The following is a 72089-nucleotide window of genomic DNA, read 5'->3' as shown; positions in this document are numbered from 1 at the left end:
CATTTATATTAGTTTCATATATATCGGCCTATAGCAACCATATAAATCCATTCACTAATATGGTTGTAGTCATATAACCTATGATAATTATATCGTTATGATTCTTAGTAATATCGATCGTTTATATAATAGCTGTTTATATTAGTTTCATACATATCGGCCTATAGCAACCATATAAGCCCATTCACTAATATGGTTGTAGTCATATAACCTATGCTAATTATATTTTTGTGATTCTTAGTAATATCGACCGTTTATATAATAGTCGTTTATATTAATTTCATACATATCAGCCTATAGTAACCATATAAGTTCATTCACTAGTATGACCTTATTTATATAATAGTAAAAATATAATTCGACAAATTTTTATTGGTTAATCTTAATTATAATAATCTTCACCAAAAATCTTAATTATAATAAAAAGAAAATCATGATTAAATTTTAGAACTAAAATGTATTCTAACTTCTTTATTAGGAGGAAAAACAAGATGACATTTTTGGATTAAAATATCAAATACAATTTTCGGAGGGAAACAAAGGGAAAAGTAAAAATATGATTGAAGGGAAATAGAAAGTATTGAATCTTTATATATCTCTTAAACACTAGAACAACATTTCCAACTCTTAAAACAAAATAGATACTCTAAACATGAATACTAATAGATGGATTGAAGATGAATTCTATCCATGGTTTCGGGTGAACGTGTCCAAATCATACATCAAGCGCGATTATCTGGTATTTTTTTTTTAATATTTTCATGATGTGATAACTGTTGATTATCCCAACTTGCAATGAACCCCGTACCCTATCTTCACATTATGGTCTTGCAGTTTCTTACAAAGAGTATCTGTGGCATCTTCCTCCTATTTCGATTAAAACAATGCTTCGATATAATGGAAAGGAGTGGGTCGTGACTCTCACAAGTGATGTTCGGAGAAGATTCGTTAATGGGTAGAAACAATTTATTGTTGATAATAATCTGAAGAAAGGGAGTGTTCTTCTCTTTGAACTAGTTCAGGCTACATCAGAGGTTGTGATCTTCTCTGTTGAAGTGCTAGGATAAACTAATGCTTAGCTTGATAATTTCTTCTCTTTAGTTATATGTGTGAGCACGTGATTTTTGCTTTACGGAAACTACTCCAAAAGAAATCAAAAAATAAAACAAATTTCATCTGTGTACAATTTTGAGAATTTGCGTGACATTTTGGTAATTAGTTTGTCTGTAAATGTTTACCCTTGATGAGATTAATTAAAAATACAAAAATACATGTTGCATGCACATTCAAGATTTAATTGTACGTCTTGGAATTAATTGAGTCATGTTTTATGGAAAAAGAAAAAAAATTACAAAATATGCAGTTTTGTTGCATTTTGCCATTTATGTGTGCCGCTGTGTAATTTTGTTTTAATTAATTAAATATTTAACCTTGTGTGATAATTGTTGTTAAATTTTAATAGTGTTGTAGGATAATTTTGGTTTTACAAGTTATTTTTAGAATTTTATTGATTGTTAATTAAAAGTAGATGTCACACCTCCTTTTTCCGTCCCCGCAAGGGGTGAAGGAGTTTTTCCAATTAAAGGACAATCAAAACGGGATTTGTTTATTTATTCAGAGTCGCCACTTGGGAGATTTAAGGTGTCCCAAGTCACCAATTTAATCCCGTATCGAGGAAAAGAATGACTCTGTATTACAGTTTGCGAACCAGAAATCCGGATAAGGAATTCTGTTAACCCGGGAGAAGGTGTTAGGCATTCCCGAGTTCCGTGGTTCTAGCACGGTCGCTCAACTGTCATATTTGGTTTGTTTATCTGATTTTATACAATTATGAGCTCATGTGCAAATTTTTAACTCTTTACCGCTTTTATTATTATATTTTTAAAAGAATGTGAACATCGTTTAAAAACATGTCTTTGAATTGTGTCACATGAAATGCACCCGCGATCCGGAACGTATTTTTATTCAATGTTTTGGGATTTGGATTTGGGTCGCATGAAATGCGCACCCGAGTTTAAGAAGGTAAGATTATTAAAATGCACGCCTAAAGCGATTAGCGTATTATTATTTCTGGGTAAGGCCGTGGAATTTTGCTAAACGGCTCATCCCGAAGTCTAAGTAATTTTAATTAAACATTTATCGAGGGCCCCGCAATTTGTGGGTTTCATTGGGCGAGGCTATCTCATTTATTTTAAAAGGATAATCCTAAAGTGCCTACATTTTTTCTATTGAAATTGTTTCTACAAAATGAAAGAGAAAAGGTCTTAATTTATTTACATGCCTGAGTTGTTATAATTGGGTTTCGAATATGATTCATAAATTCTGAAAATGATGCAAGCAGGGCAGTCCGTTGCCAATGCGGGCCCATGCTCAACGTATATGGCATAAACTAGACCTGGGTCGTCTTATTCACATGTTACTACCTAGTTACATTATACTAGGCATGTTCACAGTTTGTCAAATTTTTTAAAAAAAAAACTTAGCAATCTAATTTTAATTCTAAACCATTTACATGCTGAAATTAACCGATAGTAGTTAACTAAACCACATTCCTACAAGTTCCTAAATGGTATATTCGTTTGATGAACTAACGTGCTTTTTGAGACATGGTAATCATCCAACAATAACGAATTAACTAGACGGAGTTACTACACCATTTATTTATTTTAGGCAATATATAGATAGTTCGTCCGTTAAGCTATCGTCAGATGTTCCACTATATATTTTAAACAGCTACATGATTCTGATTAGAGTAAGCTAAATAATTTATATATACAAATAAAATTCAGAATATAATTAAAATAAATTCAGAACTTCAACTCTTCATTTTTCGTATTCATGCTTCATGTTTCAGTTTACAATAACCAGCGTGTCAGTTGTGTACCTGATATTGGAAGCAAAAGAAAAGGGAGATCAACAGAAATTTAGTAGCATACAACAACAGCGACACCCAGTAACCAGCAACAACCAGCAATGAGAAACCAGTGACAGATTTTAAAACTCAAGATAAAAATCCAGATGCACCAACAACAATCAACGGACCGAAGCAAAGGGAATTTTTTCAGATTTGAAAGACTAGTTAATGCTTAACCCTTAATTTCTGAATCTGTATATCAGAATATTTAGATTGTATATCAGATGTATACTACTCACTCTTTTAATTTCTAGAATGTTTTTATTTGTATTTTTTGGAAGTTTTAATATTTTTGGAATTTTTCTCTCTCTTCAATATTCAGCTCTCTTTTTCTCTATCTCCTCCATTATCTCCTCTCTATTTTTCTGTCTCCAAAATCTGATCAAGTCTATCTTATTTATCTCTCATTCCCAACCCTTTAATCAATTAATAAAACAACCACTTTCTCTTACCAAACTCACTACTACATAAAAAAATATAATTATTATTTATTTAAACAACTTTTCTCGAGCCCCGCAATCCCACAATGTCTTGTTCCCCATTTTTGATTAAACAAGTGCATTATTCCCCACCATTATGTTTTGTCCCCCATCATGAGTTATTTTAATATTATTAAAAAAAATTATTTAATCTTAATGGACAGAGCACTCAAAATAAATATTTGTTCAGATTTTTAATTCCAAAAATACCCCTCCGACCTTACTAAAATTATCATTTTACCCCTGAAAATACTGCAATTTTCCGATCTACCCCGTTAGCTATAACCAATTCATCTAATCAATTCTAACCAAAATATAGCAACTATAACCAATTCCTAATCAAATTTTATGAACAAATTCAAACTAAATGATGAACATCAAAGAAACAACTTGAATTATTTTGACTGAACAATGTTTTTACATAACAAACCTATTTTCAGATTCACCAACAATAACAAACAAATATATTCAAAGCATGAGCTCAAATTCAAATTAAACTTTAAACAAAATAAATAAACAGATTCAAATCACTAAACTCAAATAATCAATTGATCTCCAAATTAAATCCAACAAAATTACAACAAAGATACATGATTCAAACTAAATCAAAAAATTAAAAACCAAAACATAAACTCACATTAAGTCACTGGATTAAAACGAACTTCAAAAATAGAAAAAAAGAACACGAATTAAATCTAAATTAAACAACAAAGAACGGATTCAAGCGATTTAAACTAACACTCTACTATATTAAAACTAAATCCTCTTAAATTAATAAAACAAACTGAAAAATAATTAATTGAATCTTCAACTTAAATCTAACAACATTATAATTAAACTAATCAATTTCTTCCTAAAACTAAACAAGAAAAATGAATGAAACAAACTGAAGAAAGATAAAAAAAACGATGAACATGAAATTAATACCAAACATATTAGATTTTAAATCCGAAAAATATCAAACAAATTATGGACAGAAACGAAACTCAAACCCACTAACCGGATCGAAACGACGAAGAACTTGAATGAAAACAAATCTGTCCGAAAACGATTATCGCACCAAAATCACTCGAATCTGCCCGAAAACTTAAACAATAGACGAAGCTCGATGTAGGGGTGTTTGGCGACGACGAGAACTGAAGCAGCAACAACAAAGCAGCCATGGCCGCGCGAAGCTGGAGAAGAAGAAGCATCGAGCAGCAACAACAAAGTAGCCATGGCTGCGCGAAGCTGGAGAAGAAGAAGCATCGAGCAGCAGCAGTGACGGAGCAGCAGCCATGGTGCGACGAGATCTCGAGCTTGAAGATGCAGCCATGGCAGTGAGGATCTCGTCCATGGCTGGACGTAGCAGGAGAAGCAGCGACAATGATGAAGAAGAAGAAGCATCAACGCAACCGTGAAGGAGGAGAAGCAGCAGCGTGCGACGGGGTGGAGAAGAAGACGCAGCAGCAGCCATGAGTGTCGAGCTCAAGCTCGAGCTTGACGAAGAAGATGAAGCAGTGGCAGCGGGGTCTTGTTTGGACGAAGAACGAAGGAGGAGCAGCAGGGTCTGTTTGGACGAAGAACGAAGGAGGAAGCAGCAGCCATGAACGTTGGTTGTTCATGGTGGAGCTGGTTTTGCACTGTGTATGTGTGTGTATGTGTTGATGTGTGTGTGTGTGAGTGTGACGGGGTGAAGGGGAAGGAGACGGAAGGGCAAAGGCAGCCATGGGAGAGGCTTTGGTGAAGCTTGGGGAGGAAGAAGGAAAAAAGAGGGGGGTAGATGGTTAGGTCTTGTTTTTAGGGTTTTTGCAATTTTTTTTTTCAAGAATGAAAATAGAAAGGGTGGGGGTGAGGTTTTGGGTTATGGACTGGGTTGACCCGATTTTAAATGGACCGGGTTGTAGAGGAAGGTTGGGTATATTTGGGCCTGTGGTTCAAAATTGAAGAAGAAGCCTAATTCCGATTTTCTTTATATTCTTGCTCTCTTTTCTTTTACTTCCTAATTAATAAAACTAAAATTCTAAATTAACTTATAAACTAAATTAACTTATAAAAAATACTAATTAATTCCAAATAACTATTATCGCACATTTAAATAGCAATTAACGATAAAATCGCACAATTTAGACGTTAAATGCTAAAAATGCAACGTACATTATTTTTTTATGATTTTCTCATTTTTGTAAAACAAACTTAAATAAATACTATATGAAAATGCGACATATTTTATATTTTATTAATTTAAATAAATAAACATGCACAGACAAAAATACAAATAATTATACAAAAATACCACAAAAATACAAACATTGCACACAAAGGAAAATTATTTTATTTTGAATTTTTGGGAGTGATTCTCATATAGGGCGAAAATCACGTGCTCACAGCTGCCTCTCTTTGTCCGAAAACACGAAGGGTTTTCGTGCAAAGATAAAGTGAGCGGATACGAGCGATTTTTGCCCGTTCGAGTACTCCGTGTGAAGCATTTTTTGAAAGATTTGACCGAACCTTTGCTTCAGAGGTTTCCTACATATCCTGGGCTAAACAGGAATCAGGTCAATGTAGTTTGGGAAGTTTTGGTAGCTGGGACTACCATGGGACTGCAATGTTACTGCTGTTGCATGTTGTTATCACTGCTTACCGATCTCCTTGTTACACCGTGCTTAAAAGAAAACAAGAAGCTAGGCTAGACTACGAATCATAAGATCTCATCTATCTTCAACTTGTTCTTGTTGCCTTGCTTTCTTGTCGGCTTGTGTTTCTTTCGGTGCTTTTTCTTCCGAGAACTTGGGGATGACACTGGCCTTTTGCTTTTCTGAATACCAGTTTTCATCATTTTGTTTGGTCTACTGGGGATATGGCTTCCTTCATTAAGCTTTTCGGTGGTTCCCCTGGGGATACGGCTCTCTTCATCAAAATTTGTTATGCCGGGGATTTTTATTGTAACCTTCTGCCTTCCGGTGGGTTACTGATTTCCAGACCTGAAGTATAAGACTGAAAAGTATTCCTCTCGTTATACAGGTGGGTACCTGAATGCAAAAATATGAAATGTATTCCCTCGTTATACTGGTGGGCGACATAGGACATGAAATGAAAAACAGAAATGTATGCCCGCATTATACTGGTGGGCGACCTAGGACATGAAATGAAAAAAAAACAGAAATGTATTCCCGCATTATACTGGTGGGCGACCTAGAAATGAAAAACTGAAATGTATGCCCGCATTATAGTGGTGGGCGACCTAAAAATGAAAAAACAGAAATATATGCCCGCATTATACTGGTGGGCGACCTAGGACATGAAATGAAAAACAGAAATGTATTCCCGCATTATACTGGTGGGCACCTAGGACATGAAATGAAAACAGAAATGTATACCCGCATTATACTGGTGGGCGACCTAGGACATGAAATGAAAAACAGAAATGTATGCCCGCATTATACTGGTGGACGACCTAGGAATGAAAAACTGAAATGTATGCCCGCATTATACTGGTGGGCGACCTAGAACATGAAATGAAAAACAGAAATGTATTCCCGCATTATACTAGTGGGCGCCTAGGACATGAAATGAAAAACAGAAATTGTATACCTGCATTATACTGGTGGGCGACCTAGGACATGAAATGAAAAACAGAAATGTATTCCCGCATTATATTGGTGGGCGCCTAGGACATGAAATGAAAAACAGAAATGTATTCTCGCATTATACTGTGGGCGCCTAGGACATGAAATGAAAAACAGAAATGTATACTCGCATTATACTGGTGGGCGACCTAGGACATGAAATGAAAAACAGAAATGTATTCCCGCATTATACTGGTGGGCGCCTAGTACATGAAATGAAAAACAGAAATGTATTCCCGCATTATACTGGTGGGCGCCTAGGACATGAAATGAAAAATAGAAATATATACCCGCATTATACTGGTGGGTGACCTAGGACATGAAATGAAAAACAGAAATGTATTCCCGCATTATACTGGTGGGCGCCTAGGACATGAAATGAAAAACAGAAATGTATGCCCGCATTATACTGGTGGGCGACCTAGGACATGAAATGAAAAACAGAAATGTATTCCCGCATTATACTGGTGGGCGCCTAGGACATGAAATGAAAAATAGAAATGTATACCCGTATTATACTGGTGGGCGACCTAGGACATGAAATAAAAAACAGAAATGTATTCCCGCATTATACTGGTGGGCGCCTAGGACATGAAATGAAAAACAAAAATGTATGCCTGCATTATACTGGTGGGCGACCTAGGACATGAAATGAAAAAACAGAAAAGTATTCCCTTGTTATACAGGTGGGCGCCTAATTTGTAAAGACATGAAATGTATTCCCTTGTTATATAGGTGGACGCCTAATTTGTAATGATTTATGAAAATATATATTTTGGCAATGTTTATACAAGCAGGACCACTCGGGCCGAAATAAATTAATTGTCCTTTGGAGGAAGGATTAAATTCAATATCCTATTCGAGGGCGAATGAACCCAAAAATATCCTATTCGAGGGCGGATGAACCCAAAATATCCTATTCGAGGGCGGATGAACCCAAAATATCCTATTCGAGGGCGGATGAACCCAAAATATCCTATTCGAGGGCGGATGAACCCAAAATATCCTATTTGAGGGCGGATGAATCCAAAAATATCCTATTCGAGGGCGGATGAACCCAAAATATCCTCAAAACTTGAAATTGACTTACCTCCAGCTGTTTTTTTCAAAAATCGCGCTGTCCTTCTATCCCTTAAAACTTGAATTGATTTCCTCGTTTCTCCGAGAAAATTTTCGACAATGGCAGAAACTTTTTTGCCCCAGTTTTGATGCTTTTACTTGTGGCATGTTTTTCTCCATTAATAAGTTTTCCTTTTCCTGCTTCAAATCAAAGGAAATTTGTTTGTTTTTAAAACATGGTGAGTGATCGTGCCACTCCTGCTGGGGATGGTTTTTCCCTTTCTCCCTTCCCCGCTTTGTGTTTCATTATGCTATCAAAACTTGCTGGGGATTATTTTGCTGGGGATGAATTTTCCTTTTCTTCCTTCCCCACTCTGTGTTGTCCGACCCTCTTGGAACTTGGTCGAAAATTTGTCGAGGATGCTTCTTCATCTCGATGATCTGCTGGGGATAACGCTGCAAACCGCTGAGTACCATTGCTGGGGATAACACTGCTGAGGATAACTCTGCTGAGTAAAATATGTTATCTTACTCTTTCCAAAACTACTTCCTTTAAGCATGATGTTTCATTCCTCTGCAAACTGTTTCCTTTTGCAGAACTGGTTGTTGTTTTTTTTTCTTTTTTCTTTTTATTATTATTTTGTTAGCTTCTTCTTTCGAAGACTACCTCCCTTAAAACTCGTTTGCCTTTCCCCGAAAAACTGCTGGGTATACCACTTTTTCACCAAACTTGTGTTATACTTTCCCAAAAATTCTCGAAATGAACGAAAATTTCCTGCCCCAGTTTGCCAATCTTTCTTGTGGCGCATCTTTTTGTCATCGGTAGCATTCCCAGTCCCTGCTTCAAATCAAAGAAAATTTGGTCAGTTTAAATGTGATGGTTGGTTGCGATACTCCTGCTGGGGATGCCATCAACCATTCTCCATCTATGCGTTGTCTGTCCATCTTGAAGCTTGTGCTGATACCTTCCGCCCTTCTTGACGATTCATCATTCCCAAACCTCTTAACCATTTTCCCGGTCTCCTTATCTGACCTCACGCATTTCATGACAGCCGATGTAACTTGAAGATCGTGCATGTTCATTGAGATGATCTGCTGGGGATAACACTCCAAATCTCTGTTTATTTGTGTCACTGAAAGCGACCTTTTCTGTTGGGGATATCCCTCTTCTTTTGCGGCATAGCAAGTGGAACTTGCATTTCCCCCGACCTTTTAGTCTCATATGAATTTCCCAAATCATCCCCATTGCTCTCCGCGTTGTTCCTTCTTGATTTAGACCATTTGGATGTTCTAATCGGATCTGGTCTTTCATAATTGGAAAGCTGATGGCAGATTTTGAAGTCAGTTCTCACTTGTTCTGACCAAACAGACTCTACTGGGGAATTTTTCTACGAAAGGAGAAAGATAAACAAAAAGGGAACCGAATAAAAGACAAAGGAAAAAGATGACTCTTTAACAAGAGAAACTATAAATAAAAGCCTATCAAACGCAGATACCGACTCTAATAATCATGACATGCACATGTGGCCTATCCTCTGCCGTCAATCGTCTTTCAAGATCTTCCCTTGGCGATTCCCCATCCGATTCTTAATCTTATTCGACTTGTAGTGCCCGAAGGGTTTTCACTATCAAGCCTCTCTCATTTTGGTTTTCTCTCAACTTTCATCGCCTTATGGTGTCCGTAAAGATTTTCACCGATAAGACTCTCTCATTTGTATCACTTTCCAGCTGGAGATTTGGAGTGTTGCCGATATGACTCTTTCTGCTGGGGATTCTTTTCGGCTATCAATTCATGTCCAATCCATGATCCTTTTCTCTGTTGGGGATCGGGGTGTTATCCCCGACTTCCGTTTGTATGACTTGGCATCTTTTGGAGATTGGTCAAAAGGTCTTTCTTTGGACCGTAATGTGGGGTTTTGGATAGGGCTAGAAAGAAAGGGTATTAAAGGCTCAAAAATAAAATAAATTTGGGGTTCACAATTACAACCTTCGGAACCATATTTACTTACAACAAGCGCAACTCTTGCCCCAGTTTCTTGCTTGGGGATTTTTATTTCTGTTATACCATGTTACACTATGCACACTATGACCATTATGGCCATTATGACCGAGCCGTGAGGCGCCTACATATCCTCTTTGAGGAATCAGGTCCAACATAGTTCCCAATTCCTCTTTTTTCATTTACCTATTATTTTCTTTCTTTTTTCTTTCTTTTTCTCATTTCTCCTTTCTCTTTTGTCGTTTTGTTGTTTTCTTTTCTTTCTTCTTTTTTTTTTTCTTTTGTTTACCTGTCATGCTTGTGTTTTCTAGTCGTTGCTACTGATTCCGAACGAGGGGTACGAAAACAAATAAGGCTCAAAAGGGGTAACGAAGGATAAAGTGTTTAGGTAGCAGAACAATATGCCTTCATCATTCAAGTCTTCAAAACATGCCAAGTGCAAACAACACAATTAAACAAAGATTTGTAGTCTCTTCTGATGGTGCTGGACTTGACAATTATATTCACACATTTGCCTTTTCATTTGTCATCTCTAAAGCACTGTTGGGCAACACTCTTACTCTCATTATTATGAACGACCCTCATGTCAATTTGGCGAATCTTGCCTTTAACGATTTTCTTTATGTTTTACTTGCCCCAGTTCCACATGACTCAAGCTCCGAATAATCTCAAACCGTCCTTATTTCCTTTAACTGTTCTGATCACCTTTCCGGGGTTTTATGATTAACTTTTAAGATTAGGCCCAAACTGTGTGCGCATGTCATGTCACTAGAATCGGCGCTGAACCAAAATGATAAAAGGACTAAACAAAAAAATGACTGGAAATAATAAAAGACCGGATTTGCACTAAACTAACGGTGAAATGGCTTGAATAACAAAAAAAACAAACCAGAATAAAAATTCTAAAACAAACCTGGACAAAACTACACAAACCGCTATGACAAAAATGGAAAGATAAGAAGGTTTGACATAAGACAACATACGTATTACAATCCTAAGAATAACCCGGACAACAGAAATGACAACAAAATAAGCCACCAAAAGCTTCTCTCTTGCTAACCAAGGAACGGAGCATCCTCCCACTTTGTCAAAACTGGCATCTTAGCCACTAAGCCTCGCATCAGTATTGCCCAGACTATTGCCAACTTCAATATCATCAACCTTAGTCAACAAGTCCCCGATAGGATTCGAGTGCTTCTGTCATCAGGCCTGATCCCCGCAAAGTGTGCTTCTGGATCTTGTATTTCCGGCTTACCACAAACCAACCATCTTAACATTCTTTGTGATTCAAAACAAAACAGGTTAGAATGGACTCAGTCGGTCCTCATTATTAACAACATCTTTTTCCTTTTTTTCCTTTTTTTTCTTTTTTTTTCATTTTTCTTCTTTTTTCGATTTTTTTTCTCTTTTTTTTTCTCTTTTTTTTGTTGTGGTCGAATCTTATGGAGATTGCCTACGTATCATGACCCCGCATAAATCAGACCTTGCGTAGTTCGGACAAAATGAAAGGTAACAACAATGAAACATTTTTTTTTATCAATTTTCATAATAAAACAAACTGGGTTTCAAAGGTTTAAAGATGACCTACAAACTCGAAAATCAAACAACCCACATATTCTAATCAAAAGATTTACAAACTCAAAAACAAAAGGCCAGCTCCCTTTCTCCGTTTGACAAATGCAACCAAACGGTTATTTTTGCAAATGTGGCCCCTTCCAAATTTCACACGAATTTTGAGGCCGGGGAGGATTATTTTATGATGCTTTACAAACTTGTCCGTTCTTTTACAAAAATAGCCTTTCGACAACTGAACGATACTCTAAGGCTATTTCGACAAAAATAGTTTAAGACGCGGCCGAAGCTGGCTTGGCTTATTTTTGACTAAAAATCCAAACAGTATTCACCTGACCGCTGACTCTTTATTTTTTTTTCAAATTACAATAAAAACCTGGTGTTGCAAACACGGCCCTTCAGCGCCTCGGGGACGAAGATTTTTAAGGCTGTGTGTGTCAACTGGACCAAAATCCTAAAAAAAAATGACCCAAGGTGACTGTTTATACAAAGTCAGCCCTCTGGCGTCCCTTTCGGGAACATTCGGCTATTTTTGACAAAACAGCATCACCCGACTTATTTATGACTCTTTTTATCGTTTTTCAAAATAGAAAACTCAATATTGCAAACACGGCCTTTCAACGCCTCGGGGACGAAGATTTTTAAGGCTGTGTGGGTCAACTGGACCAAATCTTAAACATGACCCAAAAGGTGGCTGTTTATGCAAAGTCAGCCTTCCGGCGTCCCTTTCGGGAACATTCGGCTATGTCTTGACAAAACAGCGTCACCCGACTTCTTTATGATGAAATTAAAATTTGACATATATATATATATATAATTATTATTATTTTTGCTATTTTTTGCAATATTTTTTTTTTGCAAAAGGGGAGGTTGGACATCATCCGACTTATTTATGACAAAATTAAAATTTTGACATGTTTTTTGTTTATTTATTTGTTTTTGGTTATTTTAGCAAAAGGGGAGGTTGGACCCGATGAGGGTTGCCTACGTATCTCACATCCGGTGAGAATCAAACCCGCGTAGTTCGGGATCAGAAATGAAGGAAATAAACTAACTTTTTTTTCGAATAAAATTACTTACAAAGAAGAGAGAAAATATTTTTGAATTTCGATTTTTGTTTTTTATTTTATTTTATTTATTTATTTTTATTTTTTATTTTTTGAAAAGAAACGACGACTAAAGAATATTTTTTGGACTATTACCCTGAATTTCTGAAAGAAATACTACAAAAGAAAAGAAAAAATATTTCTGAATTTTGAATTTTCTTTTGAATTTTTAAACAAATATTTTGGATTTTGAGAGAGATTAAAAGGAAATATTTTTGTATTATTTTTTTTAATTGAGGTCTAAAAGACTGAGTAATGGAAAATATTTTTTGGATTTTTTTTTGGAATATGGTGGGCCGGAACCGAAGAGGTTTGCCTACGTATCTCACATCCGGTGAGAATCAGACCCGCGTAGTTCGGAAAATAAACTAACTAATTTTGAAAACAAACATATTTTTTCCTTTTTTTTTAGCAAAAGAAACTATTTTTCCTTTCCGTTTTTTTTAAAACAAAGCAAACTAAAATAAAGGACTCTTTCCTACACACTTTCTGCTTTTTTGGGTAAACAAACAATTTTAAAAGTAAAATATTTTTTAAAAAAATTTTTGGCAGAGTTCCGACAGTACTTGGACACTCGGGTTTTCTAAAACAATCAATTAACTCCCTAACTGTTATTTCTCTCTTTTTCTCCTTTTTTCCAACGTTCCCGAGATTCAAAAACCAGTCAACCTGCGGGTTCGGAGCAAATAAATGCACAGCACAAGTAGGATGCATCAGGATGGTCTTTTCATTTCAGGTTGCTAGTCCTACACGGACCCAACCCCTGTGTTGAGTCCCCTAAGTCAAATGCAACATGATGCAAATAATCGTTCCTACTAGGGATCCGGCATGAAGTCATGTTATTCTATGTTCAAAACCTGAGTCGGTGTTCTAGATTGTGTACCTGAGCGGACAACTCGAATCGAGGAGGGAGCAACTTTCCGGGAACCAAAGGGACATCCGGCTTAGTAACTTGTCCGGCCTCTTTCTTATTTCAAGGTATGACACTAACAGAATAGGGAGTCTCAACCAGTAAGCACATCCCCAGAGGTAAGAAGAGAAGGGTTTCGGCACAGTTTATATACAATTCAGATAATATCAAAGCGGTAAAAGCAACATTTAGCATATTAGGCTCAAACATGTAAAAATCAGATAAAGTCAAATATAACAATTTATCTAAGCTCGAATTTTGAACCCTGAACCAGAGATTCTGGGTTTTATTCCCCAGCAGAGTCCCCAGAGCTGTCACACCTCCATTTTCTGTCCCCGCAAGGGGTGAAGGAGTTTTTCCAATTAAAGGACAATCGAAACGGGATTTGTTTATTTATTCAGAGTCGCCACTTGGGAGATTTAAGGTGTCCCAAGTCACCAATTTAATCCCGTATCGAGGAAAAGAATGACTCTGTATTACAGTTTGCGAACCAGAAATCCGGATAAGGAATTCTGTTAACCCGGGAGAAGGTGTTAGGCATTCCCGAGTTCTGTGGTTCTAGCACGGTCGCTCAACTGTCATATTTGGTTTGTTTATCTGATTTTATACAATTATGAGCTCATGTGCAAATTTTTAACTCTTTACCGCTTTTATTATTATATTTTTAAAAGAATGTGAACATCGTTTAAAAACATGTCTTTGGATTGCGTCACATGAAATGCACCCGCGATCCGAAACGTATTTTTATTCAATGTTTTGGGATTTGGATTTGGGTCGCATGAAATGCGCACCCGAGTTTAAGAAGGTAAGATTATTAAAATGCACGCCTAAAGCGATTAGCGTATTATTATTTCTGGGTAAGGCCGTGGAATTTTGCTAAACGGCTCATCCCGAAGTCTAAGTAATTTTAATTAAACATTTATCGAGGGCCCCGCAATTTGTGGGTTTTATTGGGCGAGGCTATCTCATTTATTTTAAAAGGATAATCCTAAAGTGCCTACATTTTTTCTATTGAAATTGTCTCTACAAAATGAAAGAGAAAAGGTCTTAATTTATTTACATGCCTGAGTTGTTATAATTGGGTTTCGAATATGATTCATAAATTCTGAAAATGATGCAAGCAGGGCAGTCCGTTGCCAATGCGGGCCCAGGCTCAACGTGTATGGCATAAACTAGACCTGGGCCATCTTATTCACATGTTACTACCTAGTTACATTATACTAGGCATGTTCACAGTTTGTCAAATTTTTTTTTTTAAAAAAAAACTTAGCAGTCTAATTTTAATTCTAAACCATTTACATGCTAAAATTAACCGATAGTATTTAACTAAACCACATTCCTATAAGTTCCTAAATGGTCTATTCGTTTGATGAACTAACGTGCTTTTTGAGACATGGTAATCATCCAACAATAACGAATTAACTAGACGGAGTTACTACACCATTTATTTATTTTAGGCAATATATAGATAGTTCGTCCGTTAAGCTATCGTCAGATGTTCCACTATATATTTTAAACAGCTACATGATTCTGATTAGAGTAAGCTAAATAATTTATATATACAAATAAAATTCAGAATATAATTAAAATGAATTCAGAACTTCAACTCTTCATTTTTTCGTATTCATGCTTCATGTTTCAGTTTACAATAACCAGCGTGTCAGTTGTGTACCTGATATTGGAAGCAAAAGAAAAGGGAGATCAACAGAAATTTAGTAGCATACAACAACAGCGACACCCAGTAACCACCAAAAACCAGCAATGAGAAACCAGTGACGGATTTTAAAACTCAAGATAAAAATCCAGATGCACCAACAACAATCAACAGACCGAAGCAAATGGAATTTTTTCAGATTTGAAAGACTAGTTAATGCTTAACCCTTAATTTCTGAATCCGTATATCAGAATATTTAGATTGTATATCAGGTGTATACTACTCACTCTTTTAATTTCCAGAATGTTTTTATTTGTATTTTTTGAAAGTTTTAATATTTTCGAAATTTTTCTCTCTCTTCAATATTCAACTCTCTTTTTCTCTATCTCCTCCTTTGTCTCCTCTCCATTTTTCTGTCTCCAAAATCTGATCAAGTCTATCTTATTTATCTCTCATCTCCAACCCTTTAATCAATTAATAAAACAACCATTTTCTCTTACCAAACCCACTACTACATAAAAAATACAATTATCATTTATTTAAACAACTTTTCTCGAGCCACACAATCCCACAATGTCTTGTTCCCCATTTTTGAATAAACAAGTGCATTATTCCCACCATTATGTCTTGTCCCCCATTATGAGTTATTTTAATATTATTAAAAAAATTATTTAATCTTAGTGGACAGAGCACTCAAAATAAATAATTTTTCAGATTTTTAATTCCAAAAAGACCCCTCCGACCTTTCTAAAATTACCATTTTACCCCTGAAAATACTGTAATTTTCCGATCTACCCCGTCAGCTATAACCAATTCACCTAATTAATTCTAACTAAAATATAGCAGCTATAACCAATTCCTAATCAAATTTATGAACAAATTCAAACTAAGTGATGAACAACAAAGAAACAACTTGAATTGTTTTGACTGAACAATGTTTTTACACAACAAACCTATTTTCAGATTCACCAACAATAACAAACAAATATATTCAAAGCATGAGCTCAAATTCAAATTAAACTTTAAACAAAATAAATAAACAGATTCAAATCACTAAACTCAAATAATCAATTGATCTTCAAATTAAATCCAACAAAATTACAACAAAGATACAAGATTCAAACTAAATCAAAAAATTAAAAACAAAAACATAAACTCACATTAAATCACTGGATTAAAACGAACTTCAAAAATAGAAAAAATGAACACGAATTAAATCTAAATTAAACAACAAAGAACGGATTCAAGCGATTTAAACTAACACTTCTATATTAAAACTAAATCCTCTTAAATTAATAAAACAAACTGAAAAATAATTAATTGAATCTTCAACTTAAATCTAACAACATTATAATTAAACTAATCAATTTCTTCCTAAAAATAAACAAGAAAAATGAAAGAAATAAACTGAAGAAAGATAAAAAAAAACGATGAACATGAAATTAATATCAAACATATTTGATTTCAAATCCGAAAAATATCAAACAAATTACGGACAGAAACGAAACTCAAACCTACTAACCGGATCGAAACGACGAAGAACTTGAATGAAAATAAATCTGTCTGGAAATGATTATCGCACCAAAATCACTCGAATCTGCCCGGAAACTTAAACAATAGACGAAGCTCGATGGAGGGGTGTTTGGCGACGACGAGAACTAAAGCAGCAACAATAAAGCAGCCATGACCGCGCGAAGCTGGAGAAGAAGAAGCATCGAGCAGCAACAACAAAGCAGCCATGGCTGCGCGAAGCTGGAGAAGAAGAAGCATCGAGCAGCAGCAGTGACGGAGCAGCAGCCATGGTGCGACGAGATCTCGAGCTTGAAGACGCAGCCATGGCAGTGAGGATCTCGTCCATGGCTGGACGTAGCAGGAGCAGCAACAACAATTACGAAGAAGAAGAAGCATCAACACAGCCGTGAAGGAGGAGAAGCAGCAGCGTGCGACGGGGTGGAGAAGAAGACGCAGCAGCAGCCATGAGTGTCGAGCTCAAGCTCGAGCTTGACGAAGAAGATGAAGCAGTGGCAGCGGGGTCTTGTTTGGAGGAAGAACGAAGGAGGAGAAGCAGGGTCTGTTTGGACGAAGAACGAAGGAGGAAGCAGCAGCCATGAACGTTGGTTGTTCATGGTGGAGCTGGTTTTGCACTGTGTATGTATGTGTATGTGTTGATGTGTGTGTGTGTGAGTGTGACGGGGTGAAGGGGAAGGAGACGGAAGGGCAAAGGCAGCCATGGGAGAGGCTTTGGTGAAGCTTGGGGAGGAAGAAGGAAAAGAGAGGGGGGGCGGATGGTTAGGTCTTGTTTTTTAGGGTTTTTGCAATTTTTTTGTTCAAGAATGAAAATAGAAAGGGTGGGGTGAGAATTTGGGTTATGGACTGGGTCGACCCATTTTGAAATGGACCGGGTCGTAGAGGAAGGTTGGGTATATTTGAGTCTGTGGTTCAAAACTGAAGAAGAAGCCTAATTCCGATTTTCTTTATATTCTTGCTCTCTTTTCTTTTACTTCCTAATTAATAAAACTAAAATTCTAAATTAACTTATAAACTAAATTAACTTATAAAAAATACTAATTAATTCCAAATAACTATTATCGCACATTTAAATAGCAATTAACGATAAAATCACACAATTTAGACGTTAAATGCTAAAAATGCAACGTACATTATTTTTTTTATGATTTTCTCATTTTTGTAAAACAAACTTAAATAAATACTAAATGAAAATGCGGCATATTTTATATTTTTATTAATTTAAACAAATAAACATGCACAGACAAAAATACAAATAATTATACAAAAATACAAACATTGCACACAAAGGAAAATTGTTTTATTTTGAATTTTTGGGAGTGATTCTCATATAGGGCGAAAATCACGTGCTCACAGTAGAAAAATAAAAAGAATTCAAAATTGAAGAGAAACTCGGTTTTGGGCTCATGTTCAACCCAAGCAGATCAGGCCCAATTTATGGCTGACCCAGTCCACATCGACCCGGTCTCACAGACGATGAAACGACGCCGTATTAGCATCCCCATTCTGAGCCGTTGATTGATTCAAATGGATTAAATTGGTAAATTGGGACACCCTAAATCTCCCAAATGGCGACTCTGAATTAAATAAACAAATCCCGTTTCGATTGTCCTTTAATTGGAAAAAACTCCTTCACCTCTCGCGGGGGCGGAAAAAGGAGGTGTGACAATATGTACTGACTTCAAATGGATCAAAATAATGGATTAATATGATTGTTTCTTATATTATTGTTTGTGTTTTTTATTTATTATTGTTATATTTATTTATTTTAAGAAGACTATTAGTTTAAAAATAGCCAATTAAAATTGAGAAATCATTTAACAATATATTTAGTACAGAAGTCCCCCTATTCTTTTCTATCATTTTACAACCAAGAACAAGACTAGGAAGATTATTTTTTTTTAAAAAAAAGTTTAAAAATGGACATTAATTTGCTCATAGAGAAGTGGAAAAATCAATACAGAAAATCAAAAATTGTATTTACCAATAAAAATTTTGGGAAACTGATCCGTTATTAATTAGAATTGAACCACCAAGTTGAAGGTTAAGACTACGAGATAAAACCTCTGAAGTGCACTGCCACTATATGGCAGAAGTTTTAAAAAAAACTAAAAAAATCCAAAATCTGTGAAGTGCACTGCCACTAAATGACAGAAGTTAAAAACAAATTCCAAAATCTGTACAGGAGGATGGATAAAGACAAGCTTCTATAATCAATTGTAGTCATGGAGGAGAGTAATGATTGTATGGAGGAGTGTAATGGTGCATGGAGGAGTGTAATGGTGCATAGAGGAGTGAAATTGATTACTGAGAAATTTAATGTTTGCATGAAGGAGTGGAAGAGGCTACTAGGAAGTGTAATAAATACATGGAGGAGTGGAAGGGGCTGCTAGGATGTGTAATGTCCGCATGGAGGAGCGGATATGGCTACTGGGAATTGTAATGGTTGCATAGGGTCTCTACAAAGAGACTTTAAGTCCTACTGGGAAGTGGACTAGCTTATAAGCTTAGCCAAACACCCTCTTAGTCACTCCAACTACTGTCTGAAAGCTGCTCCTGGATCTGCACACACTACAGAATGTAGTATCAGCACAACCAACCCCATGTGCTGGTAAGTGTCTAGCCAAACCTCGGTGAAGTAGTGACGAGGCTAGGACCAGACTACCAAATAAACCTGTACAGTTCAAATGTATATATAGCGGAAAAGAAATACAGAAAATAACTAGTCAATATGGGAGGGGAAAACGTGTTGTGGGGAGATAACAGTTCCGAATAGAAAGCATCAAGTAAGGAAAGAAACCACATAACTCAAATATCAACAAAGAATCAGAAATCAACAATTTTCACGGTATCATCCTTCGTGCTTTTACACTCGTCCTCTCCAAAGCAATTTTATAATAAAAGTGTGCACGATATCACCCTTCGTGCTATTACTTTCGTCCTTACCAAATCAATCATATAATAAAGATGTGCACGGCACCACCCTTCGTGCTTTTACTCTCTTTCCTCACCATATAATCAATAAAAATCTGCACGGAATGGTACATCGTGCGGCACGGCATCACCATTCGTGCTTTACACTCTTTCCTCACAATAGCAAACAATGCACGACATCATCCTTCGTGCTTTAACACTTTTCCTCACCCAAAAAACAATCACAAGCAAAGGGGCAAGGGAATAAACAAAATAGTAATAGAGATCCCGACAACGGAACAATAGTTAAACAATTAAATCCCGGCAATGGAATAACATCAATAATCTCAACATCTCGGCAATGGAGATAATCAATGTCACGACCCTAACCCTAAACCCGGTCTTGATGGCATCTCTCGTGAAGACAAGGCCAGCCAGTCTAACACATTTCGTCCTTTTAAGCAGCTAAATAGTATAAGAACAGTTCAAACATGATTTAATAGCACATTTAGCAGAAATAGAGATAACAAAGCAGAATTTCCAACCCAACACAACCCTAACTGGGGTGTCACAAGTCATGAGCAACTAAGGATCCTGATACGAGTCTACTAAATACAATATCTGGTACAACTACATGAAGAACTTAGAAATCATAAGATAACGGAGACACGGGGGTTGCGGACGCCAACAGCTACCTCGTAGTCTCCGAAACACCGCCTGGACTGGAAGGATCAGCACTCAGGAGCGGGATCTGCTACGCCTGAATCTACATATACGATGCAAAGAGTAAAGTGAGTACTCCAACTCAGTAAGTAATAAATATAAATAATGACTGAAAGTTAGAAAACACGTAAAACACAAGGCATTATATACCGAAGCAGTAAAAATCACTTAAAACCAGTAGATAGTGAAGAATCGAGTAAAATCCCTTTTTAACAAGTAAAACAAGTAATTGACAGGTAAGTAAACAAATAGAAGTTCTCCTCTCGGGCACAATATCAACAAAACCGCCCATCGGGCAACATCTCAGAACAGTACCAGCCCCGCGGGCTCAAATCTCAGAATAGTGTCAGCCCCTCGGGCTCAATGTCACATCACAATGGGTACCCGCGCTCACTGGGGGTGTACATACTTCGGGAGGGACCCCTTACGGCCCAAGCGCAATATTAAGCCATCTCGTGGCATCAAATCTAGGCCCTCGGCCTCATATCAACCAAGCCATCTCGTGGCATCAAATCTAGGCCCTCGACCTCATATCAACCAAGCCACCTCGTGGCATATTTATGTATCTCAGGCCCTCGGCCTCATATCAGTATCAATGTATCCTCACAACTAGGCCCTTGGCCTTACTCACTCCAAAAATCATCACAAGCCCCTCGGGCAATAGTAAAATAGTATTTTCCAGCCCAAAACATCATTTAAAAATATCATTTAAGTCTTAAAACTGAGTAAAGATGGTTGAGTAGTAAAATAGTGGAAAATAACATGACTAAGTTCAAGTAATAAGTCAAAATAAGTAAGGAAATAGTAATAAAAATCCCTGAAGGGTTCAAATAGTTGGCACAAAGCCCAAATATGGCAATCAGCTGAAATCATGATGATAGAAAATAAGTTTCAATCAAATACACGGTAAAATCCTCAATCGGGACGGACCAAATCATGATCCCTAATAGAGCACGACCCCACGCTCGTCATCAAGCGTGTGCCTCACCTCAATATAGCACTACGATGTGCGATCCGGGGTTTCAAACCCTTAGAGCATTATTTACAGTCATTACTCACCTCGAACCGGCTAAATCTCTAACTCACAACGCCTTTGCCCCTCGAATCGGCCTCCACGTGCGTCGAATCTATCCAAAATTAGAACGAATACGTCACGATATGCTAATAGAACAAAGCCCAAGTGAAAAAATCGAATTACTACAAAATTCCAGAAATTGGTCAAACCCGACCCCCTGGTCCCACATCTCGGAATTTGACAAAAATCACAAAACTAGAATCCTTATACTCTCACGAGTCTAACCATATGAAAATTATCCAATTCCGATACAATTTGGTCTTTCAAATCATTATTTTACATTTTTGAAAGATTTCACAATTTCCTTCCCAAATTCCATCCTAAATCACGAATTAAATGATGAATTCAATGATAGATTCATGTACTCTAGCCAAATATGAGTTAGAATCACTTACCCCGATGAATTTCTTGAAAAACTTTCAAAAAATCGCCAAAATTCGAGCTCTCTAGATCAAAATATCAAATAAAACCCAAAACCTCGTATTTATAGAGCACCCCACAGATTTTCACCTCCACGGACCGCACAAAATTGACCGCGGTCCGCACAAAACCAATGCGGTCTGCACAAAAATGACCGCGGCCGCACATGCTTTCCTCTGTAGTAACAAGCTTTAGTATTTTGGTCATAACTTTTGCTACAGATGTCCAAATTGCAATATCTTTACCTTTATCGAAACTAGACACAAAGGACTACGACTTTCGTTTATGAATCATCTCAAAATTCCTTGTATATCAAAAGATATGAGCTTCCGAAGTAGGACCAATGAAATGTTCCCCGCCGCGGCCGCAGTGCATTTTGTGAGGTCCGAACAGCACCTACCGCGGCTGCACTTTATTTTGTGAGATCCGCACAACACATACCGCGGCCGCACTTCTTTTTGTGTGGACCGCGCGGGTGGATTCCGAGGCCTGCAACCCTTCTGGACTTGCTACAACTATGATTTTCAGCCCAAAACATCCCGGAACCTACCCGGAACTCCCGGAACTTCAAATCAATTGTACCAACACATCCCATGACATCGTTCAAACTTGTTCGAAACTTCGGAACGCTCACAACAACATCAATCATCAATTTAACATAGGATTCAAGCCTAAGAACTCCAAGAACTCTTAAATTATGGTTTCGATCAAAAAGTCTATCAAATCTCGTCCGAATGACCTAAAATTTTGCACACACATCTCAATGACACAACGAAACTACTATCACTCTCGGAATTCCATTCCGACCCCTATATCAAAATTTCGCCTATCAACCGGAACCGCCAAAATATCAACTTCACCAATTTAAGCCTAAATCTTCTCTACAACTCCAAAACCCATTCCTATCGCGCTCCTAAGTCACAAATCACCTCTTGAAGCTAACCGAACCATCGGAACTCACTTTCGAGCCTTCTAACACATAAGTCAACATCCAATTAACTTTTCCAACTTAAGCCTTCTTAAAAGAGACTAAGTGTCTCAAACTTCACCAAACTCATTTCGAACTCGATCCGACCAATCTGGTACCACAAAAACACGGATAACGAAGCATAAAGAAGCTGAAATGGGGGAAACGAAGCGGTAACTCATGAGACGACTGACCGGGTCATACAATCAACTAAGCAAAAATATCCCAGCAATGGGACAATTTAATAACTCTTTCTCTTTCTTTCACTTTTATTTCATAACTCACTTTACCACTTGAGCCAATGCTCCAAAGGGTTCAATCATCTCATATACTTTCACAATTCATAATATAACTTGAGCCAATGCTCCAAGGGGTTCAATCATCTCATATATTTTCATAATATAACTTGAGCCAATGCTCCTCGATGTTCAAAGGTTATAATTCCTTCCACAAACTTTCCACAACACTTAGAAATCATCACCAAGGCATGAAAGATACAACGAAATCAAGATCTTCAAAATTTAAAAACTCACGGTCATGTTAGAAACCAACGTATAGATACTCGCTACCATGCCTATACGGCGTACTCAACAATTATCACGTAACAAATAAGACTCAACTCCTAATCCCCCAAGCTAAGGTTAGACCAAACACTTACCTCAATGCCTCAAACACAACTCAAGTTTCAATTATAGCTTTACCCCTCGATTTCTCCGCCAATTCGCTCGTATCTAGCCACAAGTTACTTAATTACATCAATAAACGCTAGATGAATCAATTTGAATGCATGAAAATGAGTTTTCCAAAGTTTTACCCAAAAAGTCAAAATTGCCCCCGGGCCCACGTGATCAAAACCCGAGGTTTGAACCAAAATCTGATTACCCATTCCCCCACGAGCTCAAATATGTAATTTGTTTTAAAATCGGACCTCAAATCGATGTTCAAATCCCCAATTTTTGAAAAATCTAGGTTCTACCCAAAACACCCAATTCCCCCATAAAAATAATTGATTTGAAGTTGAAATCATGTTAAAAGATATTAATGATTGAAGAAAACTAGTTAAAAATGGCTTACAATTGATTTGGAGAAGAAATGTTGTTTGAAAAATCGCCTTTTATATTTTTGGGGTTTTTGAAAAATGCAAAATAACTGAAAATCTCGTTTATTTATACCCCTCGCAGACCCCCTGTGCGGACGGCACAAAATGGACTGCGGCCGCACAGGCCTTCCTGAAGTACTGCGGTCTAGTGCCCTGTGCGGACCGCACGAAATGGATTGCGGCCGCACAAGCCTCCATCCCGCACCGCCCGAAACCGACCGCGGACCGCACTTCCCCCTTCCGCGGTCGCACACGTTTTTGTGCGGATCGCACTGGCGGGTTCAGAGACCTGCAACTTCTCGTTTTAAGTCTAAAACATCTCGAACCTACCCGAAACTCACCCAAGCCCTCGGAACTCCAAACCAAGTGTGCATACTAACTCAAAAACATCATATGGACTTATTCGTGTAATCAAATCACCAAAATAACATCATGAACATAAAATTAAACCTCGAGATCAATGAAATTTCTCAAAACTCCTTTAAACATCAATTTTGCAAATTTAAGTCCGAATCACGTCAAATGGCATCCGTTTTTCACCAAATTCCATAGAAACGTCTTAAATCATATATAAGACCTATATCGGCCGCTGAAAACCAAAATACGGGTCCGATACCATCATGTTCTAAGCAAATTTCATTTCAAATTTCTTTAAACAATTTCCTTTAAAATTAATTTCTCGATCTTGGGACCTCAAAATTCGATTCCGGGCATACGCCCAAGTCTCATATTTTCCTACGGACCCTCCGGGATCGTCAAATCACGAGTCCGGGTTTGTTTACCCAAAACGTTGACCGAAGTCAAATTTATTCACGTTATAGTCAAAACTTATCATTTTTCATAGATTTTCAAATTTAAGCTTTCCGGCTACGCGCCCAGACTGCGCACGCAAATCGAGGTGGTGCTAAAGGGAGGTTTTTAAGGCCTCGAAATGTAGAATTTACATTCTCCACCTCTAAAACAACCGTTCATCTTCGAACGTACAGAAGAAGGAAGTACCTGAGTCGGGGAAAAGATGGGGATAACGGCTCCGCATATCGAACTCGGACTCCCAGGTCGATGCCTCAGGAGGCTGACCTCTCCACTAAACACGAACATAAGGAAAACTCTTCGATCTCAGCTGACAAACATGCCGGTCTAGAATAGCCACCGGCTCCTCCTCATAAGATAAGTCCTTGTCCAACTGGACAGTACTGAAATCTAACACGTGGGATGGATCGACGTGATACTTCTGAAGCATGGACACATGAAACACTGGATGCACGGCTGATAAGCTCGGCGGCAATGCAAGTCTATAAGCCACCTCTCCCACTCAATCAAGAATCTCAAACGGGCCAATGAACCTAGGGCTAAGCTTGCCCTTCTTCCCAAATCTCATCATGCCCTTCATAGGCGACACTCGGAGCAATACCCGCTCACCGGCCATAAAAGCCACATTTCGAACCTTGCAGTCTGCATAACTCTTTTGCCTGGACTAAGCTGTGCGAAGTCTATCCTGAATAATCCTAACCTTGTCCAAGGCCTCCTGAACCAGAACTGTACCCAACAACCGAGCCTCTCCCGGCTCAAACCATCCAACCGTAGATCGACATCGACTACCATATAAAGCCTCATAAGGAGCCATCTGGATACTCGACTGGTAGCTGTTATTGTAGACAAACTCTGCTAAAGGCAAAAACTGATCCCACGAACCCCCAAAGTCAATGACACAAGCTCAGAGCATATCCTCCAAAATTTGAATAGTCCGCTCGGACTGCCTATCCGTTTGAGGATGAAATGTTGTACTCAACTCAACCTGAGTGTCCAACTCTCGCTAAAATACTCTTCAGAAATGCGAGGTAAACTGCGTACCTCGGTCCGAAATGATAGACACAAGCACACCATGAAGACGAACAATCTCCCGGATATAGATCTCAACTAACCTCTCGGATGAATAGGAGACTGTCACAGGAATGAAATGCGCTGACTTGGTCAACCTATCAACAATAACCCATACTGTGTCGAACTTCCTCCGAGTTTGCGGGAGTCCAACAACGAAATCCATAGTGATCTGCTTCCACTTCCACTCGGGAAGCTCAATCCTCTGAAATAAACCACCAAGCCTCTGATGCTCGTACTTAACCTGCTGACATTTCAAACACCGAGCTACATATGCAACGATATCCTTCTTCATTCTTCGCCACCAACAATGCTGCCGCAAATTCTGATACATCTTCATGACACCCGGATAAATAGAGTACCGGGAGCTATGTGCCTTCTCTAAAATCAACTCTCGGAGCCCATCCACATTAAGCACACAAACTTGACTCTGCAATCTCAAAACTCCCTCATCATTTAAGGTAACCTGCTTGGCACATCCGCACTGCACCGTGTCTCTAAGGATACACAAATGGGGATCATCATACTGCCGACCACGGATATGCTCCAATAAAGAAGAACGAGCGACCGTGCAGACCAATACACGACTAGGCTCAGAAATATCCAACCTCACAAACTGAATGCCCAAAGCCTGAACATCCAAAGCAAGGGGTCTCTCACTGACCGGAATATAAGCAAGACTGCCCATACTGGCTCACTTAATACTCAATGCATCAACCACCACATTGGCCTTGCCCGGGTGATACGAGATAGTGATATCATAATCTTCCAACAACTCCAACCACCTCCTCTATCTCAAATTCAACTCTTTTTTCTTGAATAAATACTGAAGACTCTTGTGATCCGTGAACACCTCACATGCCACGCCATATAGATAATGCCTCTAAATCTTCAATGCGTGAACAATGGCTGCCAACTCCAAGTCATAAATCGGATAGTTCTTCTCATGAATCTTCAACTACCACGAAACATAGTCAATGACCTTGCCATCTTGCATTAACACTACACCAAGTCCAATACAAGATGCATCACAATAGATTGTATAAGGCCCTGAACCTGTGGGCAAAACCAACATCAGTGTCGTAGTTAGAGTTGTCTTGAGCTTTTGAAAGCTCGTCTTACACTCGTCTGACCATCTGAACTGGGCACCATTCTGGGTCAACCTGGTCATCGAGGCTGCGATAGATGTGAACCCCTCCACGAACCAACGATAGTAGCCTGCCAATCCCAAGAAACTCCGAATCTCAGTAGTTGATGCTGGTCTAGGCTAGTTCTTGATTGCCTCAATCTTATTCGGATCAACCTGAATACCCCTTACTGACACAACATGACCCAGGAATGCAACTGAACTCAACCAGAACTCACACTTCGAGAACTTAGCATATAACTGACTATCCCTCTGAGTTTGAAGAACCACTCTCAGATACTGCTCGTGCTCCTCCTGGCTGCGGGAATATATCAAAATATCATCAATGAAGACTATTATGAACGAATCCAAATAACGCCTGAACACTTGGTTCATCAAATCCATAAAATTTGTTGGGGCATTGGTCAACCCACATGACATAACCAAGAATTCATAATGCCCGTACCGAGTGCGGAAAGCTGTCTTAGGGACATCGGATGCCCTAATCCTCAACTGATGGTAGCCAGATCTCAAGTCAATCTTTGAAAATACCTTGGCACCCTGAAGTTGATCAAACAAATCATCAATCTTCGGCAATGGATACTTATTCTTGATTGTAACCTTGTTCAACTGTCGGTAATCAATACACATCCTCATCGACCCATCATTCTTCTTAACAAACAACACCGGCACACCCCAAGGCGAAACACTAGGTCTAATGAAACCCTTCTCAAGCAAGCCTTGAAATTGTTCCTTCAACTCTTTCAACTTAGGTGGGGCCATACGGTACGACGGGATAGAAATGGGTTAAGCGTCGGAGCCAAATCAATGCAAAAATCAATATCCCTGTCGGGTGGCATACCCGAGAAGTCTGAAGGGAATACCTCCGGAAACACACGAACAACGGGCACAAAATCAATAGAGGGAACATCAGTACTAGAATCACAAACATATGCCAAATAGGCTAAACACCCCTTCTCGATCATACACCGAGCCTTCACATAAGAGATAATACTACGGGTAGAATGAACAGGAGCCCCTCTCAACTCTAAACGAGGCAAACCCGGTAAGGCTAAGGTTAGAGTCGTGGCATGACAGTCCAAGATAGCATGGTAAGGTGATAACCAGTCCATCCCCAATATAACATCGAAATCGACCATGTCTAAAAGCAACAAATCTACATGAGTCTCAAGACCCCCAATCACCATAATACAATAATGATGGACTCGATCAACTAAAATAGAATCACCCACCGATGTAGACACATAAATAGGAACACTCAATGAATCACTAGGCATAATCAGATACGGTGCAAAATAAGATGACACATACGAGTATGTAGACCCTGGATCAAACAACACTGAAGCATCTCTATCACAAACCAGAACCGTACCTGTAATAACTGCATCTGAAGCCTCAGCCTCGGGCCTAGCCGGGAGAGCATAACATCGGGGCTAGGCCCCACCACCCTGAACTACATCTCTGGGGTGGCCTACAGCCGGCTGACCTCAACCTCTAGCGGCCTGAGCTCCACCTCTATCACCTTTACCTCCACCTCTAGCACCTCTACCCCCCCTCCTAGCTGGCTGGGTGGCCCGTGGGACACCTGGTACCTGAACCATATCACGGGAACCCTGATGCGGAGAACTGCTCGAAGCTCGAGGGCAATACCTAGCAATGTGCCTCGTGTCACCACAAGTAAAACAAGCCCTCGGCTGCTGGGGCTGACGACCCTGGAAACTCTGAAGCGGTGGTGCACTGATAGGTACTGGTGGTGCACTGTAGGACTGCTGATCAGAATACTATATCTGAGACCACGGCTACCTAAAGCACCGTGAGAAACCTGAAGTGCTGACTGGAAAGGCCTAGGGGGATGGCCTCTACCATATGAATCTCTACCTCCAGATGAGGTACCACTGAATCTGCCTGAATGACGGGGCCTCTTATCCGACCCATGACCACCTCCCTATGACAGAACCATCTCCACTCTCCTAGCCACATTGGCCGCCTCCTGAAAAGTAATCTCACTCCCAGCCTCCCTAGCCATCTGAAGACGAATCGGCTGAATAAGACCATCAATAAACCTCCTCACCCTCTCTCTCTCTCTCTCTCGGTGGGGAGTATGATGAGAGCATGGCAAGCTAAGTCGATGAACCTGGTATCATACTGGGTAATAGTCATGGAACCCTACTGGAGGCACTCAAACTGCCTCCAATAGGCCTCTCTCTGAGTAATGGGGAGAAACTTCTCCAGGAATAACACTGTAAACTGCTCCCAAGTCAAGGCTGGTGATCCGGCTGGTCTCGCTAAGCAATAATCCCTCCACCAAGTCTTGGCGGATCTAGACAAGCGAAATGTAGCAAAATCAACCCCATTGGTCTCAACAATGCCCATGTTTCTGAGAACCTCGTGGTAGCTATCTAGATAATCCTGGGGATCCTCAGTAGATGCACCGTTTGAAGAGCTTGGTGAACCTATCCAGTCTCCACAAAGCATCGGCAGACATAGCCGCTTCATCACCGGTCTAAGCTACCACACCTGGTTGTACTGCTCCAACTTGTTGAACCGCTGGAGTCTGAATTTGAGGAGCTACCTGCTCCGGAGTGCGAGTAGCAGGAGTCTGGGCCCCTCCTCCAACCTGAGAGACAGCTGGTGCTAGAGGAAACAAGCCTGCCCGGGTGACACTCTCCATGAGGCCCACTAATCGGACCAGAGCATCCTGAAGAACTGAGGTAGCAATAAACCCCTCTGGGACCTGAGCTGGGCCCATCGGAACTCCTGGAGCTAGAACCTCCTCATCAAAATCAACCTGAGGCTCTGTCACTGGGGCTGCTACTCAGGGCTGAGATCTGCCCCTACCTCGGCCTCTAACACGACCTCGGCCTCGCCCTCTGCCCCTCGTGGGAGCGGCTGCTGGGGGCTCAGGCTGCTGAGCGGAGGATGAGGAAGCACGCGTTCTTACCATCTGCGAATGAACAGATAAGAAGTTCAATTAGCATTGAGAAACAAAACCGCACGACGAGAAAGAACAAATGTGAAGTTTTTCCTAACTCTGTAGCCTCTGGGGGATAAATACAGATGTCTCTGTATCGATCCCTCAGACTCTACTAAGCTTGTCTGTGAACTGTGAGACCTATGTAACCTAGAGCTTTGATACCAACTTGTCATGATCCAGATTTCCCAACCTCGGGGGTCGTGATAGCGCCTACTAATGGGAGCTAAGCAAGCCAAACCTTAACTACTTGTTACGCTTCCATATTGTTTCATTTTAACAAACACAAGGCGATAACATGATAACAGCAGAACTTTAAATAATTTAGCGGAAGTCAACAATTAAATATCTTAAGTCTACGTCTATTACAACTTTTAAAACCTCAAATACCTAAAACCTGGTGTCACAGTGTCACAGATTATCTAAAATTTTTACATACAAGGTCTGAAGAAATAACAGTACGTTGTTTCCGAATAAGAGAAAATGAAACAAGAAGTAGAGATAGAGGGAGACGCCAGGGCCTGCGGACGCCTGCAGTCTACCTTGGGTCTCCGGGTGGACTGAAGAAAGCACTCCAACTACTGTCCGAAAGTTGCTCCTGGATCTGCACATAGTACAGAGTGTAGTATCAGCACAACCGACCCCATGTGCTGGTAAATGTCTAGCCTAACCTCGGCGAAGCAGTGACGAGGTTAGGACCAGACTACCAAATAAACATGTGCAGTTCAAATGTATATACAACGGAAAAGAAATACAAAAAATAACCAGTCAATGTGGGAGGGGAAAACGTGATGTGGGGAGATAACAGTTCCGAATAGAAAGCATCAAGTAAGGAAAGAAACCACATAACTCGAATATCAACAAAGAATCAGAAATCAACAATTTGCACGGCATCACTCTTCGTGCTTTTACTCTCGTCCTCTCCAAAGTAATTTTATAATAAAATTGTGCACGACATCACCCTTCGTGCTTTTACTTTTGTCCTCACCAAATCAATCATATAATAAAGATGTGCACGACGCCACCCTTCGTGCTTTTACTCTCTTTCCTCACCATATAATCAACGAAAATCGGTACGGAACTGTACATCGTACGACACGACATCACCCTTCGTGCTTTACACTCTTTCCTCACAATAGCAAACAATGCACGACATCACCCTTCGTGCTTTAACACTGTTCCTCACCCAAACAACAATCACAAGCAAAGGGTCAAGGGAATAAACAAAATAGTAATAGAGATCCCGGCAAGGGAACAACAGTTAAACAATTAAATCCCGGCAAGGGAACGACATCAATAATCTCAACATTCCGGCAAGAGAGATAATCAACAAAGCAACAATATCCTGGCAAGGGGACAATTTAATAACTCATTCTCTTTCTTTTACTTTTATTTCATAACTCACTTTACCACTTGAGCCAATGCTCCAAAGGGTTCAATCATCTCATATACTTTCACAATTCATAATATAACTTGATGCCTCGAACACAACTCAAGTTTCAATTATAGCTTTACCCCTCGATTCCTCCGCCAATTCGCCCGTATCTAGCCACAAGTTACTTAATTACATCAATAAATGCTAGATGAATCAATCTGAATGCATGAAAATGGATTTTCCAAAGTTTTACCCAAAAAAACAAAATTGCCCCGGGCCCACGTGGTCAAAACCCGATTACCCATTCCCCCACGAGCTCGAATATGTAACTTATTTTGAAATTGGACTTTTGAGGTCAAAATTCTCAATTTTTGAAAAACCTAGGTTCTACCCAAAACACCCAATTCCCCATGAAAATAATTGATTTGAAGTTGAAATCATGTTAAAAGATGTTAATGATTGAAGAAAACTAGTTAAAAATGACTTACAATTGATTTGGAGAAGAAAGGTTGCTTGAAAAATCGCCTCTTATATTTTTGGGGTTTTAAAAAAATGCAAAATAACTGAAAATCTCGTCTATTTATACCCCTCTCAGACCCTCTGTGCAGTCCGTACAAAATGGATTGCGGCCGCACAAGCCTTCCTGAGGTACTGCGGTCCAGTGCCATGTGCGGACAACACGAAATGGACTACGGCCGCACAGACCTCCACCGCGCACCGCCCGAAACCGACCGCGGACCGCACTGGTCCCCTTTCGCGGTCGCACACGTTTTTGTACGGACCGCACTAGCGGGTGCAGAGACCTGCAACTTCTGGTTTTAAGTCTAAAACATCCCGAACCTACCCGAAACTCATCCGAGCCCTCGGAACTCCAAACCAAGTGTTTATACTAACTCAAAACCATCATATGGACTTATTCGTGTAATCAAATCACCAGAATAACATCATGAACATCAAATTAAACCTCGAGATCAATGAAATTTCTCAAAACTCCTTTAAACATCAATTTTGCAAATTTAAGTCCGAATCATGTCAAATGACATCCGTTTTTCACCAAATTCCACAGAAACGTCTTAAAATCGTATATAAGACCTGTACCGGGCGCCGGAAACAATACGGGTCCGATACCATCATATTCTAAGCAAATTTCATTTCAAATTTCTTTAAACAATTTCCTTTAAAAATTCATTTCTCGGGCTTGGGACCTCGGAATTCGATTCCGGACATGCACCCAAGTCACATAGTTTCCTACGGACCCTCCGGGACCGTCAAATCACGGTCCAGGTCCGTTTTCCCAAAACGTTGACCGAAGTCAAATTTATTCATTTTACAGTCAAAACTTATCATTTTTATAGATTTTCACATTTAAGCTTTCCGGCTACGCGCCCGGACTGCGCACGCAAATCGAGGTGATGCTAAGGGAGGTTTTTAAGGCCTCGGAACATAGATGTTAGCTATTATGAATGTATATTTAATTTTGCACTCTTTTAACACATTTGAGAAGAAAATTCGCACACCCTTCGTCAAATTTTTGGCTTCGACACTGCTATCTTGTGAAGGTAGAAGAGTTATTTCCGATAAATCCTCGACTCAATAAAAATAAAGATGTTATAATACGAGCTTATTAATATTTGCTAAGAATACGTAATTTTTGAACGTCAAAAGTTGAAACACAACACGAACTATTAAGAACATTAAATGTGGAATTCTTGAAATATTTTGTGATATCTATAGTAAAAAAACATTAAAGCTCTTTTGAAAAGTTAATAGGATTGTTATTCTAGAACACTGACCTTGATTGCCCCCCAACAAGAAATAAAAAGAAAAAGAAGTCAATTATTTTAGGACATTATGAATTGAGCTTTTGAGTCTGTAGCATTTGTTATATATCAACCAAAATTAATATGGAGTTTCTGGTGGTTCAAAAGTGCATTTGGAGTGGTCACATACTCATGAAAGATGGCAATTGCCGATTGGGCGAAAGACGGACGCAAAATTTGAACTTTATGCTTAAATAAAATAGTGTTATTAGGTGTTAGTATTTAGGTTCTGAAGTTAATTTTTGTGCTTATTTAATATATTTTTAAATACAAATGTAGAACTAAAATTAAAGTTACGGAATTTGATCGATCCGTGCTTAATCTTCTAACTAAAGTATTAGTTCCTTTTATTAATACTCAACTTTGCCAGTATTTACAAAAACTATTCAGTGCTTGAGCTTTTATAATTAAATTATATCTCCCGTATTCCTTTGTCTCCCATGTATAACTAAGGCTTGGGAATCGCAGTGATTCTAACCGTCCCAAGTGTCACAATTCACAAATAACGAAACCATTTTTGTGCTTTAGACATTCGAACTATTAGCTCGATTAATTTAAATTTATAAGATAGGTATATTAAATAAGTAAATATTTTTTTCCAAAATGTTCTTTATTCTTTAGGTTTCAGTTCTCAAAACCCTTGATTAAAAACGAAGGAATCTTAATTATCTTATTACACCTTTGATAAAATTCTTTTTCTTTTGTTATAGAAATTTGAAATCCAAAATTTACTAATCCAACTAATGATACAACCATTCAGCTATCTTAACCCCAAAAAAAAAAGTTAAGTAGTAAGTAGATGCATTGGTTTGAGTGGGTTGAGGGGACAGATACCTTGTTTGAAGCGGTGTCACGTGACATCAATTCGTTAAATTATTTTTTTAATTTATATGTATAAATAATTTATAAATTAAAATATTAGGTATAAATATAAGAAATAACACTGCTTGCCGTTATAATAATTTATGTATTTGTTCACTTTTTTAAATATTGATACCATTTACGAAAATTCTTGGGTACGCCGCCGGAGAGGAAAAAGAGATATCTTGTGCTGTGGTTGTTGGATAATGGAAGTGAAACACAGCTTGATGTTCCACTAAATTTTCGAGTGATGTAATTTGGAGGAAGTTAGTTGCTGCCCTTTTGGCAAGGATGGGCTCATTGGCCATGGCCTCACTATAAAGAGATACGCGATCCTAAGTCACTATAATAAATAATAGGAGTACTGATTTTTGTTTTCACCCAACGTTCGGGATTTATATTGAGGTTCCGACTAATTTCAATCCGTGTTTATAAGATTCATCCCAAGGAGAAAATGTTCCGTCAAAAACATTTCATAATTAGGGTGCGATCCCAAAATTAAATCGATAGTTGAGGGTGATGAGATTCTATTTATTCTACCGTAACCTTATTGAGTTAATTTTATCCATGGTCATTGAACTTTTGTGTCTATTACCCAAAAGTTACTTTTCTTTTTTTTGTTACGTAAAAATCATTCAACTTTGTGTTCATTACACAAATGATACTTTTCTTTCTTTTGTTACACAAAAATCATTTTATTTTGTTCTAGTTATCACAAAAGTCACATTTTTACTTGAAAGTCTATTGTGCCTTTGATATTATATAAACCTTCATATTTATGTTAATACCTTCTATATTATATACTATATAATATATTTTTACCTATGTATTTTATTTATAAATAAAATAACTTAATATTATTTTATTTATTATTTTTATAATATATTCATATATTTAAATTTTTTATTAACGTTAATTTTCAAAATATATTAGTAGCGTTATTAAATTTGTCAATAACTTTTATATATATTAGTAGAGAAATAAATCGGCAAGTACATTTTGTGAGAAAATTCGCAGGCAAACAAACAAGAAAATGAGGAAAAAATTATATGTTTCTTTGAAGGAAAATCTCTATGTACTACATGTGAATTTAGCTGGGGATATTTTTTTGGGTATTTACCAGGGCAATTGGTTATTTGGGAAATTATATTACTAGAAATTCGGGAAAAACCGTCCAAAAAAATTTAATCAAAGTTGGTCGGTAATGACCAATAACTATCCAAAACACGACCATTAACGTGTGGTCGGTATTTTGAAGGTCGGAAGAACATATCGACCAAAGTTGGTCGGTAATTACAGACCAACTTTGGTCGGTCAATTAAATTCAAAAAAAAAATTGCTGAAAAAAATTTGTTTATAACGCTACTAATATATCTTGAAAATTAATATTAAGAAAAAATTAAATATATGAATATATTATAAAAATAATAAATAAAATAATATTAAATTATTTTATCTATAAATAAAATATATAGTTAAAAATATATTATATAGTATATAATATAGAAGGTAATACATAAATATGAATGTTTATATAATATCAAGGGCATAATAGACTTTTAAGTAAAATGTGATTTTTGTGATAACTAGAGTAAAATAAAATGATTTTTTTGTAACAAAAGAAAGAAAAGTGATTTTTGTGTAATGAACAGAAAGTTGAATAATTTTTATATAACCAAAAAAAGAAAAGTAATTTTTGAATAACAAACACAAAAGTTCAATTATTATGGATAAAATTATCTCTAACCTTATTGGTTGTAATACATTATATAGTTGGTAACTTAAGATTGCCTAAGCTTTGTATAGTTTACATAAAGTGGTTGTACCTTTATCCCACTAGAGCAGACACGAAATATTACATATTATAGTATATTGTTACTATCAAATTCATGTGTGTAATCTACTTCAACAGTTTTCAGGATCAGTAAAGCTTGAGGCTTTATTTCTTCTACACCCCTTTCTGCTTCGCTTCTGACCAGGTGGACTAGTTTTAGAGTTGGTGAGAATCCTTAGATTCGTGATATGGCCTTGGGGCTCATTAGGCAAGTCCGGGGCTCTTACGCGTTCGGTTGATGCAACTTTTAGTATAAGCTGGCATTAAAGGTCTTATGCTTTTGCTCAATTATTTTGAATTTAGTCTTCAAGTCGGGCTTCAACTCGATATATATATATATATATATATATATATATATATCAAAGAATAAATTGCATACTTTAACTGTTAATGAATAGGGAGAATTTCGCATAGAATAATATATTTGCGATCTACCAAACTAATGAATGATTGTGTACTACCATGGTGTACAAAATTTGCCCTGAAGTACATAACATTTACATTATCCACCAATTAACTCCTTATTTATTCGTATTAAATATAGATCGGGTCGGATAATTGATATGAATTTTTATCTCATATAGCAAATGTTAACACCTTATTTATTTTAAATAAATAATATTTTAAAAAAATTATATTCTATAGATACATTTAAATGTTTATAGCAAAATATCTAATTTTGGTTACCTCCTACCTCTAAACCACTAAATACGCTATTAAGTTACACTATTTTCTTTCTCTCTCTGCTTTAATACATGTCATTCTCTTCCCCCCATTCCCTGAAAACACGACTGAGGGCTCCGCTCGCCGATCACACAACCAACGACCCCTTCTACTTCTTCTACACCCCTAGACCATGAGAACCCCAAAAACCAGCAGTATCCAACCCCCCTAAGCAGCCGCTGCTAGTCCACCAGCTGCTCACCGCCGCCAGCCATCAGTTGCCGGAAAATCCAAGAGCCAGCGTCTCCTCTTCACTCCCAAGCCTCCAACCGTCCACCCTCTTCCACCAATTACACCAGCGGCATGAACACCCCGTCTCCAACCACAGCAACCAGCCACTTCCCACCCCAAAAAACCCCTGTCACACGCCTGGACGTAACAAACGCCAAAACATGGCAAGAACCCCATTAACGACCAACACAAATAGCTAGTACAAGATTCATAAAGTTTTAAGTTGCAACGCCGTTTCAAACGGCAGCCTAGGTCAAAAAGCAATGGGACTTGACTCAATCATACCCAAAAGTGTCCTCTCCGTTTCAATGTATTTTCAACGTATCACGCTGTATTTTTATGTATTTCATTGTATTCATTGTCTTTTTTTTATTGTAATTCAATGTATCTCGTTGTATTCCATGTATTTTTATTGTATTCACTGTCCTTTTTTCATTGTATTTCAATGTATTCCGCTATATTCTATGTATTTCATTATAGTCACTGTCTCGCTATATGTCATGAATGTATTCATATGTTTTTTTAAATTAATATAATTTATGTATTCAGATGTATTATATAATTTCTCTGAAGATTGCTATGTTTTTGGGATATTTTTTGTCTGAAAATCTTTTTTATACAAGGAAATATAAAATTTGTGTGTTATAATTGAGTTTGTTGAGTTATATTAGGAGTCTATTATGTTAACTGATTCCCTTTTCGTTTAAAAGCAGTGTAATCCCATGTTTCACGCCGTGAATACAGTCGAATACAATCGAATACAATAATTTGTTCAGCTGTAATCTCATATTTCACGCTATGAATACAGTCGAATACACTCGAATACAACAACTGATTAGCTGGACTTCCCTGATTCACACCTATTTTTGCTACTGTATTCATAAATACAATAGCTTAAATACATCTTATAACAACATAAAACGTATCTACAATCCGTAATATAGCAAATGGTATCTATAGATAGCTAATTACCACTAAAAGATAGTGTTTTATGAAAATTTCTCTAATTTATACGTTTTGCATTACCCGTTTTCGACCCGCACCCATATCCGATCTGGCCCGCCGGTTTACTACCTCTCTCACTGCATAACAATTTCTTTTTAAGAGCCTGTTTGGCCAAGCTGCCAATATCTGCTTATTTTGAAAAGTACTTTTTTTCAGAAGTACTTTTTTTAAAGTACTTTTAAAAAAAAGTGTTTGTGTTTGGCCTAGGGGTGTTCAAAACCGATCCGAAATCGAAAACCGAACCGAAACCGAAGCTTAATGTCTTCTGGGAATCGGGTTAACGGTTTAACGGACGGGGAATGAATTGAACTTTTTTTTATTAACGGCTTATCGCTTTGAGGGCAGATTATTCAATTTTCTTAACGGATAATCCGTTAACCCGTTAAGAATATATATAAAATTTATTTTTATCAATGTATATATTAAATATCAAAAATCTTTCCACTTCCGGAGATTACACTATTGAAGAACTTGAAGAATTACAACATCATAGTACTATATCATGTCTGGAAAGACAATGAACATAACATCCTCAATTTCATAACTGAGGAATGTGCCTCTGGTAATTTGAGAGATTATAGGAAGAAGCATCGTCATGTTTCGATTAAGGCATTGAAGAAGTGGTCTAGGTAAATACTACAGGGCTTGGATTATCTACACACTCATGACCCTAGTGTTATTCATAGAGATCTCAATTGCAGTAACATCTTTATCAATGGCAGTGTTGGAAAGGTAATGAATCAACTCATTCAATTTATCTTCAGTTAATGTAGCCTACAATGTACAATGCGTTCTGCTTTTGCACTTTCCAACATATGACACACAACATCATTCTTATGTAGGCGTTAACATACGTGTATATCTGGACTCAATGTGTAATTCCGATTTCTAAATTTGTATGCTAGGTTGTTAGCAAACAATTAATGCACGCAATATAGATTGAATTAGGCCGATAAATCGCCAGATAAGAGCTAAACTGATACCAATCCGCCCGATATCTTATCGGGTGGCTAGCGGATTGATACATTTAAAAGCCGATAACCAATAAGCCAAACCGTTAAGAGTAAATAACCGCCCAATCCGCCCGATAAGCAGCCCTAGTTTGGCCAATTCATTTAAGAAGTACTTTTTAAAATATTTGGTAAATAATTTGTGTTTGGCCAATCATTTCAAAAAGTGCTTGTGAGTGTTGAATTACAAAAAAGGATAGTACCAAGGTCGTATAATTTTTTTAAACGTAAAAATGAACTTAAATATTTATAGTAAGAGACTTTTATAACTTTTTTTTATTTTATTTAATTAAAATATAAAACATAAAGTAAAAAAATATATTAAAGATTTAAATCAATTTTACATATATAGTTATACTAAAGTATATGATATTATATAGTATAATTACTTATTTTTATATGATGATTTGAATCATTAAAATAAAATCAACAACATCAACAACAACAATAACTACCCAGTAAAATCCCACAAAGTGGGGTCTGGGGAGGGTAATGTGTACGCGAACCTTACCTCTATCCCAATAGGGCAGGGAGGCTGTTTTCGATAGACCCTCGGCTCAGAAAGACGGAAATAAAAAAATAAGAAAAGACAATTCATTAGTAACTCTAGTAGAAACCGTAATAGTAACATAAGCATAACAACGTATCATTAAAATAGCATCATTCACTATAAATTAGAAGTATATCCACAAATTACCATATATTGATAATCCATCATGAAATAATAAGTAAAGTCACTCACACATGATAATTCTTCTCAATTTCATCTCTACTTCTATTATACAACGATTCAATATTAGTAGAAGACTTGCCTCGCATTTCTAAAGGAATATCAAAAGGCTGATCTCCTTCATCAACCTCTGTAGTAATATTTTCATTAGCATAATAGTTGAATTCTTTATCGGTAAAAGAATATTGTCGGATGAAATTATATATAGCCATGGTGTTGTAACTAGATGATTTTGAGTGTCAAACTTGAAAGATATGCGTAAACTAAAAATAATTTTAAATATATAAAAAATCATAAAAGAAGTAGTTAAGTATGTTTAAATTCTAATTTAAAGGGAGTAACTAATTATTAACAATACATAATATATAATTTATTTATTTAAAATTTAAATTCAAAAAGAAACTAATTATTACCTAACCTTACTAACTTTGTCCTAAAATGCCAAGTGACCTGTTGTGAGGCTGCCACTTGACTAAATATGGATGCATTTTCTTCTTCTTTTAATAATATACAGATAGATTACACAATGTAATTGTAAATTTATTACCTATTTGTAGGTTATTTTCACAAATCAGATTTGATAACTGTTTTAAAAATTCGTGAACTAATAGCATATAATAGAAGAAATTATAAATAATTATTTGTAGGAAGAGAATTGATAATCCAAAGATGATGCAAATAATTTGCTTTAGTGTGAAAAAAGAAGAAGATAATTTGGAAAGTTACGAGATATTACACAAAGAAAAGATAAAAAAACAAGAAAAGTTAATAAATTTTTTAAAAAGTTACAATATGATTCATATATATGATATCTTTAATTTTAATAGGATGGTAAAAACTAGAAACAAAAATGAAAAGAAAAAACTTAAATTAGTAAGGTATAATTTGGAAAATATAAATTTATGGTGAGGATAGTTTTGTCTTGAATAAATTAATTTTTCACTTCTGCTTTTACTTCTTGGGAGAAGCTAGAATTTTCTGTTTCTTCCCAAAACAGAAAAACTGCTTATACTGCTGGCAAAAAGAACTTTTCTGTATTGGCCGAACAATTCAAATTTCCAAACGGGCTCTAATTGTCATTGTATAAACATTTCTTGTATTATCATGCTGCATAATTACTACATGAATCGAACGACTCTTGATCGTAAGAGATTAAAGAAGAGATGATAACAACAATAAGGGCATATGATTAATGATTATGACCTAAGAACTCAATTCTTAAGCGTCAAAAAAACATTAAAATGCATATGCATTTACTCTGCTGACCATAAGAAAAGCAAACGAAAAATATCTATCATTTTCATGCAAGTCATTACACTTGGCATAAGTAGCTAGCAATATGGACATTTTTTAGAAAGACAACCAAGCTTTGAGTTTTCTTAAGAAGAAAGAATTACCATCTTTAAAATCAAAATTAATAAAAGTCGGTGCACATAATATCAACCTTGAGATACGTTATTGTTCCTTTCGAGACTCCGATGAAAAAGAAAGAAAGAAAAGATACGTTATGAATAGTTTATCTTATAAGAAATTAATATCGTAAAAGAATTTTATATTATTTAATTACTAAAAATAATTATAAATAATTTCGTTTAAAAAATAAAACTTATAAAAGTTATGATAGAGCGATAAGTATTCTATCCTTAATTAAATGACTAAGTCATCTTTGATTAAACAAAAAAAATCTTTACTTTCAAAGTAAAATTTTCCTACACAAATTTAAATTAATCGAATCTCAAATCATATAGAATGTTAGCGAGATTAGCTCAAACCACGTGGCCAAAGGCATATTTAGTGTAGAAGTTATGAGTTTAACTGAACTTATGGCTTTCGATCATATCTTATATTTTTGCCAAAAAAATATTAAATATATACAATAATAAATTTTAAACCCATTAAATTAATTAAATATGATAGAACTATTTACAAGTTAGTACAACTCCAATAATGGGAGTGCGAATTAACATAAAGAAAAGTTAGAAGAATGCATGCGGTATTTGAGGAACATGACATGGGGCCCATGCTGTTGGAATTTGCGCCATTGCGGCCTCCAATGGCGCCTCCATATTCGGTTACTCCTTCTGGGCCCAACCTTACATTTATATTTGAAAAACCGTCGTCAAAATAATAATAATAAAAAAATTATATATATATATATATATTATATATGTTATATATAAAAATTATATTTTTTCCGACTATTAAATATAAATATTTTTTATCATGGGATAAAAGTGACAGCACCCCATAATATTTCGGTCCTTCACAAAATATATACTACTACTCGTATATTATTTGCACTTAATATATGTACTATCAGTCAATGAAAAATAAAATTTTGAGTCTTTCAAAATAATTATTGTAACTTAATTATGACTAAATTATTTTGTATTAGTACTATAATAATAGTTTTACATTGACATTTTTTATTTAGTTTGAACAATGTGTACTTTGGTTACTGCGATTAGAAGAATAATCCCAATACAACATTAGGAATTATTTTATTCTAGGTTTGATTGGATTTTTGTATTTGGCAAATCAGGATTATTTTCTACCATAATGTTCTCTTTGGTCCATTTTATTTATCGTATTTTTCTTTTACACGTCTTTTAAAAACTTATTAATGAAAGGACTTTTTATTACTATACTCTTATTAATTAATACTCTTCACCCTTAGGTTTTCTATGCAATTGCAATATAGTCAATATTTTGCTTTTAAGAACATTTAAAACTAAAGGCAAAAAGGAAAAGAAGTAATTAATTATACCTTGAATTTTTTAAATCGATAATTATTTTGGACCAAATATATTTAATAACACGATAATTAATATGGATAGGAGGGAGCAATATATTACGATATGCCAAATTCAACATGGGATCCAATATCGAGATTAGCAATTTTTAGATATGTGATATAATTACTTTCGTGTGACCTATAAATTACGAGTTTGAGACGTAGAAGGTTTACTAATATTTATATTAGAGTAAACTTTCTACCTCACACCCATTGAGGTGAGCTCTTCTTCGAACTATGTATGAATACGAGATGCATTACATATCGGGATGCCCTTATACTTCTTACTTTTGTTTAAAAAAAAAAACGTAAATTGTAAACAGTACTAATCCAACTTAACCATTCATCAGAATATTTTTATATGCAGCTAATAATTATAAGATTATTACTCCAGTATTATAATTTGGGTATAGCTCTTTGTGCGAACCAAAAGAGTAGAAGTGTTTAATTTTAATTTCTCATGTGTCAAACAGCTACTCCCATGAAATCAGCCACTGTTTAAGCTTAGCCCTCTTTCCCGATTTGCTGCGGCGAACAGCTCGTTTACACATTGCCAATCCACCGACTCCTTAAACCGCCGCTTTTGGCTTTTTTATTTTATTTTTATTGCTAATGTTGGATGATTTTATTCTTTTACTCCACTCATATGGTCAAATTTCTCGATAATAGTTTGATTTATTTCGAATATATTTTGTTTGCTCTAAAAAATATATATTTAACCGTTATAGTGAAAAATCGTTATAGAGAATGTTTGTTATAGAAAAATTTGACTGTGTAATGATTGGGATGTATGTTCTATGCTCCTAAAAAGTTGTCATTTCGGAGTTATTCAACTAGTCAATGTAGCACATGAAATTTAAAAAAGAAAACTAGACAACGTAGCGTAATTGCATATTTGCATGTGAATTTGAAAAGAAAAAATAAAAAGAAAGATACATACATGTCTTAGAAATAAAAAGGTGAAAGCTAATTAATTTGGAGAAATACTAATTAATGTACAACAGCTAGGCCGCTAAATTACGAAAAGAGCTACAAAAAACTGTTCATTTCATAACAATTTCTTACTGAAAAATGACAAAAGTTGAGGTCACACATTAATTATTGACTCATAGACTTTGTGCAATAGTGTGCATTGTATTTTCTTTGTTTAACCTTTTTTTTCACATTATTTCACATACTGGCAAGTTGAATTATTTTGAGATTCTAGACGTGCTAAAATGAGTGTTAATTTTCGGAGTCCAAATGTGGAAAAAGTAGCTTTTGGAAAGCGTAAATTCTTTAAAGTGAAATTTTTCTATAACAATCTCATTTTTTGAATAATTTGTGGCTTCTGTAACAAGGTATTATTATGGATAACATATATTATAACATAACATGACAACTTTGTTCCATATTAAAATCTTGGTCATTATAGCGAATTGTTGTTATATAGAGAATGATTGTTATCACGGGCAGAGCTAGAGTGTCTGGAGCGGGTTAGGCCGAATTCTGTAGCTTTGGTTCGAACTATGTATTTATCTTAAAAAATCTATTGAATATGTATAAATAAATTATTAATTTAAAACACATTAACTTAAAACGAAAAAAATGGGACAACTGAACTAGGCGTAAAGGCGAGTGTATACTCTTTAAAATTTGTTCACAAATTTATCAATTGCTTCATTGGCCATTAAAGTCGTATCAAAGGGAAAAAGAAAACAAGAGTGTTGAGTAGACAATTTTAAAGGGGACATAGCACCGGTTGATATAATATTATTAAAGTGTATATTATGAATCTATCTCTAAGTTAGCAAAAGAGTATTACAAGAAGTAATAAATAATCAACCAAAATATTATAATAAAAAAGGATGGCGTTATGCCTCGACGTAGAACCGAATACCACTTAAGATTTCATAAAAAAACAGTAAATAAGAAAATAATAAACATAAGTTGTTAGCCCTTGTATCAGAAAGATAGGTGCTGTAATTTTTAGCGACAATTACGAATCAAGTAGTTTGTATTTAACTAATTAATTTAAAAAATACTTTTGAGCAACAGCTAATATTTGACCAAATTTTAAAAAGTGTTTCTAAGAGTTTATTCTCAAAAATACTTTTTAAAAGTGTTTGTGCTTCTCAAGACAGCTTCTGGTGCTCCTTAAAAGTATTTTTTACACTCCTTAAAAGTACTTTTTAAAAGCTTGACCAAACTTTTTAATTTTAAAAAGAAAAAAAAAATATGTTTCACAAAAAAAAATTAATACTTTTGGTAACAAAAAAACCTGACCAAACACGTGCTATAATGAATGTGCTTTACCGTTTATAAAATTAGACATGCAAGATTGTTTTTTTATTTTTGATTCGGTATTTGATATCTGCATTTGATTCCATCTATATCTAATTGAGAAATCTTACATTGGAGACTCCGAAACCAAAATTTCTTATAAAGCACTATAATTTAGAGTCTAGTAAATATAGTTTGTTTAATTACTATTCACAACTACTGTTCAATTGTTACTAGCTTGTATCACTTGTATTCAAACGCGCAACGAATACAATATGTATCAACTGTATTCGTTCGTGCAACGAAGACAACATGTATCAACTTTATACAAAAGATAACTTATATTGACTGTATACATGAGTGTATACAAAGGATACGACCTTTATTCGTTCGAATACAACTAAGACGAAATAGAAAAATATAGAAAAATAAAATGCTCTTGTTGAGAGTCAAACTCAAACCTCAGCTAACTAAGCATGCTCTCTAACCAATTGAGCTACAAAAGCTTGTTGCTCTCTTATTTCAGTTCAAAATAATTTATATCTTTTATTTTTATAAATTTACTATAAAATTTAAGTATAGTTACAAATGATAAATTTGTGGAAAATATAAATATAAATAATAAATATAATATAAATATTTGATGTGTCAGCATAATTTTTCCAAATTTATTTATTAATTAGTAAGAATTAAGAGTAGTATGACCTGTTGTTATCACTTGTTTTTTTGGTCAAACTTCACGGCGAGGAATAGCCTAGAAATGATATACTAGCCGTTTCAAATTTACATCAGACTTGTTTATTGCACATTCCCCCTACTTTAGGCACGAGTCCACGACAACTAACGGGACAAATTCATGCCCAATAATTTTTTTCGCTTAATGTGGCCCTCTTTTTCGTGTCTTACCAGAATTACCCTCACGCCATCACTTGTTTCAATCAGCTCAGTCAAGACCAACGCGTTAGGTTCTTTTCATTTTAGTTACTCCCTCCATTTCAATTTAGATGAGATAGTTTCACTTGTCACGGAGTTTTAATTTTGTTTTAAAAATTTATGATCTTAAAAATTTAAAGAGTAAAAGCTTTATCGCTTTGAGGGCAGATTATTCAATTTTCTTAACGGATAATCCGTTAACCCGTTAAGAATATATATAAAATTTATTTTTATCAATGTATATATTAAATATCAAAAATCTTTCCACTTCCGGAGATTACACTATTGAAGAACTTGAAGAATTACAACATCATAGTACTATATCATGTCTGGAAAGACAATGAACATAACATCCTCAATTTCATAACTGAGGAATGTGCCTCTGGTAATTTGAGAGATTATAGGAAGAAGCATCGTCATGTTTCGATTAAGGCATTGAAGAAGTGGTCTAGGTAAATACTACAGGGCTTGGATTATCTACACACTCATGACCCTAGTGTTATTCATAGAGATCTCAATTGCAGTAACATCTTTATCAATGGCAGTGTTGGAAAGGTAATGAATCAACTCATTCAATTTATCTTCAGTTAATGTAGCCTACAATGTACAATGCGTTCTGCTTTTGCACTTTCCAACATATGACACACAACATCATTCTTATGTAGGCGTTAACATACGTGTATATCTGGACTCAATGTGTAATTCCGATTTCTAAATTTGTATGCTAGGTTGTTAGCAAACAATTAATGCACGCAATATAGATTGAATTAGGCCGATAAATCGCCAGATAAGAGCTAAACTGATACCAATCCGCCCGATATCTTATCGGGTGGCTAGCGGATTGATACATTTAAAAGCCGATAACCAATAAGCCAAACCGTTAAGAGTAAATAACCGCCCAATCCGCCCGATAAGCAGCCCTAGTTTGGCCAATTCATTTAAGAAGTACTTTTTAAAATATTTGGTAAATAATTTGTGTTTGGCCAATCATTTCAAAAAGTGCTTGTGAGTGTTGAATTACAAAAAAGGATAGTACCAAGGTCGTATAATTTTTTTAAACGTAAAAATGAACTTAAATATTTATAGTAAGAGACTTTTATAACTTTTTTTTATTTTATTTAATTAAAATATAAAACATAAAGTAAAAAAATATATTAAAGATTTAAATCAATTTTACATATATAGTTATACTAAAGTATATGATATTATATAGTATAATTACTTATTTTTATATGATGATTTGAATCATTAAAATAAAATCAACAACATCAACAACAACAATAACTACCCAGTAAAATCCCACAAAGTGGGGTCTGGGGAGGGTAATGTGTACGCGAACCTTACCTCTATCCCAATAGGGCAGGGAGGCTGTTTTCGATAGACCCTCGGCTCAGAAAGACGGAAATAAAAAAATAAGAAAAGACAATTCATTAGTAACTCTAGTAGAAACCGTAATAGTAACATAAGCATAACAACGTATCATTAAAATAGCATCATTCACTATAAATTAGAAGTATATCCACAAATTACCATATATTGATAATCCATCATGAAATAATAAGTAAAGTCACTCACACATGATAATTCTTCTCAATTTCATCTCTACTTCTATTATACAACGATTCAATATTAGTAGAAGACTTGCCTCGCATTTCTAAAGGAATATCAAAAGGCTGATCTCCTTCATCAACCTCTGTAGTAATATTTTCATTAGCATAATAGTTGAATTCTTTATCGGTAAAAGAATATTGTCGGATGAAATTATATATAGCCATGGTGTTGTAACTAGATGATTTTGAGTGTCAAACTTGAAAGATATGCGTAAACTAAAAATAATTTTAAATATATAAAAAATCATAAAAGAAGTAGTTAAGTATGTTTAAATTCTAATTTAAAGGGAGTAACTAATTATTAACAATACATAATATATAATTTATTTATTTAAAATTTAAATTCAAAAAGAAACTAATTATTACCTAACCTTACTAACTTTGTCCTAAAATGCCAAGTGACCTGTTGTGAGGCTGCCACTTGACTAAATATGGATGCATTTTCTTCTTCTTTTAATAATATACAGATAGATTACACAATGTAATTGTAAATTTATTACCTATTTGTAGGTTATTTTCACAAATCAGATTTGATAACTGTTTTAAAAATTCGTGAACTAATAGCATATAATAGAAGAAATTATAAATAATTATTTGTAGGAAGAGAATTGATAATCCAAAGATGATGCAAATAATTTGCTTTAGTGTGAAAAAAGAAGAAGATAATTTGGAAAGTTACGAGATATTACACAAAGAAAAGATAAAAAAACAAGAAAAGTTAATAAATTTTTTAAAAAGTTACAATATGATTCATATATATGATATCTTTAATTTTAATAGGATGGTAAAAACTAGAAACAAAAATGAAAAGAAAAAACTTAAATTAGTAAGGTATAATTTGGAAAATATAAATTTATGGTGAGGATAGTTTTGTCTTGAATAAATTAATTTTTCACTTCTGCTTTTACTTCTTGGGAGAAGCTAGAATTTTCTGTTTCTTCCCAAAACAGAAAAACTGCTTATACTGCTGGCAAAAAGAACTTTTCTGTATTGGCCGAACAATTCAAATTTCCAAACGGGCTCTAATTGTCATTGTATAAACATTTCTTGTATTATCATGCTGCATAATTACTACATGAATCGAACGACTCTTGATCGTAAGAGATTAAAGAAGAGATGATAACAACAATAAGGGCATATGATTAATGATTATGACCTAAGAACTCAATTCTTAAGCGTCAAAAAAACATTAAAATGCATATGCATTTACTCTGCTGACCATAAGAAAAGCAAACGAAAAATATCTATCATTTTCATGCAAGTCATTACACTTGGCATAAGTAGCTAGCAATATGGACATTTTTTAGAAAGACAACCAAGCTTTGAGTTTTCTTAAGAAGAAAGAATTACCATCTTTAAAATCAAAATTAATAAAAGTCGGTGCACATAATATCAACCTTGAGATACGTTATTGTTCCTTTCGAGACTCCGATGAAAAAGAAAGAAAGAAAAGATACGTTATGAATAGTTTATCTTATAAGAAATTAATATCGTAAAAGAATTTTATATTATTTAATTACTAAAAATAATTATAAATAATTTCGTTTAAAAAATAAAACTTATAAAAGTTATGATAGAGCGATAAGTATTCTATCCTTAATTAAATGACTAAGTCATCTTTGATTAAACAAAAAAAATCTTTACTTTCAAAGTAAAATTTTCCTACACAAATTTAAATTAATCGAATCTCAAATCATATAGAATGTTAGCGAGATTAGCTCAAACCACGTGGCCAAAGGCATATTTAGTGTAGAAGTTATGAGTTTAACTGAACTTATGGCTTTCGATCATATCTTATATTTTTGCCAAAAAAATATTAAATATATACAATAATAAATTTTAAACCCATTAAATTAATTAAATATGATAGAACTATTTACAAGTTAGTACAACTCCAATAATGGGAGTGCGAATTAACATAAAGAAAAGTTAGAAGAATGCATGCGGTATTTGAGGAACATGACATGGGGCCCATGCTGTTGGAATTTGCGCCATTGCGGCCTCCAATGGCGCCTCCATATTCGGTTACTCCTTCTGGGCCCAACCTTACATTTATATTTGAAAAACCGTCGTCAAAATAATAATAATAAAAAAATTATATATATATATATATATTATATATGTTATATATAAAAATTATATTTTTTCCGACTATTAAATATAAATATTTTTTATCATGGGATAAAAGTGACAGCACCCCATAATATTTCGGTCCTTCACAAAATATATACTACTACTCGTATATTATTTGCACTTAATATATGTACTATCAGTCAATGAAAAATAAAATTTTGAGTCTTTCAAAATAATTATTGTAACTTAATTATGACTAAATTATTTTGTATTAGTACTATAATAATAGTTTTACATTGACATTTTTTATTTAGTTTGAACAATGTGTACTTTGGTTACTGCGATTAGAAGAATAATCCCAATACAACATTAGGAATTATTTTATTCTAGGTTTGATTGGATTTTTGTATTTGGCAAATCAGGATTATTTTCTACCATAATGTTCTCTTTGGTCCATTTTATTTATCGTATTTTTCTTTTACACGTCTTTTAAAAACTTATTAATGAAAGGACTTTTTATTACTATACTCTTATTAATTAATACTCTTCACCCTTAGGTTTTCTATGCAATTGCAATATAGTCAATATTTTGCTTTTAAGAACATTTAAAACTAAAGGCAAAAAGGAAAAGAAGTAATTAATTATACCTTGAATTTTTTAAATCGATAATTATTTTGGACCAAATATATTTAATAACACGATAATTAATATGGATAGGAGGGAGCAATATATTACGATATGCCAAATTCAACATGGGATCCAATATCGAGATTAGCAATTTTTAGATATGTGATATAATTACTTTCGTGTGACCTATAAATTACGAGTTTGAGACGTAGAAGGTTTACTAATATTTATATTAGAGTAAACTTTCTACCTCACACCCATTGAGGTGAGCTCTTCTTCGAACTATGTATGAATACGAGATGCATTACATATCGGGATGCCCTTATACTTCTTACTTTTGTTTAAAAAAAAAAACGTAAATTGTAAACAGTACTAATCCAACTTAACCATTCATCAGAATATTTTTATATGCAGCTAATAATTATAAGATTATTACTCCAGTATTATAATTTGGGTATAGCTCTTTGTGCGAACCAAAAGAGTAGAAGTGTTTAATTTTAATTTCTCATGTGTCAAACAGCTACTCCCATGAAATCAGCCACTGTTTAAGCTTAGCCCTCTTTCCCGATTTGCTGCGGCGAACAGCTCGTTTACACATTGCCAATCCACCGACTCCTTAAACCGCCGCTTTTGGCTTTTTTATTTTATTTTTATTGCTAATGTTGGATGATTTTATTCTTTTACTCCACTCATATGGTCAAATTTCTCGATAATAGTTTGATTTATTTCGAATATATTTTGTTTGCTCTAAAAAATATATATTTAACCGTTATAGTGAAAAATCGTTATAGAGAATGTTTGTTATAGAAAAATTTGACTGTGTAATGATTGGGATGTATGTTCTATGCTCCTAAAAAGTTGTCATTTCGGAGTTATTCAACTAGTCAATGTAGCACATGAAATTTAAAAAAGAAAACTAGACAACGTAGCGTAATTGCATATTTGCATGTGAATTTGAAAAGAAAAAATAAAAAGAAAGATACATACATGTCTTAGAAATAAAAAGGTGAAAGCTAATTAATTTGGAGAAATACTAATTAATGTACAACAGCTAGGCCGCTAAATTACGAAAAGAGCTACAAAAAACTGTTCATTTCATAACAATTTCTTACTGAAAAATGACAAAAGTTGAGGTCACACATTAATTATTGACTCATAGACTTTGTGCAATAGTGTGCATTGTATTTTCTTTGTTTAACCTTTTTTTTCACATTATTTCACATACTGGCAAGTTGAATTATTTTGAGATTCTAGACGTGCTAAAATGAGTGTTAATTTTCGGAGTCCAAATGTGGAAAAAGTAGCTTTTGGAAAGCGTAAATTCTTTAAAGTGAAATTTTTCTATAACAATCTCATTTTTTGAATAATTTGTGGCTTCTGTAACAAGGTATTATTATGGATAACATATATTATAACATAACATGACAACTTTGTTCCATATTAAAATCTTGGTCATTATAGCGAATTGTTGTTATATAGAGAATGATTGTTATCACGGGCAGAGCTAGAGTGTCTGGAGCGGGTTAGGCCGAATTCTGTAGCTTTGGTTCGAACTATGTATTTATCTTAAAAAATCTATTGAATATGTATAAATAAATTATTAATTTAAAACACATTAACTTAAAACGAAAAAAATGGGACAACTGAACTAGGCGTAAAGGCGAGTGTATACTCTTTAAAATTTGTTCACAAATTTATCAATTGCTTCATTGGCCATTAAAGTCGTATCAAAGGGAAAAAGAAAACAAGAGTGTTGAGTAGACAATTTTAAAGGGGACATAGCACCGGTTGATATAATATTATTAAAGTGTATATTATGAATCTATCTCTAAGTTAGCAAAAGAGTATTACAAGAAGTAATAAATAATCAACCAAAATATTATAATAAAAAAGGATGGCGTTATGCCTCGACGTAGAACCGAATACCACTTAAGATTTCATAAAAAAACAGTAAATAAGAAAATAATAAACATAAGTTGTTAGCCCTTGTATCAGAAAGATAGGTGCTGTAATTTTTAGCGACAATTACGAATCAAGTAGTTTGTATTTAACTAATTAATTTAAAAAATACTTTTGAGCAACAGCTAATATTTGACCAAATTTTAAAAAGTGTTTCTAAGAGTTTATTCTCAAAAATACTTTTTAAAAGTGTTTGTGCTTCTCAAGACAGCTTCTGGTGCTCCTTAAAAGTATTTTTTACACTCCTTAAAAGTACTTTTTAAAAGCTTGACCAAACTTTTTAATTTTAAAAAGAAAAAAAAAATATGTTTCACAAAAAAAAATTAATACTTTTGGTAACAAAAAAACCTGACCAAACACGTGCTATAATGAATGTGCTTTACCGTTTATAAAATTAGACATGCAAGATTGTTTTTTTATTTTTGATTCGGTATTTGATATCTGCATTTGATTCCATCTATATCTAATTGAGAAATCTTACATTGGAGACTCCGAAACCAAAATTTCTTATAAAGCACTATAATTTAGAGTCTAGTAAATATAGTTTGTTTAATTACTATTCACAACTACTGTTCAATTGTTACTAGCTTGTATCACTTGTATTCAAACGCGCAACGAATACAATATGTATCAACTGTATTCGTTCGTGCAACGAAGACAACATGTATCAACTTTATACAAAAGATAACTTATATTGACTGTATACATGAGTGTATACAAAGGATACGACCTTTATTCGTTCGAATACAACTAAGACGAAATAGAAAAATATAGAAAAATAAAATGCTCTTGTTGAGAGTCAAACTCAAACCTCAGCTAACTAAGCATGCTCTCTAACCAATTGAGCTACAAAAGCTTGTTGCTCTCTTATTTCAGTTCAAAATAATTTATATCTTTTATTTTTATAAATTTACTATAAAATTTAAGTATAGTTACAAATGATAAATTTGTGGAAAATATAAATATAAATAATAAATATAATATAAATATTTGATGTGTCAGCATAATTTTTCCAAATTTATTTATTAATTAGTAAGAATTAAGAGTAGTATGACCTGTTGTTATCACTTGTTTTTTTGGTCAAACTTCACGGCGAGGAATAGCCTAGAAATGATATACTAGCCGTTTCAAATTTACATCAGACTTGTTTATTGCACATTCCCCCTACTTTAGGCACGAGTCCACGACAACTAACGGGACAAATTCATGCCCAATAATTTTTTTCGCTTAATGTGGCCCTCTTTTTCGTGTCTTACCAGAATTACCCTCACGCCATCACTTGTTTCAATCAGCTCAGTCAAGACCAACGCGTTAGGTTCTTTTCATTTTAGTTACTCCCTCCATTTCAATTTAGATGAGATAGTTTCACTTGTCACGGAGTTTTAATTTTGTTTTAAAAATTTATGATCTTAAAAATTTAAAGAGTAAAAGCTTTATAGGGCATAACATTTGTGTGATTATATAAGTTTTTCATCAAGAGTCAAATGAATAAAATAAAGAATTTAAAGTTAAATTATTTTCAATTGTAAAAATATGTCATTCTTTTTGGAACGCACTAATAAGCAAACGATGTCATCTAAATTATAACGGAGTGAGTAGTATTTAGGCACGCCATCTACAGTAAAATTACATTCAATGTATATATCGAATAAGAAAATACAAAAAAAAATTACCCAAACAGCCACTCACCTAACTGCTTAAACTAAAAATAGTCGGTGGAGGAATAATATATAAATATATATATATATTAAATGTATATAACTATGTATAATCAATATATAAACTATGTATATAGATAGAAAAAGTAAATAATGAATGTGACCAGCTATTTGTGTAAAAACCACAAAAAATATTTTTTTATGTGCGTTTTTTGTTGCTTAACTATAGTTATGTGGAAGCCAGAATTTGATTTCAACGGCAAACCTCAATTTTAAATAAGTAATTTCATTAATCAGCAATAAATTTCTTCTTTTCTAATTCTAGCAAAGCAATAAATCTCAATTTCCACTTATATAAACCCTATGTGAAAGAAGGAAAAAAACAAATTCTAGAGATACAGTTGAATTTATTAAGGTGTGATCTAAAAATGAAATATGGGGTCTCAATCTTTAATAAAGTTAAATGCACTTCTCTTCTTCAATTTCTTTAATTGACCCTTTTTATTTACTTTTCGTTGCTTAACAGACTGGAAAATTGGAATTCAAAAAATAATTAATCCAAATTGCAATCAAAATCCGTGAAACAGAATTGCCATTTTCTCAAGAATGCTGTAAAGACCGAAATTAGTGTACTAAAATCTCAATAAAGAAATTCAGTGGAGATTTAGAGGAATTTAGAATTTTGTCCGTAATCAATTGAACAGCCTAAAGAATTCTTTTTGAATAGTTTTAGTAAAAGTTCCTTATTTGTAAAATGGTCCTGTCTCTATCACTATCTACTTTTTATGTCACAAATTATGGGCAATGTTACATTTTCTAGTCCCTAAGAGGCACTTTTTTAGGAGACGTAAACAACTTTCCTATCCTTAAATACATTATTATACATGTCTTCACAAATATAACTAAGTTACAATTAATTAATATTTTTACTTTAATTTATTAATTAATCATAATAAATGATTATGATTAGTGTAAACATCCCATGCAGTAAATTTTTATCATAGATCGGGACTTTTGCTACTTTATACTAGCATTTTTGGCAACCTTTCAAAACCTGTTTATTTTGAAAAATACTTTTTTACCCAAATGCATTTTGAAAAAATTACTTTTGAAAAATAGAAGTATGTGTTTGGTTAAACAATTTGGAAAATACTATATGTCAATATTAAAATAACAATTTATATTTGGCTAAAATTTTAAAAATACCTTTGAAAAAGAAACCTAATTTTTTCAAAACACTTTTTTTTTCTTCCTAAAAGCTTTGGGCATATTTTCTCGTCCCTTTATAATTTCCTTTGGTATTGAGAATGGACTATGGTTAGGGCTTGGATTTCACTAAATAATTTGTAACATGATTTTCTATCATTTCTTCTTGCTTACAAGATATATAATCTCCATCTTATCAAGAGTCATATACCTTATTTTATTAAGAAGAGTCATGATTTTACCACTAATAAAAATTTCCTCTCTCTAATTAACTAACACATAAAGTCCTTTTATACAACTATAATAGAAATATTAAATAAAATGAACGATTAACTTAAATAGTCGCCCACATATCCCAAATAAAAATAATAGAAAAGGCAATTTATGGTGGTACAAATCATGATTTAACATCTTTATTAAACTCATAACTTTCTAGTCCCTCATTGTATCCAAAAAACATAATTATAAGATGGAAAATAAATGTGTTTCAAATTCAACTACCTATATGTGCCCTAGAAATCAAAGCTTAGTAGATAGACCATTTATAAGTGATAATGCAATGTTCCTAACCTAACCCTTTATTCAAAGAGGACAAAAGAAAGTGAAAAAAAAAAAACCAAACAGAGTAAAAGATTAATACAGTTCATAATCTTGGAAAGCCAAAGAAAAATTGGTATACCTATATATACTGTTTCACCTTTTTATTGAATGGTCTAAATAAAGGAAGAAGTGAGGGTAATTAGTGATCTTTATGTGAAACATGCAATGATGTTAAAGTTCTTTATCTCTTGAATATGATTATCTATGTGCCACACCTTGTTATATTTTATGCAACATTCTTTTAATGAAAAGTTTAAAAAGATAAGATGGTTGTTTGCAATTTGGTAATCACATTCTTAAAGATAAGTTCTTTAATTTCTAGTGATGTGATCCTAGAAAACTAATGAATTATTTTAGTGATATGAGACTATTAATCACAATATTAGCAAATACGTTTAATGAATTTGATAAATACAGTCAAACCGTTCCACAATAGCCGACCTTCGTAATAATTCAAAAATGTTCGAAATAAATAAAAGTGTTATAGAGAAGTTTAATTGTATATTATAAATCGATGCAAGAGACAAAAAGTGTAAAGAAGAAAGCTAGGAGGTGCTATTTGAGTTTGAAGTAAAGTAAGTAGCTTTTAATTTTCCTTTCCACAAAGCTACATGGCTTCAAGAAATAAATAAGTAGCTCAAGAAAGTAAATTACATCACTTTTATCACCATTCACATCATTATTAACCCCTTTGAGATACTAAAAAAACAGAATATCTTTATTTCTTCTAATTGTATTAAAAATTAGGCAATGTATACTATCATCAAAGCATGCATTCGCAAGATAATATACTAGTTTTTCAAGTAAATTTGGTTATAAATTTTTTTTTAAAACATTTTTCCGGCCTAGTATAAAAATAAATTATCAAAATTACACAAAAAATTATAAATATTTTTTTATCCTCCTAGTAAAATGTACTATTCTCTTCGTTCCAATTTATGTGAATCTGTTTGACTGGGTACGAAGTTTAAGAAAAAATAAAGACTTTTAAAATTTGTGATCCTAAACAAGTTAAAATGGGGCTCAGAGTATTTTTGTGGTTATAAAAGCTTCTCATTAATGATAGAATTATAAGTTTAAGCTAAATTGTTTCCAAATTTAGAAAGAGATCATTATTTTTGGAACGGACAAAAAAAGAAATAGATTCACGTAAACTGGATCAAGGAGTACTATTATATAGGAATATTTTGGGATAGATGAGCTATATCAGAAATAGAGATTTTTTTTTTATATTTTATTATTATTTATATCAGAAAAAGAGATTGGCTAGGTTCAATGGTGAATTTTGTTTTAACAGCGGCACTAGTGGGGTGAAAATGTGAATCCATTAATAACTCATATTTAACCACGCCGGTCAAAAATCCACCTCCGACAGTGGCATTGTTGTAAAAAGAGAAAACTCCAAGCCTTAATAATAACCCTACTGGTAATATAAACCCGACATTAGTCCTCCATACTTCTTTCTATCTTCTTCTGTCAGTCGCATCTCACGGCGACTGTCTCCTCCTTTCCATTCTTCCTTTCTCTTTTTCCTCACTGAGATATTTCCCTATAAACAAAAACACCATTAAAATCATCTCCCATTTTTCCAAATGGGTTCTTTCCTCTGTTTCTCCGTCATTGTTGTTCTCCTTGTTCTTCAGCCATGTTTAGCCAAGAAAGTTTACATTGTTCACATGAAAAATCACCAAATACCTTCTTCTTTTGCTACCCATCACGATTGGTACAATGCTCAGCTCCAATCTTTGTCCTCTTCTTCTACCTCTGATGAATCATCCCTTCTTTACTCTTACGACACTGCTTATTCTGGCTTTGCTGCTTCTCTTGACCCACATGAAGCTGAACTACTCCGTCAATCTGATGATGTTGTTGGAGTTTACGAGGATACTGTTTATACACTTCCATACAACAAGGACTCCTGAGTTTCTGGGGTTGAATAATGAGCTCGGCCTTTGGGCTGGTCACAGTCCACAGGAACTCAACAACGCTGCTCAGGATGTTGTTATCGGAGTTCTTGACACCGGCGTTTGGCCGGAGTCGAAGAGCTATAACGATTTCGGTATGCCCGATGTGCCGTCGAGGTGGAAGGGTGAATGTGAATCGGGTTCCGATTTCGATCCGAAAGTACATTGCAACAAAAAGCTGATAGGTGCTCGTTTTTTCTCCAAAGGTTATCAAATGTCGGCCTCTGGCTCGTTCACGAACCAACCTAGACAGCCGGAGTCACCTCGTGACCAAGACGGTCATGGCACCCACACATCCAGCACCGCCGCTGGTGCACCTGTGGCGAACGCTAGCCTTCTCGGGTACGCTAGTGGGGTCGCGCGTGGTATGGCACCTCGAGCGCGTGTAGCTACGTACAAGGTATGCTGGCCTACTGGTTGTTTTGGTTCTGATATTCTAGCTGGTATGGAACGTGCTATTTTAGATGGAGTTGATGTACTTTCATTATCTTTGGGTGGTGGATCGGGTCCTTATTATCGTGATACAATTGCTATTGGTGCTTTCTCTGCTATGGAAAAAGGAATTGTTGTTTCCTGTTCAGCTGGAAATAGCGGTCCAGCTAAAGGCTCACTTGCAAATACAGCTCCTTGGATCATGACCGTTGGTGCTGGTACCATAGATCGTGATTTCCCTGCATTTGCTACTTTAGGTAACGGGAAAAAAATTACCGGAGTTTCGTTATACAGTGGAAAAGGAATGGGTAAAAAGGTAGTTCCATTAGTTTACAGCACAGACAGTAGTGCAAGTCTTTGTTTGCCGGGTTCACTTGACCCGAAAATGGTCCGAGGGAAAATAGTGTTATGTGATAGAGGGACAAATGCGAGAGTAGAAAAGGGTTTAGTAGTGAAGGAAGCTGGTGGAGTTGGGATGATATTGGCTAATACGGCGGAGAGCGGCGAGGAATTGGTGGCGGATAGTCATTTGTTGCCGGCGGTAGCTGTAGGTAGGAAATTGGGAGATTTTATAAGGCAGTATGTAAAGAGTGAAAAGAATCCGGCCGCCGTGCTCAGCTTTGGTGGGACGGTGGTGAATGTGAAACCGTCGCCGGTGGTGGCTGCGTTTAGTTCAAGAGGGCCCAATACTGTAACTCCACAGATTTTGAAGCCCGATGTTATTGGGCCTGGAGTTAATATTTTGGCTGCTTGGTCTGAGGCTATTGGGCCCACTGGGCTTGAAAAGGATACCAGAAGGACCAAGTTCAACATCATGTCTGGTAAGTATTACCAACAACGGCTAGTTTCTTAATTTAATCTTTTTCATGCTTAGCTTAATTATGGCCTTAATTATATTTTTATTAGATCTCGCAATTATTAATACTAACCGTACACACTTAAAAAGGAAAAGAGGAACGCGTAGAATAAAGACACCTGTGGGTGATCTGGAATTATGTACTATGCACATTCCTAAACTTTAGAGGGGTTCACATGTGTAGCATTGATAAGTTAATCCTAAATTACATTAGTTATAATTAAATATTAATGCAGTTTCCAAGAAAATAGATGGACTAAAATTTAGACTTATTTGTATGATGTGACGTGTGGAATTAAATTTAAAAACTGCCCAAGCCTATATCAAATTTATGGCTAAAATAGCAAGAAACGTCCCTTTAATAGGCACAGAAGAAATCCAAGAGGGGCTCGCTGTAGGAGTGTTAAGAGTTTCGATATGAACAAGGTCTAGAGAAGAATTTATTAATTAATTTCAATAATATACGCTAATGGTATTTGAAAACAATATATTGTAATTTATCGTAACAAGTTACTAATTTCGCTTATTATAGACCATTATTGTGAAGTTATTTCTATAGATAAGCCAATAGCATAAAATTCATCCGTCGGAATGTGCAAGGTGTAGTGGTAGGAGTGCTACTCATGATGTGACAAGTGCATGTCACGGGGTTTGAATCATAATGCAAACAAAAGCCTGATATGTTAGTGAAAAATGATAGAGGGACGGGTTCATTATTCACACAAAAGCTTGATATTTAAGTGAAAAATGATAGGGGAACGAGTTCATTATCCAAAGAGTTTCGAACCTAACCTTACACCATGGCCCTTCTTGGTATAATTTACACTAGTTTTATGAGGCTCCTTTTTGTCTCACAAATTTGTGGATCCCAATCTTACACTTCTGGGTCCACAAAATTGTGAGACAAAAAAGTTACCTCATACAACTAGTCTCGGTTGTGACTAGTTGTATGAGACACAAAATAAAATTTTCCGAAAAAGTAGTATGGTCTGTCTTCCGCTATGAGACTAGTTGTTTGAAACACAAAATAAAATTTTCCGAAAAAGTAGTATCGTCTGTCTTCCACTAGTGGGTCCTGGTCCCCTTGGAATCCCAGATTATTGGTCCCTACATAACTATAAAGGTCATAACCTTATCATGGATTTAACATCAACCCTTTGCCCCATCTGAGCACTCTGGACCTACCTTAATCACTTTATTGGCTGGAAATAAGTTGATGAACTTTTTGAATTTTTCTTGAAAAAACAACAACAAAAAACCACTTGTGATCCCACAAGTGGGTCCGGGGATTAGTGTGTTATAAAGAGGATGTTTCGGATAGACTTTCGGCTTAGGAAAGATCAATAAAGTAGTAGAAACAAGCAATAACAATAGCAAAATACTGAATTTTTCTTGAAAATCCTACACAAATCTCATACTTTGAAAATTGTATTTTGTTACATAATTTGATCATTTTTCACTTCGAACTCTTGTAGGCACATCCATGTCCTGTCCTCATATCAGTGGCCTAGCTGCACTGCTGAAAGCAGCACATCCTGAATGGAGTCCAAGCGCGATCAAATCTGCACTTATGACGACTGCCTATGTTCGCGACACCACCAACTCTCCTCTCCGCGACGCTGAAGGTGGCCAACTCTCCACTCCTTGGGCTCATGGATCAGGTCATGTTGATCCCCATAAGGCACTTTCCCCCGGTCTAATCTATGATATTACCCCAGAGGACTACATCAAATTCTTATGCTCCTTGGACTATGAGTTGAACCACATACAAGCCATTGTCAAGCGCCCGAATGTCACTTGTACTAAGAAATTTGCAGATCCTGGGCAGATTAACTACCCTTCATTCTCAGTTTTGTTCGGGAAATCAAGGGTTGTTCGTTACACCCGTGCAGTCATCAATGTAGGAGCTGCAGGATCCGTCTATGAGGTGACCGTTGATGCTCCCCCGTCTGTTACTGTAACCGTGAAGCCATCAAAACTTGTATTCAAAAGGGTAGGAGAGAGGCTGCGTTACACCGTTACATTCGTGTCAAAGAAGGGTGTTAACATGATGAGAAAGAGTGCATTTGGCTCCATTTCTTGGAATAATGCTCAAAACCAAGTTAGGAGTCCAGTTTCATATTCCTGGTCACAACTATTAGACTGAAAGGTTTTTCACCTTTAATCTAATGTTTTTATGGTTTTCCCTTTGATTTACCAACGAAATTGTGGTAATCAGATATGCAAATGGAAGTATTTTTAGTAATTGAGTGATAGGGAGGATGAAGTTTCTCCAAAGTTTAGATTTTCTTTTCCAAGTAAAATTATGCAATGAAATTATAGCCCTGCTATCTATGTCTGTGATGTAAAATAAGAGTGGTTTTCTAATTTAACAGATACTTTTGCGGTTCGTAATTGATTACTGAAAATGATGGGTTTTATCAACTGGTCTTTGACCTTCCAAAGAAGTTAATGTAATGGAAAAAAATTAAGTGAAACATAAGTGAACCTTCATATTAGTAATGGAAAAAAATTTCAAATATGTATATATAAATATGTATATATATATATATATGTAGGTAGTTGATCTTACGGGTGGGGTCGTTAACCAATTGCACCGTGTGAGCGAAATTACTATTCTAAAGATAGTTTCCTGTGAGCGAAATTACTATTCTAAAGATAGTTTCCTAGAAACGCCTTGTCTATGCGATCATTCCATATTTTTTGTTAAGATTATGTTGTGTGATTTTTATTTTGAATAGTTCTACAATAGGTTTATGGGCCTTGGGATCATAACTACAGATGAACAAGACATGCAACAGATTAAATGAAGATAAACAAGTAAAATAAACTCATTTGATCGAAAAGTTTTAGCATAAAGGGAGAACTTAAACGGGTAACGTAATGTTCATGATGGAGGGCGGGTCAAGAGAAGGATAGCTACTGAAGAGAGATGCACGTAACACCTTAAGTGAATCCCACATCAAAATGAAAGAAAAAAGTGAAAAATTTTATAAGACAATAACACAAATTCACATTGTATACACATTTCTAGGCTCGATCTGGCATACCATAAGGAACAAATATGTGAGACTTGTTGGGCCAAAACTAACAATACTACTAACCTTTTTACATTTGCACCATGATCTAGGAATTGATCCATTATTCAATACCACTTGAAAGGGAGGAATTTTCAGAGCCTAGTCAGCATAAAGACTAAGGGGTCGTTTGGTAAGATGCATAAGCAAAAATAATCCTGGGATAAGTTATCCGAGGATTAAAAATAGTACCGGAAATAACTTATACTAGCGAGAGGATGGAATAATAATTCCAAGATAAAGCAGTAAAACTGACAATTCCCAGATTAATACAACATACCAAACAATTAATAAGAAATAATACCAAGACAATTAATTCTAGCATAACTAATCCCAGTCTAACTTATAACTAATCCCAGAATAATTTATCTTCAAACCAAACGAGCCCTAAAAGTCCAGGTATGTTTTGGAGCCTTACTGAGCTAATTGGAAAAGGTGCAGCAGTTGCATAACCAAAAGGCAACATTTATGTAGCAACTGAATTTTACACTTTAGTACTTGTTCTAGGGGAAAAAAAGAAGAAAGCCAACAGTTATTATTTCTGTTTTGAGAGCATGAGGTGCCAACAACAAAGATATTCACAATTATATAGAACCAAGCTTTTATATAGGAATTATTGCATGATTTAATAGTACAACTAGCAACAAAGGTAGCAAGGACAGAAACAAGACTTTTTACAACAACAACTACAATTTAACTTTGGACATTTAGGATAAGAACATGTACATGGACTACAAGAGCAGCTTAAGCAAGAAGGCCATTTTAAGTTACAGCTGCAACAGCAACTCCATTTGCAACAGACAGGCTTGCTGCAGCAATTAGACGGCGGACACGAGAAACATTGACACTTAGGTATTGAGCAACAGCAACTGACAGATGAGCAGCAGTTACATATATGACAGTTACAGCAGTCTGGCATCTTTATATGAGAACACCGGCACCAGCAACAAATCCACGAAAGATTGAAACATGACGAGCCACTACAAGTGTCAAAGAAACTTATGTCACTGGGAGAAGTTACAATGATTAATCAATACATCTAATTACACAGAAGCTCTTGAGAACCAAATAAGCGAGTCTCATATGATCCCAATTGACACTTATACATGTAACCTCTTAATTGACATTCTCCTTGAAGAAAGATCAATGATGCTTTATCAGAACTCAGATTACTAGGCTTACAAACCATTTATGTGAACACAAATTTCACGAACGCAACAGTGAAAATGGAGCTAAACACTTGGTTTTTAGTGTATTCTTTTTTGCCAGTAAGAAATGCCTATGAAGGCTAGGTTCAAACAGCCAGACTATTAATAGCACACGAATATATCAGGGTCTATCGAAACCAAAAAAGCTTCCTCTTTTTTTGCATTTAGAAAAAAACCAAAATACTTCTTCATGGAAAGACCTTATTGCCAAAACTAACTTTCATGAGAGTGAAGCAAGAGCACAATCCTCAAAAATATGAACCAGTGGCCACTGAAGCGCAACTGCCACTAACTTTGGTTATTATTTCCTATTTATTCTTCTATCTTATGCGCTACCAATAAAGTACTTGTTCCTAACAGCATGCTAATACTTAAAATTATGAGAAATCATCTGCCACGTCGAAGCACAGTTGCAACTAACCTTGGTTACTATTTACCTTCTAATCTTCTAGCTTATGACCCACAAAGGTATTGCTTCTTCATAAAAATCTGAATAGATTATGCACAACAGGATGCTAAACTTTTATCTAGAAGAAAACCTAAGAATCTTTCATAGTCATGTATAAAAAGTTTCTGATGTTTAAGTTTTCGTCCTCTCATGCAGTTAATGTCAAAATAATCACTCACTATCTCTTAAATTGGTATATGAATCTCACATTAATATATCAATATAGAATCATGAATAGTAATCATATTTAGTGTTTAGTATAACCCAAAAATATAAGCTTATAACTTAGCATACCAGAGCCTTTTCCAAAAGCAACAGGACCTCCGACTCTTCTTTATTCTGAAATGAGGGTTAAAGGCAATGAGAAAGTGTAAAATTTAAGACTACAATTACACTTAAAATTTTGTAGAAATGATTGTAGAATACTTTCTTACGTTGGTATAAGAGGATCTGAATGTTCCAACACAAAATCTGTCACCCTGTCAAATGGTCAAACATCATTCAATACAAAGGAACATGCATAAATTCATTGCACATGACTTCAGTAGTACAGGGCATGTGGAAATAAATGCACATGTCGAAAATAGGCTCAGTACATACTCTTTACAGGATCGAGAAGCGGGTTGAAGGCCTTCAATGGATTTTAGTTCTTCCTGCTCATAAGAATTTGAATTGAGACGAGACGAACAAAGTGAAAATAACTTCATGCAGAAATATCTAAAGCAAGTCATTGTATCATTAAAGATACTTCACATTCATCACAGCAAAGTACAAACCAGTTTACTGTAAAATATCCAATATATTCTTCTCTAGTAGTAAATTATATAACATCAAGAACACATCACATTACAATTGTCATTAATCTTAGTTTTCAATCTAATTCATTTAAGCTTTTTTTTACCCCAACAATGAAACTAATGACATTCTTTTCAAGATTATATGCATGTTAAAAACAAGGTTATTCTGCAACAGATAATTGTTAAACCGCTCCAATTTCTATAGGTAAAAATGATAAGCAACCCGCTTAGACTGCTAAACCTGATGCAGTATGATACTTCATTAGTGTGACCATAGATTTCATCTATTTTCTTTTCCCTATTTTTCTGTCATCTTTCATGGGAGCAGTAGGACGAGGCGAGGGGCGGGATGAAGGGACGGAGCTAGCCTTGAAGATAGCGGTAACCCGAACTCACTAACTTTGGTTCATACCTTAAAGAACAAGAATGTACAAATTAAGAAATCCTTGTGTTTGACTTAAGAAATCCATTTAGTATGTACAAATTATCAATTTAGAACCCAGTAACTTAAAAGAACAAGAATTCTAAACCCATAAGCTTCAAATCTTGTCTCGCCTTCGGCGGGATGGGCCCACCAAATGTAAGAAGATGGAAACACATTACTTAGTTTGGAAGCTGTTAAAAACATGAGATTCCAAAGTTTCAATATGGAAGTAAATTTAATTGATATGTTGACTGGAAAAAAGACACGAGCATCTAAACAGGGAAAATATTGGTTTGCATTCAACTTAACCAAAGCTTTAAGTTAATCCTCCAACAGTAAGCACTCAAACTTATAAAACAAATGGGTTGGCAGAAAGTCTAAGCACCCTATTTAAGAGAATCTTGGATCATTTTTGTTCATTTTAATTAATTACTCACTTCAATTAGCATGTCAGGTTCCATGTCTTTTCAAAATTTTATGGCACTAATTAATTTAAGTGGTCCACTAATTCTATATTACTCTGCACAAAGTTCAACCTAAAATAGTTCAAATTAGCACATGGCAGTAATTAAGCAAACATAGAATATTAGTAAATTACAAATATGCTCCTCACTTTGATATATCCCAACAAAGATTTAACTAAGGCTAATGTGAAATAACAATCAAATTAAACAAAGATTCAGCTCTTAACCCTCATTAGCAGGTAATCTACTGCTTTTTTTTCTTCATCTCAAGAACAAGTATGAAAAAAACCAAAAACAGGGGTTAAGTAAAAGATACTAATACAGAAAGACAACAACTTTAATGCTTCGAACAACATTCTACACAAGAAAACTGACCTCAAGAAAACCAATTTCTCTTTCGAGCATTTGAACTTTGGCGAATTCGCGACGCTTTCCATATAAATCAGGATACTGAGGTGGTGATTTTGGGCGAGGTGGTGGCAAAGATGGCACTGAAGCAGTTCTTCTTGAACCAACTCCTGCCATTTTTATTTCACCACCAAAAAACCAACACTGATTTCTACATATAAAAATAAAAGGGGTTTCTCTAATTTACCAAACTACTTGAGAGTATCTAAGAAATACAATGAACTTAATTACCAAGGTTCAGAGTTGCAAATGGGCAAACAACAAAGGACACTAAAGACTTAATAATATTGAGAGTTTGCAGTTTTGCAGTCTTCAGTAGTACTATAGTTGTTATAATGTCTTTGCTGACAGAAATAACATATTAAAGTTTTTTCCTTTCTTTATTTTCACAAATGTATAACAACAACAAATTAAATGGATTCCCACAAATAGCGTCTGGAAAGGATTGTAGGTACGCAAAACTTATAATTACCTTGAAAAAATAAAGAGGTTGCTTTGGTGAGACCCTCCGCTAAAAAAAATAAAAAAGAAATAGTGACATCAAACAATAACAACTGCAAAATATTAAAAAAGCCGAAGTGAAAAATAACAATTATATACCCACAAAATGGGGCCTTGAGTAAGAGGCGGGCCAAAGAGTAAGAAAATTAAAGAATGGGGAGGGGGCGTGAAATTAAGGAAGAAGGTGAAAGAGGAGAAATTATTATTACTACAGACTACAGAGTTACTACTACTGATGCTTGGGATAATTAGGAGGGGGTGGGGTGGGTGGGGTGGAGGGTCCAAAGAAAGAGGCAGAAAAACAGGACCCCAAAACTAATGAGAAATAACAACAACCAAGAAAGAGCAGCAGCTGCCAGTAGTGACAGAAGTATCAGTACAACAATCCATTCATTCACACATACACATCATAATAGTAAGAGTAGTAATTATAGTAATGAAGCAAGAAAGACAGCCTGATGGATTAAGCTCTCGTTATGTGTGAAGTTCGGAGAAGGATCAGATCACAATAATTTATTGTATGTAACTTTATTTTGTATTTCTGCAACAGTCTATTTCTACAGCTCGAATCGTAATTTTATAATCACATAACAATAACTTTATTAGTTACGTCAAGACTCCGTTAGCACCCCTTCTATTATAGTAATGAATAAAATGTATATATAAAAGGAGGGTAGAAATGAGATAAATGCTCTTTCTATTAAATTTCATTTATTTATCCTCATGCAAACTTTCAAGTTTTCATTTAATGATATTAAAAACAGACTCCTAAGATTCTACTATTTTCTTTTTTCAAGATTTCTTAGATATTTTGCTTTAAGTGAAGAGTAAATAGAAGAGCTAAAAAGGGTGTAATAATTATTACTGCAGTGATGAGTCTGTGAAGACAAATCCTCTTTTCTGGACAATGATAATAGAGAAAAAGATGTACACAGAGTCTATGATGATGCTACTAGTAAAAAAAAAGGCTGCAATTAGTATTGGTTTGAAGGACATCTTGATGTTGAAGTAAGAGCCTTTTTATTGTACTAGTAGTAATTTCTTCTTTCTTTCAAGTAGGACCGATGACGAGCTTTGGAGCAACAATAAAGTTGTATTTGTACGACATGTATGTTACAAGTTTGAATTGTAAAAGCAACTAATAATGTTTTTATTAGGGTAGACACTCTAGATTATATTTTTTAATATACGGCATTCCCAAAAACCTGTATAAATATAGAATACTTTATGCACCAGGCTACTCTGCTCTTTACCGTAGTATTTATGTTAATGCATTCATATTTTGTTTCAGTTCGATTGTGAGTTTCATAACAATTATGTAGAAGGTGGAGCTAGAATTTTGATTATATGGGTTCTGAATTTTACAAAATATAGTTTATTGGATTTTGATAAATTTTTAATACATATATATTAATTAAATTTTTAACATAAATACAAGATTTGAGTCAAAGCTATTGATTCTGTCATCATGCATGTAGACTGTAGTCATGCAAAGTTAATGAATACGTGAAGGTACTTGTACTTAGAATATACTAAGACACTTCTTTAATGTTTTTCCAGATTCAATTAATTGAACTTTGGCTAGTTAATATTTGTTGAAGAAATTAGTACTACAACTAATATTTTTGGTGCAATATACTATATATTTAAATATTAGACAAAAAATAATTTATTCCAATTTAAATTCAACTATTGGTGCAATTGATAACTAATAAGTGACGGTCGCGTAGGATAGAGAAAAAATAGACACAGTAAAAATGAGAGCAGCAGAGTATTAAGGAGGATTTGACTGTGCTGTTTTACTGAGTACGCTCATATCCTCGTTTTCAAAGTAAATTGGGAAAATCTTAGGAAACTCCTCTTTGCCCGTCAAAATTGACATCACAATAACAACAATTCAGTAAAATTTCATTAGTGAAATTTGGAAAGGATAGTGTGTACGTAAATTTTACCATACCCCAAAAGAGTAGAGAGGCTGTTTCCGAAAGACTCTCGGCTCAACAAAACAAAAAGACAAAAGAAGACAATATTAATAACACCACAGAAATAATATGAAAAAAATAACAACGTGAAATAAGAAGAATGATACAAAGCAGAAGCAAAAAAGTATCCATGCTAAACAAGTTCACAAAGTTATGACATAAGACAAGACTCAACTGCCTCCTAACCTATAACTCTAATACTCGACTTTCATATGTTCCTATCAAGTGTCATGTCATCAGAAATCTGAAGCCAAAATTGACACAACTAATTCTAATAATTTTGACTTTATAATGATTAAATTATTATTTACGAGACGCAGTTCGACCAACCACATAAAATGAAATAGTACAACAATAACAAATAACAATAAATTTAGTGTAATTTTATAATTGACGTCTTAGGAGGATAATGTGTACGTAATCATTATTCTTACCTTGTGAAGGTAGAAAGACTAAAGGACAGCCTGATGCACTAAGCTTTCGCTAGGCACGGGATTCGGACAGTGGCTGGGCCACATGCATTGAAGGAGGGGTCAACCGACACCCCTTAGTCGAAAAATTATACGGTATAGTTTTAAAATATGTATATATACTATGTATTGACATTCCTTGACTTCTTGGTGAATTTATTTCTTATTTTAACCTCCCTTTATAAAAATTCTAACTCCGCCACTGGATTCGAGGCAGGGCCGGCTGGAGCCTAAGGCCACCAAGGTAACGACTTTAGGCCTAAAATACTTAGGGGCCCAAAATCTATAAATAATATATATATATATATATATATATATATATATATATATATATATGTATATATTATGCAATTTGATAGAAATTTTAAATTATTTGGTTAAAATAGTTATACTAAAAGTTTTACACATTTTAAATTGTAGCGACTAGTTGTTTCAGTTCATCCCAACGTAAATCGATCGTCTTACAATGTTAGTTTAGAATGATTTCTCTTAATTTTTTGAGTGCTATCGTAAATTATTTTTTACTTTAATAAGTAACTATTAAAATTCGTCCTTAACATTGAATGATTCTTGATATATAGTACTTACTACAATAACATTTATTTCAACTTACATTTAGAATTAAAGTGCTAAGAGAAACTATATAAGTAGAAGAATACTCTAATTGGAAAACCCAATAAAGTAAAAAGTGTTAATTCAATTACCGTTAATAATTTCTATATTATTTTTTATTTTCGCCTTAGGTCCCATATTATATTGAGCTGCCCCTGTTCGGGGAAGGGCTAGACCACAAGGGTCTATTGTAAGTAGCGTTACCCTGCATTTTTACAAGAACAGTTTCCACGGCTTGAACCCGTAAACTCCTGGTCACATGTCAGAAACTTTATAAGTTACGCCAAATCTTTCATCTGAAGGTAGAGAGACTATTTTCAATAAATACTCGACCGGAGAAAAGCAGGGAAGGAATAATTTTAATAGCTTAACAATACTATTTGCTTTTGAACATTGATATGAAAAAAAGGCTAAGTTGTGTAACTCATATTGTCAGTCGAAGTGGACTTCGGTTCCTTTTTTTTTTTTTTTTTTTTGAAGAACGGAGGTTGAATTCACATTAAAATTCGTATTAAAATTCACATATTTTAAAACTATACTTTGCAAGTCATGCTGTGTGTTATTTTTTTCTTTCTATTTTTTTGTTGCTTTTTTGCTTTTGAGCAGAGGGAATAATTTGATTTGGAGATTCTGTAACGGTGTAAACAAGTACACAGAAAATGGAATAATATGTAAATTTTGAGTAAAAAGAAAAAAAAAATATTTTAAAAAAGCCTCCAACTAAAAAGAGATGCAAAATAGTTGTCGTGTAGTTCTGAGAGAAAAAACATAAAATTTAGTGACGGAGGTGACAGTAAACAGAACCTAAGCCTTTCTGTAAGGTGTGTTTAGTAAGCTCAAGTCACGTCATCTCTCACAATGACTCAGATAGTCAGAAACCTTTCTGTCACTTTTATTTTTTATTTTTATTTTTTTCCCAGACAATAATTTTATTATTATTTATATTTTTTGGTTTTGGTAAATAAGAATTTGACTTTTCTTTTTGTCAAGTAAAATATTCTCCCATCAACGGCACCATTATATTATATCTTTGGCGTTTCAATCAAGTTTTGTTTAGTTTGAACCTTTGATAAAGTTTTGAGAAATAACTATAAGAAAAAGAAAAAAAAAGGATCAACATAATGATTTTTGGAGAATTTAGCATGTGAAAACTACTAACCGATTGAGTAAATTTCTCAAATATTCACTAGGTTAGTGAAATTTTGTAGTAAAGTACTTTATATTGGTCAAAATCTAACCGTCACGGTCGAGATGACCAACGTCCCATCTAAGTGACCGGGCAGTGAAAGATAACATAGCCCATTCTACATCCCTTTCCCGACATTCGTCGAGTCGGAAAGAGTAGTGCCTAAAAAAGGATGACCAAGACACACTGGAGGCAAGAGAGCGTCGGACCAAGTAAAGGGTAAGGGTGCCTTGACTATATATAGTAAGGGAAAACCTTCGATTAAAGGAGGCTCCTCCCCCCTTTCTCTCTCCCAAGCTCTCTTCTTGTAATCTTAATAGGAAAGAAGTAATCTACAGAAGAACATGTAAAACTATCCCCCCCCCCTTTCTCTCTCCCAAGCTCTTTCTTGTAATCTTGATAGGAAAGAAGTAGTCTATAGAAGAATATCTAAAGCTATCCCCCCATCGATCGATGGGAGTTAAAATGTTGAATTTCAATAAGATCGTTTATATTTTTTTCGTCCTATATATAATCCATATTATTAGCTCTTTGATCTGAAATTTATTATGACTGACTAAGATTTACCCCTTCATTTTCTTTGATTGATTTGTTCAAAAAGGTTTCGATATCTTTTGAGTGAAATAATTTGGCACCGTCTGTGGGGATTTCTTAGTGAAATTTCCTAGTCTCTCCCAAATCAAAGACAAGAAATACGATCACCCACCGAAAAGAGTGCGAAGGAAAAACCCAACCCATGCGAGACAAAAGCACAACACGGTAGGGGGAGGAGAGCCGAGTAGAATTGCCAAATTTAGAAATCTTCGCCCCATCAATCATCGAAATGCCAAACAAGACGAACAACATTACCAACATGTTCTCCCCCATTGGACCACCGGGTAGGGGCAAGGAAAGTGTCATTTTAACTTACCTTCTGCTCCTTGCTCAAGAAGCAACACAAAAGCCGCGCGGACAAGCGAGTAAAGAAACATCTCAATTAAAGAACGAAAAACTACTGTGAAACACTGAAACACCGCCCGCCGGTGACATTTCCAAGCCAGAAGGCAGAAGTCAGACAAGGAGACTACAATGTATGCGCAGAACGAACCTAAGCGAAATAGCAACGTTTCGTATTCTCCAACGTTGCACCCCCTGATGCAAGCAATGTCAAACGAACTGGGACTCTCCCAGAAAATGTCTGGCTCTCCAAAAACTGGGACGAACAACGGGTTACCATTTCGATAAGTTCGAAATAACACCCTTTAAGGCCAAGGGCCTTCGCCAAAAAAGAAGAGTTCGACCCCAATCGAACGACGGGTTACTATTTCAATAAGTTCGAAATAACACCCTTTAAGGCCAAGGGCCTTCGCAAAAAAAGAAGAGTTCGATCCCAACCGAACGACGACGGGTTACTATTTCAATAAATTCGAAATAACACCCTTTAAGGCCAAGGGCCTTCACCAAAAAGAAAAGTTCATCCTCGATCGAACGACGACGAGTTACTATTTTGATAAGTTCGAAATAACACCCTTTAAGGCCAAGAGCCTTCGCGAAAAAAGAAGAGTTCGACCTCAATCGAACGACGACGGGTTACAATTTCGATAAGATCGAAATAACACCCTTTAAGGTCAAGGGCCTTTGCCAAAAAAAGAAGAGCTCGACCCCGATCGAACGACGACGGAACTCTATTTCGATAAGATCGAAATAACACCTTTTAAGGCCAAGGACCTTCGCCAAAAAAGAAGAGTTCAACCCCGATCGAATGACGACGGGTTACTATTTCGATAAGTTCGAAATAACACCCTTTAAAGCCAAGAGCCTTCGCCAAAAAGAAGAGTTCGACCTCAATCGAACGATGACGGGTTACTATTTCGATAAGTTCAAAATAACACACTTTAAGGTCAAGAGTCTTCGCCAAAAATGAAGAGTTTGACCCCGATCGAACGACG

The 72089-nt window shown here is 35.2% G+C and overlaps 2 protein-coding genes across 3 annotated transcripts; one reads left to right on the top strand and one right to left on the bottom strand.

Moving 5' to 3' along the window:
- The first annotated feature begins 56791 nt into the window (after positions 1-56791).
- LOC107821261 (subtilisin-like protease SBT1.8) lies at positions 56792-60978 on the top strand. Its single transcript, XM_016647687.2, is given in 3 exon segments — positions 56792-57233; positions 57235-58549; positions 60060-60978. Coding segments are annotated over 3 exon segments (2295 nt in total). The 5' UTR covers positions 56792-56924; the 3' UTR covers positions 60731-60978.
- Positions 60979-62230: 1252 nt separating this feature from the next.
- LOC107821262 (guanine nucleotide-binding protein subunit gamma 3-like) lies at positions 62231-66013 on the bottom strand. 2 transcript variants are annotated; one of them, XM_075223511.1, is made up of 6 exons: positions 65883-66013; positions 65378-65520; positions 63918-63970; positions 63752-63796; positions 63612-63656; positions 62231-62641 (listed from the first exon to the last, which is right to left on the bottom strand). In XM_075223511.1, exons 2-6 carry the CDS (start codon positions 65405-65407, stop codon positions 62299-62301), a joined length of 516 nt encoding a protein of 171 aa, XP_075079612.1. In that variant the 5' UTR covers positions 65408-65520; positions 65883-66013; the 3' UTR covers positions 62231-62298. The 2 variants fall into 2 exon arrangements, with proteins under 2 accessions (XP_075079612.1, XP_016503174.1); XM_016647688.2 differs by lacking the exon at positions 65883-66013 and having other exon boundaries at positions 62234-62641; positions 65378-65663.
- Between the last annotated feature and the right edge of the window lie 6076 nt (positions 66014-72089).

This window comes from Nicotiana tabacum, chromosome 10, assembly GCF_000715075.1.
Source record: "Nicotiana tabacum cultivar K326 chromosome 10, ASM71507v2, whole genome shotgun sequence".
Classification (NCBI taxonomy): Eukaryota; Viridiplantae; Streptophyta; class Magnoliopsida; order Solanales; family Solanaceae; genus Nicotiana; species Nicotiana tabacum.
This window is presented reverse-complemented; position numbering and strand designations above follow the sequence as displayed.

What these genes read in the sequence shown, in the direction of transcription:
- LOC107821262 (XM_016647688.2), bottom strand. Translation starts at nt 65,527, where the DNA reads ATGGCAGGAGTTGGTTCAAGAAGAACTGCTTCAGTGCCATCTTTGCCA. An exon ending in GCTTCTCGATCCTGTAAAGA is followed by an intron (nt 63,797 to 63,917) that starts GTATGTACTGAG and finishes ACCATTTGACAG; the next exon opens with GGTGACAGATTTTGTGTTGG. An exon ending in TGCTTTTGGAAAAGGCTCTG is followed by an intron (nt 62,642 to 63,611) that starts GTATGCTAAGTT and finishes TGACACTTGTAG; the next exon opens with TGGCTCGTCATGTTTCAATC.